Here is a 72089-nt window from a genome sequence, read left to right on the forward strand (position 1 = left end):
AGGTCCTCATAGTGTTGACAGATATATACTAGATGGTTCCAGTCTTCTATTTCACCACATGCACAGTAGGGGTTGTCAATGATTCCCATGGATGTTAATTTATGGTTTATTGATCCGTGTCCAGTAATGAGGTAGGTGGTATAAAGACCAGGAGAAAACCAAGTTGGAGATTTAGGAAATAAAGCATTCACATACGGTATAAATTTCTTGGTGATTGGGCCCTTGTCGGTAGCAGTCCATCTGTCCTGCCAGGTCTGAAGTAGTAGGATGGCAATTTTTTTTCTTTTTCTGCCTGATTTCATTCAAGTTATTGATGGAGTGTCCAAGGATAGTTGCTGGATACCCCTGGATAGACAGTAGTGGAGGCCCCTTCGAATAACCTCCAGATCAAGCGGGAGGACGCCCGCAAGAACCTGAAGGGCTGGGTTGCTAACTGTGCAGCATGCCCTTGTAATAGTAAGAAGGATGGTGCGCTGAATGGTTCCCAGTTTACGTTTGTCGTTGTAAAGAGTTGCCCTGCGAAACCAGACCCCTGATCCATACGTTATGAAGGGAAGGAAGATTGATTTGTACAGAATCTTAAGGGTGCGTCGGTTCAATCCCCAATCGCGACGACTCACCCGTGCGATGAGAGCAGTGTAGTTTCTCACTTTCGCGTGGAGGTGTGCAAGATGCGGAGAGAGAACACTGAACCCACTGAACAGCCCGGACGAACTGCAGAAAGGTACTACGGAACTGATGACAACTATCAGTAACCAACCAATAAGAAAGAAACACTCCCAAGTGGGGGCAGTACCCTGGTGGATTTGAGAAATTGCCAGGCTCCGGCGGCAAACGAATAAAGCAAGGAACACCAATTAACTAAAATGACAATGGTCCCATGAGTGACCACAAAACTAATCCTCACTGAACTTTGTCGTTCACTGAGCTATATCAGAGTTCTGACCTCCACCCACTCTCAAGTGAGGCGCTTCTATAGCCAGATGAGCAGGAGCAGTGCGTAAATTACCTGATAGGATCACATTCTTGATTAGATTTGGTGATTAGATCTAATCTTGATTTTCTTGATTAGGACTAATCAAGAAGCGCACACTTCTTGATTAGATGTGATAGTCACGGGGTACGAGCCCGTGACCACTAAACACGGAGGATGCGGAAAGGTCAGGGAATTACCACCACATATCCTCGAAGCAATATGGCCTTAGTTGTAATGCTTCTAAAAAAACCAAATAACAACAACAACAACAACTCTCAAGTGAAAACCAGATTGGGGGCACCAGCATGAGGACAAAGAACCTCCCAGGCCTCACCTACCATAATAGGTCCACACAGATGAAGATGACTCCCCTTACAAATGGATGAGACCGCACCTCAAGTGCAACCAAAGCCTAAACAGCCCTGACCACATGGGACAGGAATCTAGTACCATGAGTCACTCCCAAATTCTGGTGACCCGGATAGGAATAACATGGCGGCAAAAGAGAGAAGCAGCGTTGCTGTATATGGGCAAATTGGCCTTCCTGACTGCACTCCTTTGTGTGAGCCAACTTTCCCCATCCCCTGGCGGGGGTTGAGAGGAGACAGTTTCTGCAGTTTCTTACCTCCGCGCCGCTTCCCCATTCTTTTCCTGGTGTGGCATGGGCCTGCATCACTGACAATCTGGGAACTCCTCTATCGTCACCATACGTCTGCCTTTCACCCCCAGGCTTCAGTTCTCCCCCACTCTACCTATACGCCAGAACATGTCCCACACTGTAAAACTCTAACAATGTCTAAATTAAACCAACTTTTACTCCTTACAGAACCTAGTGTTTACCCATACGATGCTTAGTTTGACGACTCTAGCCACTGAAATCCCAAGAAACTAGGTGGTAAGGCCTGTCAGAATAAAAATTTCAAACTGCTGTATACCTGGTATGCCAAGTGTAGCCACCGTTGGGCCCCAGCAGTGGTCTAGCGGCTAAATGACCAGAAGAACAACGATACATAACACTACACTTACAAAATCCATACACCTTTAAATCTCTGGCCTTTGCAGTAAACTGTTACACCCACAGTGAAAGCAACGCAGAGATGGGGGAAACCCCTGGTGCCATCAGACACGAATACACTTTACATTGTGCCGCAGGAGGGCGCCACTAGTGGGTAGCCGTGTTGATTGATATTATGTGTGCTCTTGTTAAATTAGTTTATAAATATAGTTTTAAGTTGTTTATTTTAATTTATTTTGTGAAATACGGGTATAGTGTCATAAAGTTCATCAGGTGTGACTATCTATCATCAATGAAAGGTAACATTTCCGCTAAATTTGCAATAAGTCTGTTTTGGCAGTTAGAACATTCTTTATTCTAACTGTTAATTCCAGCTGCCTATTATTATTATTATTATTATTATTATCATCATCAGTTTATTCAACAAACACTCCTGTACAGAAATTTTTTTTTTTTTTTTTTTTTTGATTTGGTGGTTGTTGGCGCATCGGCTTCTGTGGCCATATTGCACCTCCCAAGGTTTTTGCAGTACTTTGATCCAAGCCCGAGGCGAGAATCGAACCCGCGACCTTTGGGTTGCCGGGTAGGTACTTTACCCACTCGGCTAGCCCGGTCGGCTGTACAGAAATTATCTAGGTGGGTGGCGAATACATTAATCCAAATAAACTTATTAGATATAAATTATTAGTATAAATAGTATAAAATATCAGCAAATACATAAGATATATAAACATAGAGGAAAAGTTACATACACACAGAAATCATGCATTAATAGAAAAATTACAAAACAATATACATACATAGGAAAACTACAAAATAACAAACAATATACTGTACATACATAGAAAAATTACAAAACAATATACATACATAGGAAAATTACAAAACAATATATATTGATAATTGATAATTGATAATTTATTTATCCCTATTTTGTGTTACAATTGTTGGGAGATAACAGCAAGAAGGGAGGGAGAACACATAAGCCAAACTCTTTTTAGGGGGTGTTCCCTTTGAAAAAGATAACAATAAAAACAGATACATCATGAATCGTACATGTTTCTACATTCCATTACAGAGACTTCGTAAACCAACCACACATGTCGCGTGGTTAACAACAGTACTTATAATTACATTGTGAGTGCTTTTACAATAACAAGTATGAAAGAAAAAATTATGAAATAATTGCGTAGAGTGTTACAAGCTTTTTGACAGCTATTCCTTCAACTTGTTTACATAATTTCCAAACTGCTATGCACTGTGGAAAGTTCAGGAGTTGAGTGAAAGGTGATTTAGATCAGACATCCCTGGTGATGTGTTCAGTCAGGAGCTTCTTGAACTTGTTTAGTGAAATGGCATTTTTGATGTTTTCAGGAAGATTATTCCAGGTTTTTGCGCCTCTGTATTTTATATTTTTCTTACCTATGGCTTTTCTAAAAAGCGGAACCTTCAGGTACGCTTCATTTCTTAAATTATATCTTATTCCTTCTTCTTCTATTGTTATAAAACAGGATCTGAAGAGAGGAGGAAAGTTGGGTGTTTTCAAAGCATTGCAGACAAAGACCGCCTCAGCTTTTTGTATCAGTTGGTAGATGCTTAAGAGTCTCGCTTCCTTATATCTCGAAGTCACCGATGCATTCCAGGGAAGGCCCAAAATTGAACGAACACATCGATTACTAAACAATATACATACATAGAAAAATGACATCGCTATTTACACTGTGAATTGGTCCTCATTGTCATTCTCTGAACAAAAGGAATTCCATCAGTCCTATATGAGTCTTTTGGAAATATAATGTATCGTTCATTTAAGATTTTTATGAGTTCGAGGGCACTGGAAGTCTTTCTTGAATTACGTTCTTCATCATATTTGTAGTTTCGTATACAGATCCGCTGCAATGAGCTTCCTGTAAGTTTTCTCATGGCAGTACCTGTCCGTGTCAGTACGAGTGGGGGCACTTTGAACCAAACTGACCAGGGGGACGGTCTACCACCTCGCTAGAGGGTAAACCAAACTGAACGGGGTATACCCCCAGCCAGCTAGAGGGCGCACCAAACTGACCGGGGGGGTCTACCTCTTCCCCTGCTAGAGGGCGCATTAAAAACTGACCAAGCGGGGGGGGGCGTTGTTCATCCCCGCCAGGTGGCGCTGCCATCGAAAAACTTTGAACCGATTTTGTCAGCGGGTGGTCTTCTTCCCTCTTTATGTATAGCGCCAGGTGGCGCTGCCACGAAACACTCTCAACAAAACTGACCGGGGGTTGTTTTCCACCCTCCCTCTTCTCACCCACGCCGCTAGGGGCGCCACCATCGCACACTTAAATCATGTATGGTATTTTTTAAAGTATTCATGTACAAATCAATGGTATTATATGAACATAAAGTATAATAGTATTTTTTAAAGTATTCATGAACAAATCAATGGTATTTTGTCGGTTGAAATATAACTTTTAAGGAAGACACAGAATTATAATGAACGAAGTCTTTTATTCAACACTGTTAACAAAATTATTTACAAAGGAATCATTATTCTGATAAAATTTTGACACAGCTCTCTCTTCAATATGCACGAGGGAAACTAATAATAAAAATGAGCACGTGCTTGGTCTAACAACATGGATCTCAGTTCAGATAACATTGAATTTACAGCATTGAATATTTGATAAGAATCGAATTGTGAGAAGAGTCCTTTACCTTTCTTTTCCCCGTCAAATTCACGAACAACATCATAAGGATATAGTCTTTAAATATAATTCATAAATATCGATGAAATTTTCATCCTCAGCGCCGTTTAAGAAAGTATTGGTTTGGAAGAGTTTCCTTTTTTAGGAACACGTCACGAGCTTGATATAAACGTGAAACAATAATATCACCCATAAGTTTGAAGATAGCCACTTCCTCCTGTAAAAGCTGCAGTCGTTTTTGAATGTATATGGTTTTAATTGATAAAGTTTCCACCTCGAAATCATCGAATTTAACATCGTGAATATCGTTGTTCTCTATACAACGAATAGTCAAAAATCCATTGCCACACACTGTTACCAAATTTTCACTTATTCTGCATTCGGCGTCTTCTTTTTGGTTCAAATAGTTTGTAAATTCCGGAAGTTTCTTTTGAAGCAGCATCCATTCTTCACACTTAATAACAATTACATTAGAATCGGACTCCATCGGACTCCACAGGGTTTAAAATTTTGAAGCCATTTTGAAGACACAGAGCAATGGAAACTGTAATAGCAAAACTTAGACGCCAGGGCTAGAAAGAGAAGTGAAATGAGCATAGATCATAAACCCTTTTTAAACCAAATATATCACCCTAGTTTTTAGCCAATCAAAAACAGATGCGTACAAACATGTTCAATCGTGATTAAAATCTTTTGCATGGCCTAACAAGTCTTACGACGTCATAACCCTTTGGGGTAATTCCTGGAATTCAAAAAGAAGATTTTCTTCCCCATGCAGGGTATAACTAATTTTATGACTCATGGACCTTTGGTGTAATTCTTGGAACACAATGAATAAACTATGTGATTAGAAAATCACATAGTTTATTTTTTACATTATTTTAAATTGTTTTGTAACCGATAAAAAAATAATTGCACGTTTATATGAGCACAATAATAACTATTGTGATCGTATAAACAAGGGACCGTTTCTCGCTGAATTTCCTTTCTTTGTGGACAACCGATTTTTTCTAAATTAATTAGAGATGCATTGGTATATTTTGACAAAATGTGTTTCTTCACCTTTCACATAAATTATACTACACTTTGAAGTGACCATATCCAACCACATCTTTGAATCTTTTCGTTGAATGAAACCCGAATTCCATGGTAATTGGTGAGTTTTTAAAAATCCAAATATTTTGTCTCTTAATTGAGTTTGGTAATTCATTCCACCCACATGGTGGGTACATTACATTTCTAAATAAATTTTCACCGTCAAAAAATGCAACTTTCTTTATACAATAATTTCCATGAGAATTTAGAAACATCTGGAAATCGATGACTGTTTATTTTTGACCCATTTCCTGGAACTGTCTGTGGTCAGTTGACGTTGAGGTGGTCCCACATTTCAACATAAAATCATCGTCCATGTCGATAATCAAAGAGATTTTTGAAACATCACCGACAACACGTTCAATTACCTTAAAAGAAAGATAGTGGTTATTAAAACAATTGTAGATTTTTTCAGTAATTTATTACAAATATAACCTAAAAGATAACGACACTGAATTGTTAAATTTCACATGTACAACTAAGAATATGAAAAAAAAAACACTGTCGAAAGAATAAGATTACCATATTGCTGTTTAACTTTTTGAAAAGAAAAATAAAATATATATCACAAATGTGCATTGTCCTTGTCAAATCTTTACACATCCCAATTTTTATGAATTTGGTGTGAATTATATACAATATTCTGCAAAAGGTTACATTAACGATTCGACAGCTAAAGCTTATCGATAAATAATAACATCGTTGTGCTATCAAAACCGTATCGTTACCATGAAAAAAAGCATATTATTTCTACTCCATTATTAGTTGAAAAAAAAAATGCATGTGGTTCAATTACGATAAATCTAAAATTCAACCTAAAACGATGAATCATAAATATCTTGTATTTATAAAAATATCAGCAAAACTTTCAAAACCAACTAATTTAATTTCTTATTAGAAGGTTCTCGAAGGTATCAAAAATGCCCTAGTCACACCTTTACACGTCCCATTTTTCGTATGAATTTTGTGGACATTATACACAATATCCTAGAGATTAACAATTTGACCGTTAAAGAATGCGGAATTTGTAATAAAAACTTATCGATAAAAATAACATGGTTGTGATTTCAAAACCCCCTTGTTACCATGGAAAAGTAGCAATAGAAAACATTCACCTTATTTCTATTGTTAACAACAACAAAAAAAACGAATGTTCTGAAAAATGAATTTTTATTAAACAGGTAAACTAAAGTTAAAAATGCAAATATTATAAATAATACTTACAGTATTGGATTCCATATCACCAATTACAACTGATAGCAACAAATAACAGCAAAAATCATGAAACGCAACAAGAAAGTGCTCAAGAACCATCGGATTTATTGAGCTTGTAATCACGTGATAGAAAACTGATATATTCCTGAGAGAGCCATTTCCAAGAAAGCCACATCTACAAAAATATTTCAGATAAAGGCAATTGCAATAGAATATTATTTTATAAAAGAAACTATTTGATGGAAAAATTTTGTTCAACAGCGTAACACACATCCCCAAATAGCGTAAAACTCCAACAAATACAGCCAAACCTCGGTAAATCTAAGAAATATTATGTAAAAAATCTCAATAAAATGTTTATTGTAACACACTGCTGATTTTTCTTATTGTAACATGCACTTTAAATATGGTAGTTTAGAATTGTTTGAACACATGTATGGTGTTTTTCCCTCATCTAGTATGTTGTTTTTGTCTAGCTTTGTTAAATCAAGGTTTTTGTTTCAAATTACCGTTGCTCATCTTTTGTATGAGTGTGTGCATATGAAAATTCATCAGTTATTATACAGATAGATTCATAAAATATAGTTTCTGTTGTCATTGTTAATTTTATAGTGTGATGTGTGTATTTTCATGTTTCTGCTGCAACAACAGATCCAAAAATTGTGAACATTTCAACTGTTCAGAGTACTTTGAAAAGTTCCTTTATTATTAAAAATATCATCTTTTTACTGTTTTGCTATGTAAAAACCAACAAAGTTATTTGTTTATATGTCGCACACATGCAAATTTTCAACTTTTGATTGCAAATAAGAAAAAAACGCTTTTTTATTTGAAAAGGCCCTATTATTTTTCACTAATTCTAATATGTTCCCTTGACTCCAAATGTGTAATTTCTGAAATTTTGAGGGATGATAGAATTCCTGGAAACACAAAAGATCTAAAATGTGATTATTTCAATGATAACGGTTAATATTTTTTTAACCGTGTCTTAACACAATAATCGTTTTGAGCGGGGTTGTTAAGAACCTGTGAAGTTTCGGCTGGGGTCTGAGGGTTGAATAAATGTTGAAGCTGTATTATTTAAGATATTTTTACTTAATTTTCTTATATTTCTGTCTCTTGACAGTGTTTTGTGTTTCCACCCTGATTTTTACTGTGATCAATGAATTTCATGTTTTGACAGCACAAAAATGTTGTGATGTGTAAGCAAATTTTAATTAAAAATCTCACAAACACTTCCCTTGGGTACATGGGAAAAAGCCGATTATTTTCTCTCTTTCTGACCATTTTCTCTAATTTTAAAGGGTCCATTAACTACTTGTACACAGTTTCCGTTGTTTTTTCATATTAATGTGTAAGCTTATTGGAATTCTGAGAAAAACACCCAAGAATGTTATAATCATTATTAATTCCCTTGAGTTGGTAATGACGCTCTATATATTTTTGAATCATGAGGCTTTAATCTGCTGTGACGCCGTAATCCTCTTGTGTGGGTGGGGTCTCAATCTTAAATAAATGTTGAAAAACATTTCATTAAGATTTTTTACATAATTGTTCTTAGATTTACCGAGGTTTGGCTGTATTTGTTGGAGTTTTACGCTATTTGGGGATGTGTGTTACGCTGTTGAACAAAATTTTTCCATCAAATAGTTTCTTTTATAAAATAATATTCTATTGCAATTGCCTTTATCTGAAATATTTTTGTAGATGTGGCTTTCTTGGAAATGGCTCTCTCAGGAATATATCAGTTTTCTATCACGTGATTACAAGCTCAATAAATCCGATGGTTCTTGAGCACTTTCTTGTTGTGTTTCATGATTTTTGCTGTTATTTGGTTGCTATCAGTTGTAATTGGTGATATGGAATCCAATACTATAAGTATTATTTATAATATTTGAATTTTTAACTTTACTTTACCAGTTTAATAAAAATTCATTTGTCAGAACATTCGTTTTTTTGTTGTTGTTAACAATAGAAATAAGATGAATGTTTTCTATTGCTACTTTTCCATGGTAACAAGGCGGTTTTAAAATCACAACGATGTTATTGTTTATCGATAAGTTTTTATTACAAATTCCGCATTCTTTAACGGTCAAATTGTTAATCTGTAGGATATTGTGTATAATGTCCACAAAATTCATACGAAAAATGGGACGTGTAAAGGTGTGACTAGGGCATTTTTGATACCTTCGAGAACCTTCTAATAAGAAATTAAATTTGTTGGTTTTGAAATTTTGCTGATATTTTTATGAATACAAGATCTTTATGATTCATCGTTTTAGGTTGAATTTTAGATTTATGGTAATTGAACCGCACGCATTTTTTTTTCAACTAATAATGGAGTAGAAATAATATGCTTTTTTTCATGGTAACGATACGGTTTTGATAGCACAACGATGCTATTGTTTATCGATAAGCTTTAGCTGTCGAATTGTTAATGTAACCTTTTGCAGAAGTGTATATAATTCACACCCAATTCATAAAAATTGGGATGTGTAAAGATTTGACAGGGACAATGAACATTTGTGATATATATTTTATTTTTCTTTCCAAAAAGTTAAAGAGTCTGTCAATATGGTAATCTTATTCTTTCGACAGTGTTTTTTTTTTTTTTTCATATTCTTAGTTGTACATGTGAAATTTAACAATTCGGTGTCGTTATCTTTTAGGTTATATTTGTAATAAATTACTGAAAAAATCTACAATTGTTTTAATAACCACTCTCTTTCCTTTAAGGTAATTAAACGTGTTGTCGGTGATGTTTCAAAAATCTGTATGATTATCGACATGGACGATGATTTTATGTTGAAATGTGGGACCACCTCAACGTCAACTGACCACAGACAGTTCCAAGAAATGGGTCAAAAATCAGCAGTCATCGATTTCCAGATGTTTCTAAATTCTCATGGAAACTATTTTATAAAGAAAGTTGCATTTTTTTGACGCTGAAAGTTTATTTAGAAATGTAATGTACCCACCATGTGGGTGGAATGAATTACCAAACTCAATTAAGAGACAAAATATTTGGATTTTTAAAAACTGTCACCAATTACCATGGAATTCGGGTTTCATTCAACAAAAAGATTGAAGGATGTGGTTGGATATGGTCACTTCAAAGTGTAGTATAATTTATGTGAAAGGTGAAGAAACACATTTTGTCAAAATATACCAATGCATCTCTAATTAATTTAGAAAAAATCGGTTGTCCACAAAGAAAGGAAATTCAGCTTGAAACGGTCCCTTGTTTATACAATCACAATAGTTATTATTGCGCTCATATAAACGTGCAATTATTTTTTAATTGGTTACAAAACAAATTAAAATAATGTAAAAAATAAACTGTGTAATTAGAAATTGTGTTCCAAGAATTACACCAAAGGTCCATGAGTCATAAGATTAGTTATACCCTGCATGGGGAAGAAAATCTTCTTTTTGAATTCCAGGAATTACCCCAAAGGGTTATGACGCCGTAAGACTTGTTAGGCCATGCAAAGGATTTTAATCACGATTGAACATGTTTGTACGCATCTGTTTTTGATTCGCTGAAAACTAGGGTGATATTTGGTTTGAAAAGGGTTTATGATCTATGCTCATTTCACTTCTCTCTCTAGCCATGGCGTCTAAGTTTTGCTATTACAGTTTCTATTGCTTTGTGTCTTCAAAATGGCTTCAAAATTTTAAACCCTGTGGAGCCCGATGGAGTCCGATTCTAATGTAATTGTTATTAAGTGTGAAGAATGGATGCTGCTTCAAAAGAAACTTCAGGAATTTACAAACTATTTGAACCAAAAAGAAGACGCCGAATGCAGAATAAGTGAAAATTTGGCAACAGTGTGTGGCAATGGTTTTTTGACTATTCGTTGTATAGAGAACAACGATATTCACGATGTTAAACTCGATGATTTCGAGGTGGAAACTTTATCAATTAAAACCATATACATTCAAAAACGACTGCAGCTTTTACAGTAGGAAGTGGCTATCTTCAAACTTATGGGTGATATTATTGTTTCACGTTTATATCAAGCTCGTGTCGTGTTCCTAAAAAAGGAAACTCTTCCAAACCAATACTTTCTTAAAAGGCGCCGAGGATGAAAATTTCATCGATATTTATGAATTATATTTAAAGACTATATCCTTATGATGTTGTTCGTGAATTTGACGGGGAAAAGAAAGGTAAAGGACTCTTCTCACAATTCGATTCTTATCAAATATTCAATGCTGTAAATTCAATGTTATCTGAACTGAGATCCATGTTGTTAGACCAAGCACGTGCTCATTTTTATTATTAGTTTCCCTCGTGCATATTGAAGAGAGAGCTGTGTCAAAATTTTATCAGAATAATGATTCCTTTGTAAATAATTTTGTTAACAGTGTTGAATAAAAGACTTCGTTCATTATAATTCTGTGTCTTCCTTAAAAGTTATATTTCAACTGACAAAATACCATTGATTTTTTCATGAATACTTTAAAAAATACTATTATACTTTATGTTCAAATAATACCATTGATTTTTTTAATATATTTTTTATTTTATTAAAAAATATTAAAGTATTTTTTAATACTTTAAAAAATACCATCGGTTAAAAATATCGGTCATGAATACTTTAATTATGTTCAAATAATACCATTGATTTGTTCATGAATAGCACTAATTAATTTATTGCGCAAAAATAACATGTTGTTTAAAATAGCCTTGTCATTTAAAATTCTTTTAAAAATATACATGTGCTACCAACCAGCAGAAAAATTTAAAAAACACCTTCAAATGCATGGGGGAACAAAACCCTCTCTTTGAATTCCAAGAATTACTACAAAGGATTATGACGTCATAAGACATGTTACACCATACATGTTTTAAGTGTGCGACGGTGCCGCCCCTAGCGGCGTGGGTGAGAAGAGGGAGGAACACAACCCCCGGTAAGTTTTGTTGAAAGTGTTTCGTGGCAGCGCCACCTGGCGGTATAAATAGGGAGGGTGGAAGACCACCCACTGACAAAATCGGTTCAAAATTTTTCGATGGCAGTGCCACCTGGCGGGGGATGAAGACCTCCCCCTGGTCAGTTTGATGCGCCCTCTAGCAGGAGAAGGGGTTGACTGCCCCTCTACGGTCAGTTTGGTGCGCCCTCTAACGGGGGGGTAGACCTTCCCTTGGTCAGTTTTGTTCAAAGTGCCCCCACTCCTACTCGTGTCTATTTTGGGGTTTTTAAACAGCTCCAGAGTATTGACAGGAAACATCTACCTTAATCCCTCAGTGTAGTGGAGAGCGCTTCGGAGACTATGAGGATTGTGTTGACAGGCTCCAGGGCGGGGCCTTACTACCAGATTTTCAATTTGAGGAGCATCTAAACTCCCAGTCAGAAGTTGTGCCAAAGTGCTGATGTTTCGTATTGTGATCGTCTGAATCCAAGGAGCTGTGTTCAAGTTTGCGTAACGTATGGATTTCTCAAATTGTGAAGGCCTCCCGGCAATCCTATTTAACCACCGAAGCAACCAGTATTCTAAACTGACAAATTTCCTGATATAAGTATTTGGAGCAGAGGACCAAATTGTCGAAGCATATAAGAATACAGGAACGATATATCTTTGGATATATTGGGTCACTACCTGCTGGTGTCGAATCCCAATTATTTTCTTTCTTACAGCCCATATGGCAGCAAGTGTTTTTGTTCTCGTGTTTTGAAAGTGCCTTTGAAAGGTAAGGCCCTCGTCCCACGTCACTCCTAGGTCTGTGTATGAGTTGACTTTTTTAATCTGTGCTCCATTAATAGATAATTTGATTTGATTTTTATCTTCTCATTAGTTATTGTCATTTGTGCTGATTTGTCTGATCGCAAATCTACGCAAAATCGGTTTGTTTAGCCACAAACCGATTTTGAGTAGGTATGTCTCCAGTTTATACAGCTTAGCGTTGGCATGGAAATTGACGTCGGACACCTGAGATCCTTCGTTAGAGACAACAAAATGCTTAATATCATCAGCGTAGGAAATAAAATTCTGATTCCGCTCCAGAAAAGGCTCCAGGGCTGCAGCAAACAGCAAAGCTGATAAAACTCCTCTCCGAGGGATGCCCCAAGTGAGGATGTATTCTGCACGGAAGTCTTGGTGTTGTACAATGAGGTGCCTCGGCTTCAAAATGGTCTTGATGATCTGCAATAGTTTGCCTTCAATGCAGAAATAAACTTTCAATATGTTTTTAAGTGCAGGAACGACACATTATCGAAAGCTGTCTTTATATCAAGGAATATGATGCCAATTTGGGCTTTTTCATTTAATGCGTGCTGCATTCTGAAGAGAGTCTCCAACAGATTAGTAGTAGTGGATCGTCTCGGTACTACGGTATGGAGGTGGGGTGTCGTGAGCGCAAAGCACTGTTGGTTTAAAGCAGGAAGGATGGCTTTTTCAAAAAGCTTTAAAAGAGAAAAACTGATGGATATATGTCGAAAGTCTGAAGCGGCCTTAGGGTTCTTTTTTTTTGGCTATGCCTTAACATAGCGCTGTATTTGAAAGTTTTAAGACCTACTATTTAAATTCTGAATTGAGTCAACGTGAGAATTCTGAATTGAGGAATGAGAGATTTTCCACACTGATTAGTTGTATTGGGTTTTTCCACACTGATTAGTTGCATTCAATTTTGGGACAAAATATCATCTTATCGAAAAATATTGATTTTTAAAGACTTGGATGCTTAATTAGTTAAGGCATATACAACCATATATATATATATATATAAATGAAGTCAGATTCACACAGGGGTGGTCTCACAGGTCTCACATTTATGGTGTGGAACCAGAGGATGTTGCAGATTTTATGGATTTAAAAAAAAGGGATTCCAATGTTAGTAGAGAGAGAGAGAGAGAGACCACTAAGTCGGAAAATTTCACACGTAAATTGAGTAAAAATATGAATTCTGTGCGTAAGATGGAGCTTCAGGTTACAAGAAAAATTGGCGAAGGGATTAAGGGATTAAGCAGAGAAAGTACTGACGCTTCGGTCACCGGAGATGCGGGTGAAAAAATGAGGGAATGGGAGGAGGTTCTCTCGGGTAACGCTAACAAGTTGGCAGAGTTGGACAGTAGAGAATCAAAACACGCCATCAAAGGCGGAAATGGTGGGGAACAAAGCTCAGTTGGCTCACTATGTTCATTTTGCAGTAGATCTCCTATTTTAAGAAGAAGCAAAAGGAGAAAAGTTAAGACCAATACTCCTGAGAATGATTCGGATAAGGAATTAAGTAAAGTTAATAGAAATGTTCAGAGTGATGTGGATTTGGCAGAGGAAAATACAATTTCTTTATTTAAAATTGAGACAGGAAATGACACTGAAGCAAGCATTTTGTCGTCGTCTTCAAAGGGAATTAGGAACAAAAACATGAAAATTAATCCTAATGTTCATAAATATGACAGACAGTCCATGTAAACGAAGTGTCACCGCAGTCTAGCAATCCAACATCCCAAATCAATGAAACGATGTCCCTAGCTGCACAGCCTCCTGAAGCAGTACGTATATCTGGATCAAACAATGCTGCCTGCGGGCTCTGTAATGGCACAAGTTCAGCCCCTGCGGTCGGAGCTGGAGCAGGTGGTGGCAAAATCAAGTAACGGTATTATAACCACCCTTACATTCTCTTTAAAACTAATGGGATATAGTGTTTAGCGTGTTCGTGTCTAACGGCACCTGGAGTTTCCTCCATCTCCGCATTGCTTTCATTGTGGGTGTGACAGTTCACTGTAAAGGCCAGAGATTTAAAAGTGTATGGATTTTGTAAGTGTAGTGTTGTATATCGTTGTTCTTCTGGCCATTTAGCCGCTAGACCCCCGCTGGGCCCCAAAGTTGTCCACACTATGCCTCGTGGAGGCACACCAGTACACTAGTATTTAGGTATTTATTCTGGCAGGTCCTGCCACTTAATTTCCTGAGATTTCAGTAGCTAGGACCTACAAAAAAATAATAATAAAATAAAAAAAAAATAATAAATAAAATAAAATAAAAAATTCTCGCTTGGTGGGGGTTAAGAAAATTCCCAAATGGAAAAGTTTGGCATTGATAGCGCGATGTCCGGTGAGAAGGTATGCCACATACAGTCCAGGTGAGAACCAGGTTGGGAACTTAGGATAGACCCTGCTGACGTCAGGTATAAACTTTCGGGTTATCTCCCCTGTGTTGCCACACCTGCAGCAGGTGAGCGTAGGATCTCCTTTTCAGTGGTGTGGTTATTTGCTGGATCAGTTGTATATCCGAGACAAGTCCTTGCGGTGCCCTTTGCGAGGTGATAAAGTAATCCTTTGCCCACAATCAGAACTCCGGTCATCATATGATTTATGATGTGTTTTCAGTTTGATTTCCTTAATTAACATTGAGGTTGAAAGTGTTCCTGCGATTAAAAGCAGCAATGCAGAAGGTTTAAAGGGCCTGGAAATTATTGATAGATATGAGTATCTCCTCACATCCAGGAGACAAGTTTGGAACTGTTGCCTTAAGAGCCAATCTCGTAAACGGAGCATTCAAAAAGGACGTGAAAAGAATCGTCCGGTAGACCACATCGACAGGAGACTGTATTAGAAAGTCTGAATTGGTAAAGTTTTGCTTTGGGTTAAGAGAACTACGTCCAGTTAGTATGTAGGAGTTAAACAGTGAGGATGAAAACCATTTTCTGGCGGTCGATAACAGTAGTGTAGTTACGTCAGGAACGAATATTTTTGTAATGGCTCCTTTTTCGGTAGCATTCCATCTATTCTGCCAGGTGTTGACTAACAAATTTCAGCATCGGGTTCGTTCAGTTTTGGGATCAGCCTGAGGGTTAACAGTGAATCCCTGACATTCCGTAGAAATGACTCTGCGGATGTAAAAACAAACACCTCTAAACACAACACGTAGGTAGAATGCCCGCACGATAACTTAGTTTGTACAGATTTGAGTGCAGTATGTCTAAACCAAAGACTGGCAGGCATTGGCATTCGCATGGGGGGGGATGTCCCTCCCCTGAAATCTTGAAGAGGGCACTCGTAGGTTCACGTTTCAAGTATTTTTGTTAAATCATAAAAAATATATTGTTGAATTTTAAAACTAAAGAATTAAAATAAATAAATATTTAAATAATAAAATAGATATTTTTTATTTTATTCATGTATTTTATGTGTAAAATATATTCCGATTTGAGACAGCCGTCCGTTATGCTGCGCGACGGTAGCCTCCAGAACATTGCAATATATCGGTACTGTTCACAGCGCCTCCCCTCGCTAAACAAGTAGTTTAGTGTTTAGTGTTTTTAGGGTCTAACGGCACCAGGGGTTTCCCCCATCTCCGCGTAATATACATTGTGGTGTGATACAGAACACTGTAGAGGCCAGAGGTTTAAAAGTGTATGGATATTGTGGTGTGTAATGTTTTGTACCGTTGTTCATCTGGTCTTATAGCCGTTGGGTCTCAAATGAGACCCACCGTTGCCGACACTATACCTCGTGGAGGCAGACCAGGTACACCAGTATTTTAGAAATTTACTATTTACTCTGGCAGGTCCTGCCACCTAATTTCCTGAGATTTCAGTGGCTAGGACCTAAAAAAAAAAAAAAAAAGTGGAGGGGGGGGGAGAAACGCTAGAAATTGGGTCAGACCGAAAGAAATATAAGTTATACGGGTTATAGTTCATTTTTTATTTATTTTTTTTATTTTTTAAATTTTTGTGTGGGGCTTGTGTAGTTTTGGTAAGGGTCAAACGCTAGTCGCAAGATAGCTAGAGAGGGAAGGGAGACTGAAGACTGGGGGGTGAAAGACAGAAATATGGAGTCAATAGTGAAGATAACCCCAAAAGTCGGCGGGGCAGGCCCATGCCTCACCAGGTGAAGATAGGGGATGGCAGGGGGGAGGGAATGGTACAGAGTAACCATTCCCTGCCAAGGGAAGGGAAAGAAAGCGAACCGAGTGAGGGTACCCGGTTCAGATCGCCTAATGATGTTTCGGCAGCAAACTGCATAATGTCTTTGTCAGGTCTTCGTACGCCATTCCTTGGACATGTTGTCCCGTCCGTGTGTGTGGTGAAGTCCAGATAATGACTCCAGTTTAAGCCAGTGGTCAGATCCAGGTTAAGTTAATGATTAGTTTTTCAGATTGTAGCTGTTAGGTTTTTGTTTGGTTGACACATCTAAGGATCTTTATTATGGATGATGAGTGGTTAGTTTGTGGGAAAATTCCTGCTAAGGTTGTGGGTATGTTCTTCTTCTAGTAAAAAAATCCTGCGCAAACTGCGTTAAGGCTTTATAGTTGTCCTCGCTCTCCAGGAGATATTGTTCTTGGTTTATTGGCGAGAAACGTATTCTAGTTATTAAGAGGCAGCGGAGGTCTTCGTATATTTGGCAGTGGTGCATGAGGTGCTCCCACGTCTCTGGCTGTCCACAGTGGCAGAGAGGGGTGTCACTCAATCCGAAACTGGAGAGTTTTGATCTTATTGCCCCATGTCCCTTGAGCAGGTAAGATGTCAGCAGACAAGGTGAAAACCAGTTTGGGCTTTTGGGAAACACTAGTTGATTATCCGGTATGAATCTTCGGGTGACTTCCCCTTTTGTCGAAGTCGTCCAGCGGGTTTGCCAGGCCTGCTGTAGGTGGGTGAGAAGGCGTTTTTTCTCTAGTTTACGATCGTTCGCCGGATCAGTTGTGTAGTTTAGGCAGGTGATTGATTTGCCTTTGGATAGTTGATAAAGCAACCCACAGCGGACGATCTCCAGGTCCAGGGGGAGAGCACCCAAGAGGACCTGGAGGGCGTGGGTGCTTACAGTACAGCAGGCTCTCGAGATTGTTAGTAGGACTGAACGTTGAATGGTCTCTAGCTTCCTTTTGTTAACTGCTGTTACCGCCTTGTGGAACCAGACTCTGATGCGTATGTTATTGCTGGTAAGAAGACTGCCTTATAGAAGAGGGCTAGGGTCCTCTTCTTAAGTCCCCAGTCGCGACGAGTGACTAGCTATTAGTGCGGAGTATTTTTTGATTTTGCTTCGAAGGTAAGTAAGATGGGGTGTGAATGACAGATTTTTATCCAGCAGAATACCAAGATATTTAAGTTCGGTGGAAAGCTTAATTGTTGTTTCCTGAATCTTTATCTGGGGAGGCCTTCTGATATTGAGAGAACCTTTAAGTAGGATGGAGCAGGTTTTTGTTGGGGATATAAATTTCACTTTTCACATATATCCCTACTTTACGCTCAATCTCCTATTTTTTCTGGTGATTCTCGGAAGGTCTTCTTGGTGATCGCGAAACGCAGGGGTTCACAAATGAGTTTATAATAATGAATAAGCCAAAAAGCGGAGTTCAGAATATTATTATAAAAAATCAATAAATAGACCTAAAAACACTGTAAAGCTAAAAAATATACATTACAATACATTATAATAGTTCGTAACTAATATTTATTAGTTACGAACTATTATAATGTATATATTTTTAAATAAATTATTATATAAATTTATTTTTTAAATAGATAAAAGTTTTAATATATATAAAAAATTATATTTATAAAAAATTATATTTATAAAAATATATTTAATTAAAAATAAAATATGTTATTTTTTTTGGGGGCCCAAAATGTGGTCGTCCTCCTTTATGTTTTAGGCTGCGCACGCCTATACTGGCAGCATAGGTTGTAATTGGGATTATGTCAGCATTAAAAAATAGTTATAAGGTTTTGGTATTCAGTCTTGCCTAGTGATTCGGAGCAGCATTGGAAAGATCCTTAACTTTGACGGACAGGTGTTGAATTATTATTATTTTATGAAAACCGCAAACACGAGAGGTATTAGAAAATATAGTACTTAGTACCGTGCTTGGGTTGGAGGTTGAGAAGATGAAAGAGGATATTTGTTGACATTACACTTGAACTTCTATTGACTGCAATTTTCAGTTAATATGTGTGAAGGAAGGTTGTTCCAGAAAACGGCAGATGAGTGAATAAACGAGGAAGATGAAAAGTTGGTTCTGTGAGTTTGAAGTTGGACAGTAAATAGATGTTGGTTGGGGGCAGCAACATGTTCGGATTGTTTTGAAAGAAAGAGTAGGAATTATAGAAGCCAATTCAGAATAACAGTGTCCATGGAAATATCTGTAGTCCATATCTGTAGAAAAGGCATGCAGCAAAAACAGTACGTCCATGATACAGCGAGTGGAGAGACTCTGTTACAGATGACTCAATAAGTTAACCTAACTGCCCTCTTCTGAATAGAATCTAGAAGCCTGAGAGAGGTTTTGGGATCACGCCCCAGATGTGGGAACAATATTCCATGTTGGGGCGGATTTGTAATTTGTGCAGAGTGAACAGCTCTTAGGAAGAAACATAATGCCGAGAAAAAAAGAGAAAACCAAGTTTTTTTGATGCAGCAGAAGCAATATTTGCAATGTACTTGTACCAAGAGAGATTAGAAGTCAGGGTAATCCGCAAAGATATTTATCATTTTGCCTAGAAATCGCAGAGTCACCAAAGATAAACATTGGAATAGAAGAATCCTTTTCGTGAGATATAAGACAAGACTGAGTTTTAGAAGGATTAAAATCGACTATGTCGTCTTTGTTCCACTGGAAATCGTCATTTAAGGAATTGGTAGCGGATATTCGATAAGTTGAAGCTGATTGAGCAGGACAAGATTTCTCAAAATGGAAAGTGGAATGCATTGTTTGTTTGTTATTTGGTTTTTAGGAGCATTAGCAACTAAGGCCATATTGCTCCAGAATATGCGGTGTTCATTCCCTGACCTTTCCGCATTCTCCGTATTTGGTAGTGACGGACTCAAACCCCGGTCTAATCAAGAAGCGTGTGCTACGCACTGCTGCTCCTTCCAACCTGGCTACGGAATGCATTGTGCTATCATCGGCAAAACTATGGATAGGATTTCCAGTCAATGGAAGAAGGTCATTAATGAAGGTCATCACCCTCAGTGAGCGATCAGAGAGAAAACAGGATAAGCAATTACAAAAAACAGTTGGAAAACCATAAGTGAGAAAAGGCGGCAAAGTTAAAAGACAGAGGACCATCACCCTCAGTGAGCGATCAGAGAGAAAACAGGATAAGCAATTACAAAAAACAGTTGGAAAACCATAAGATGGAAGCTTGTTTAGAAGATCTTTACACCAAACACGATCAAAAGCCTTTGAGATGTCAACAGCAACTGCTTGTGTTTCCCAAAACGCTTCCACTGAATTTTTCCATAAATGAGTAACATAAACCAGAATATCACCAGTGGATCGACACTGCCGGAATCCATACTGGCGATCGTTGATCAGATGGAAGGTTTCTAGGCAGTTTAAGAGTTTTTTGGTTGATTGATTTTTCCATTACTTTAGAAAGAGTAGAAGTAATTGCAATGGGACGATAATTGGATGGGAGGGATTTGTCACCCTTTTTAGGAACTGTCTGGATATGAGCAAATTTCCAAGCAGAAGGAAAACACCTTTAGAATAAAAAGTGAGAAAAGGCGGCAAAGAACAGGAGTAAGTTTAGGAGCACAGGTTTTGAGAACAAGTGGAGAAATACCATCAGGGCCTGGAGCTTTCTTTGCATCAAGATTCGTCAAAATCCTTCTGACATCCTTTTGACAGAAGACCACAGGAGGCATTGAATGAAGCGTGATGGGAATGGTGGGAGGTGTTTTACCAAGATCATTAATACATGAGTTGGAAGAAAAATGGAATGTTATCAGATCAACTTTATCCTTGGCTGAAGTGACAACAGAGCCATCTGGTTTTGACAGAAGTGGAAGCAGAGATGGGGAAAAGTTGGGGCCATAACTTTGGCAAGAGACCAGAATCCTCGGGTACCATTAGGGCAAGAAGCAAATTTTCTACTCTTAGCCTGTTCAAACTCTAATTTGGACTGATTAATAACTGCTTTACAATTGTTGCAAGGTTTGCTGTAGGCAGAAAATGAAACTGAAGAATTGGAAACAAGCCAATTAAGACATGCAACGTTCTTCTCTTGAACAGCCTTAGCAGATTTATTTGAAAACCAAGATTTATATAAAGGACGAGATTTTAAAGTGGAGTGTGGAATAAAGGATTCCATTCCTACAAGAATAAGCTCACTGACACGATCTGAGCAAACTTGGAAATCAGAAGTTTTGAAACAATAATACGACCAAGGAAGAGAAGAAAACAAAATTCTCAGGTCATCCTTTTTGCATTCTTGTAATGCCAAACAACACGAGGTTGGGAATAGCCATGAGATAAAGGCTCCATTGGAGAAGAGACAATCACCAAATTGTGATCCGAAGTGCCTAAATGGCCTCTCACTTCGACCGTGTACTTAGAAGGGTTGTTTGTGAGAAAAAGATCAAGCGTGTTGGCTGTATGGTTAGGATTGTCCAGTATCCTTGTAGGTAAATGAACATTAGTAATTGCAAAAGCCTCAGAATCTCGACCTGCTGGGTCGGTGTGACTAGAAAACGGAAGCCAGCTGGAGTTGCGAAAATTAAAAGTACCAAGCAAAATTACCTCACTGTTAGGAAAGTTGCACTGGAGAAAGTCAAGTTGCAAACAGAGGATCTAGCAGTTGTAATACAGTAATAATTCCATTCACAGTCAATATACAATGTCAAATCTCAATCGCCATCATCATCAATCCACTGCAGGATGAAGGCCTCTTCAGCAATTTTCCAGTTTCTTCTGTTTTGTGCAATGGTCACCCATTGCACAAAAACCACCCACAAACTCATGAATTTCATCTCTCCATATCCGTCGTTGTCCTCCAAGTTTTCTTCTATCTTCTCTTGGGTATCATTCTGTTATTCTCTTGGGTACACATTCTGTTATTCTCTTGGGTACCATTCTGTTATTCTCTTAGTCCATCTATCATCATGTCTTCGAGCTATGTGTCCTGCAAAAGACCATTTTTGTTCTTTAGTTTTGATAAGAATATCCTTTTCTTGAGTTTGCTGCCTAATTCGTGTAGTAGTAGTAGTAGTAGTAGTAGTAGTAGTAGTAGTAGTAGTAGTAGTAGTGGCATGTGATGCAAGAAAGCAAGTGTATGAGCTTATGCAGCATCAGCCAAAAGAAAAAAAAAATCACACCATTGCCTCAAAATGCCTGTCCAGTTCCTCCTTAAATTTATTCATCCTATCAACTTCCACAACGACAGATGGAAGTTTGTTCCAGCAATTAACCACCCGCTGGCTAATGGCAAATTTCCACACATCTATTTTACATCTGTCTTTTCTTAATTTGAATTTATGCCCCCTTAGGTTCGTAATCTGAACAATTGGAAGGATCCCATCAGAATTCGGCGTGCTCAACCAATTGAGGTATATAAGGCCCATTCAAGGCCTTATATACCCCAATAGGATCACCGGGCAGGTGTCTAGTCTCCAGCCACTGCAATTTGCAGAACTTAAGCCTCTCTTGGTAAGACGATCCCATTACCCTCACCAATCTTGTTGCCCTTCTCTGTACACGCTCAAGTAAATCTACATCCTTCCTAAAATGAGGCCTCCAGACCTGTACGCAGTACTCAAGGCGTGGCCTGACCATTGCCTTATACAGAGGGATAATCACCTCCTTTTCCCTGCTAGCAAAATTCCTATATATCATTGATAAAACCCCATGACCTGCCCTGGCAGCCTGTCTGCATTTCTCAGAAAACTTCATATCTGACTGCACAATTACTCCCAGATCTTTTTCATTTTCTACCACCTTAAGTGTAGTACCACACAGTTGGTACGTTTCTCTGGGGTTACTTCTACCCATATGCAGTACTTTGCATTTGTCAAGGTTAAACTTCAGTTGCCACTTCTCAGCCCATCTGCCCAAATTATCTAGATCCTGTTGCAGTAGCACACTGCCATTATTGTCATTAACAACCCTGCCAACCTTTGTATCATCTGCAAACTTCGACATTAAGCCTGATATACCTTCATCAATATCATTGATAAATATACAAAACCACAGTGGACCTAACACCGAACCCTGTGGGACTCCACTAATAACATTAGTCCACGAAGAGCAGCACCCATTGATTACCACCCTCTGTCTTCTCCCACTTAACCATCCTTTTATCCATTGTAGCAACTTACCCTTTTAATACCATTCTGCTCCGATTTGTACAATAGTCTTCCATGCGCAACAGTGTCAAAAGCTTTCCTGAAATACAAATATATAATATCAAAATTATTTTTTGCATCCAGTTCCTTTGTAACCACATCATAATATCCTATCAAATTTGTCAGACAAGACTTTCCCTTAACAAACCCATGCTGTGTCTGAATTATTGCTTCAGTCTTGTCTAGATGATCCTGCAATGCATCTTTAACCAGTGACTCCATTATTTTACCCGGAACAGAAGTTAAACTAACTGGTCTGTAATTATTCATGTCACCCTTCGATCCCCCTTTGTGAATTGGGGATACATTTGCACATCTCCAGTCCGTGGGAACCTCCCCTGAGTCCAAGGACGCTCTCATAATTATGGCTAAGGGTTTGCTTAGTTGCTTTGCCGCCTCCTTTAATATAACTGGATAGATCCCATCCACCCCAGGTGCTTTTCTAATGTTTATCTTCAACAATTTCTCCTCCACTTTGCTTTCAGTTATTCCAAAATCATTAAGTATACTGCTACAATTTGATAACCTTCTGCCATTTTCAAACCTTAATAATTCCTCATGTGTGAATGTAGATGCAAAATACTCATTCAGTTTGTTTGCTATCTGAGCAGGATCATCAACAGTCGAACCATCGATGTCAAGTGGACCAATCAGATTCATCCCCTTCCTTTTAGAGTTTATATAAGTAAAGAAATCCTTGCTGTTTTTCTTAATATCTTTTGCCAAGGATTTCTCGTAATCTGCCTTCGCCTGCCTAACCTCCTTTGTCACCTGATTACAGACTAGCTTATATCTGCCATAGGCTTCTGAGTCTCTTGATAATTTATATGCATCCCATGCATTTTTCTTCTCTAATTAGAGTCTCATTAGTTCATTCGATAACCATTAATAGGTATGAAACTTTTAGTAGTTTCCACAATTAATCCCTTGATTGCTTCTCACTTAGAATTTACTGTTGGTAACATCGTCAGTTGATCCCACTGTACAGAATTTAAAAACTGTCGGAGAGCACTGTACTCACCTTTACGGAAGCAAAAACCCTTTCCTTTACCCCTGATGGTAATTAAATCTTTAAGTAAATCCCACATCAGTACACTGTGATCACTGCCACCTAGTGGTTCCTTTATCTGCAAATTCTTAATACACGAATGATCACTGCTGATAACCAGATCAAGAGTATTACTTTCTCTGGTTGCCTCTCGAACATGCTGCTGCAGAAAACAATCATCCAATAAATCCACAAAAGTCTGACTAGTGTGTGAGTGACCAACCCACAAGTTCCAGTCAGTATCTGGGAAGTTAAAATCCCCCATTATAAGACATTCCGATTTACTAGCCCACTCTATTTCTCTGTACAATTGTTCATTGTACTCATTCGAGTCATTAGGCCTATAACACACTCCTACTCTTATTTTTGCTTTCGCAGTGCTTATGTCACACCAAACTGACTCAACAGTGCACTGTTCATCTATATCAACTGGATGCACTTCTTTTGATTTTATGTTTTTCTTAATTAACAGCATAACACCTCCTCCCTTTCTAAGAATACACCTCCTCCCTTTCTAAGAATACATTGTAATCCCCAAATTCCAGTTCAGCATTCCTTATATCTGTGTGACTCCACGTCTCTGCTATTCCAACAATATCCCCCTTTGATGTCTTGACCAACACTTCAAATTCATCAAATTTATTTACTATACTTCTAGCATTGGTATACATGCAAGCATACAAGCTCCTACTCCTATTCTTAGTTACCCTAACACATCCCATATTTCAGGATGACTGCCATCCGTCCCTGAAACCCTCAACACCCCACGCTCCAGGTCGCTACTTATTCTAATAGAAGTTGTGCAAGAATCACCTTCACCTATGCTTACGGCTACTGTTAAACTATTAGTCCTTGTATCCCCCCAAGCTATCAGTTTTCCGACCTACCTAACACTGCCTCGATAGCATCAGCAAATATTCTTGCACCCTTTCTATTTAAGTGTATCCCATCCCTATAGAAGCAGTCTCTCCTGTTAACAAGTACAGTCCAGGCTGAAAAAAATTCTACCCCTTGAGCCTTGCACATTCTTTCCAGGGCCGAATTGATCAAAAGGCTCTCATCATATATTCTCTTCTATCGTGTCTGGGCAGAATTGCAGAAACTTTCAAATTCAACCGTAATTCTCGGCTTTTGTTCAACAGTGACCTGTACTTGTTAAGTAATTCTGCCGGTCTGCTACTCCTAATATCATTAGTGCCAACGTGTACAACTATGTCACCTTTTGTGCCCTTAAAAGATGATATCCGCTCTACAACGTCATCAACCTTTGCCCCTGGCAGACATACCCTGGTCCTGTTCCATCTATCATTTTTACAAAGCATGTTTCCCGTTTCCCTGACAATAGAGTCACCAACTACTAATTCCTGTGGGAACAGCGCATTCTGCCTTGGGGGTTGCCGCTGTGTTGCGTGATGACCAGGTGCAAGCTCTGGCGTTGATGTGGGCAGCTGAGAGCCTGATGGGTCCCTCAGTTTAGACCTTTCGAGGGCATTCACCCTGTCCTTCAAACTCTCACACAGGCCCATAACAACGCTGAGTTGTCGCCTTATTTCCTTACACTCCTTACATCGCGCACACACAAAGACATCCCCCATGGCAATGTCATGTTCCGTTCCAGATAGTTCGGCAAACATTTCATAAGTTGCACATTTTTTTAGGCTGTGATGCGTTGGAGAATCGCCCCCTCAGTTCTCCCCCGAGTCACAGCACTCCTGCCACTTTGTGCCCGTTGCTTTGCTGCTCTAGTTTGGGGCATGATACTTTAAATTAATAAAATCAATTAAATTAATTAAATGTCAATACTACGATATCTAATAGAAACAGTGAAGCGTATTACTCTAAATTATGCGTTAGAGCTACCTAACTACCTCAATTAAAAATTTGAATGCCCTACCACTATATACAAAAACAATGGCTGCAAGATTCGAACGAAATAACGGTTTTACGTATGTAAGTATATTACGTATATCTACAAAAACTGTTTATCTAAATTAAAATAAAAATAACCAGCGTAACTATAACTATAAGACTACGTATTAAGTACAATATAAAATAACAACTATGTAAATAAAAAGGCAAACACATCGTTTTTTTTCGTGTGTTTCTCTTCAAATCTAACAGTCTGATTCCCAATATAATTTGTTCCATTCTTCGCTGTGTCGTTCTCAGCTTCTCTTCCATTCTTTTGATAAGTGCCCAAGTTTCACTTCTATAAGTCATGGTGGGTAGTATACATTGATTCATTATTTTACGTTTTAGACAAATTGGGATATTGCTCCTCAGTATGTGACTATATTTCCTGAATGCTATCCATCCAAAATTTATTCTTCTCTTGACTTCCAGCCATTTATCATTATTACAGCTGATGACTTGTCCCAGATAAGTACAGTATATGACTCCACCTTTTCAATTACTGCTCCTTCAATCATTATATCCTTTTCTATGGCATACGTGTTTATCATTACCTTTGATTTAGCCATATGAATTTAGTTCAAAATCCTTACTAACTCTGCATAACTGATTAAGATTTTACTCTAAATTTTTGGGATCGTGGCTTATGACCACAATGTCATCTGCAAATCGTAAATGGTTTAGGTACTCTCCATTCACATTGACTCCTTTCTGCGACCAGTGTAATCTTCTGAAAGCTTCCTCAAAGGCAGCAGTAAACAACTTTGGAGATATTGTGTCTCCTTGTCGAACTCCTTTCTCAATTTTAAATTTGCTACTATATTTTTTTTCTAGTCTAATAAAAGAGATTGCGTTCTTATATATTTTCTTCAAAATCATAATATATGGAGTATTTATGCCTTGTCTTTCCAGTTCCTGAAACATTGCGTTATTTTGCTTGCATTCAAATGCCTTTTCATAATCGACAAATGCCATGCATAATGGTGTTTTATATTCATTTGCTTTCTCCATTAGCTGTGACATTACGTGAAGGTGATCCATAGTTGAGAATCCCATCCTAAAGCTAGCTTGCTCTTTCGGTTGATTCTCATCAAGTTTTCTCTCTAATCTATTATTAATGACTCTTGTGAACAACTTGTAAATGTGGGATAACAAGTTAATTAGTCTATAATTTTCAATTAATTTTTGCTTTACCTCCTCTCTTATGCAACACAAATCTGAATATACTATGTCAAATATAGAATAGAATCTTTAATTGCAGCATGATAGACATACAATTAGTTCCGTCACGGCATGGGTTTACAGGTTCCAGGGGTTTACAAAACGAGGCCGCCGTAGCCTAGTGGTCAGGCGCGCGGGTGCATAAGTACACGTGCCTTGAATGACCGGGGTTCAAGCCCGTGACTGCTGAATACGGTGCTGTTTCTTGTATTATGTGTATCTTGTAAACTCCCCTGACCGTTTGGTCGTCCCGGAGTATAAACAGAATATTTATTTATAATTACAAAAGAGATATACATGAGTAAAACATAAGTTACTTCAGATTATTAACAAAGCACAGTTTTACATTTTCAGTTCGAAGAGGATTCCCTTGCTGTATTTTTTATTATTGACCACTTCTTCGAGGTCCCTGTCGATGGCTTGCATTGAGGGCAGCATTTGTTTTGAGGGAAGGTGGAGTTTGCTGTTGGCCCATTTTAGAAGCCAGAATTCATCAGAGAATGTTCTTTTAATGTTGGATTCGGCAGCCGAGGATACGATGCATCTTTTGATACGATGCATCTTTTTACCAGTTGTGGGTCGGTGGTGTGGAGCAGCTGTTGTTTGGCGACCCAGCGTAGTGAATTCAGCCTCGACTGTGTGAGGTTTACGTGATCGTTGAAAGATAGTTTGGAGTCGAAAACGATCCCCAGATCTTTGTGCGTTTGTACACTTGGAACTGAGGAGCCGTTAAGCACAGGCTCCAACGTTGTTGGGCTGCCCTTTAGTGAATAAATTATTTGTGCCGATTTTAGAGGGTTGATTTGGAGGTTGAAGGTATTGAGGTAGTCAGCCATGTCCTGCAGTTTGCTAGTGATTTGCTGAGTGGTTTCGGCTGCCGAGTTGGATGGCGATATCCTAGTAAGGAGCTTGACATCGTCAGCATATGTGATCCAATTGCACTTGTTGGTCACAAACGGCACCATGATTGCTGAGAAGAGAATGCCAGACAGGACCCCCCCCCCTTGAGGCACACCGGCAGTTATGTGACGTGTGAAGGTCTTTGTCCCGATCTTTAGAACAAGGGTCCTCTTCGATAGGAGAGATTCTAGGAACCAGAGAACATCGCCGCGAAAATTGAAGTAGTTTTCTAAGAGACGTAGGAGATTAGGTATATAGATGGCATCAAATGCGGAATGGATGTCAAGATATATAACTGACAATTCCTGTCTTTGTTCAAACGCTTCTAAGATGTGCAGAGTGGTTGTTGTAAGGTTAGTTATACAAAGGGTACTAGGAAAGTTTTGCAATATGACGCAACAATGAATCACAGGAAGCTGCTTGTTGCTGCATGTTGAGACATGTTCATACGTGCATAGTAGCCGCCGCGCCAAGTCGATGGGCTCAGTTATTCATTAGTAGTGAGAGTGTAAAATGCTTGCGATGGCATCGTGGTCACGAAATGAGATAAGGACAGTTTTGCGGTATAATTTCGTGCGTGGTTTAACCATAGACCAGTGCTTAGAAGAAATGACTCTTGCACTAGATGATGATTGTCCACATCGTACAACGATATTCAGGTGGTATAGAGAATTCCAAAGGGGAAATTTCACTCTGGAGGATTCTGAGAGGCCGGGAAGGCCACGAACGTCAGTTACGGAGGAAAACGTTACTGCTGTGAGGAAAATGCTTGATGAAAACAGGCGAGTGACCTACCAACAGATAGAGGATACTTTAGGCCTAAATGCACCAGCAATTCGTTCAATTCTGCAAGATCATTAGCACGTGAAGAAACTTTGTTCTCTCTAGGTGCCGCATCAACTGACTGAAGAGCAGATGACACGACGTGTGACTTGGTGGCGGGAGATGCTAAAAAAATTTGATAAGGGACAATCTCGGTATGTGAACAACATCATGACAGGTGACGAGACTTGGCTGTACTATTACGATCTGCCGACCAATGCTCAAAACAAAGTTTGGGTCTTTGATGATGACGACACACCCGTAATTGTCAGAAAATCCCGATCTGTAAAGAAGAAAATGATAGCTGTATTTTTCAAATCGAGTGGAATTGTGGAACGTGTCGTTTTGGACACGCAGAAGACAGTCACAGCTAAGTGGTATACTGAACAATGCCTGCCTAAAGTCATTGGATCTATGAAGAACCTGCGGCCAAAGTCAAGAATGGACACCTGGTACCTCCATCACGAAAAGCTCCAGCTCACCACGCCAAAGCCTGCACCGAATATTTGACCACGACAGGACTAAAACTTCTCGAGCACCCTCCCTACAGTCCAGACCTTGCTCCCTGCGACTTTGCACTGTTCCCGCATGTGAAAATGAAGATAAAAGGGAGGCGGTTTTCCAGTAATGAGGACCTTCTACGGGCTTGGGACAGCGAGTGTGCTTTACTCCTTAGTGAAACTTGGCAGAACTGGTTTAAAGATTGGTTTCGGAGGATGGAGAGGTGTATTGAATGTAGAGGAAATTACTTTGAAAAAATTAAATAAACAAAGCTGTATTGCAAAACTTTCCTTTGTATTTAACCTGATATCCCATAGTGTATTTGCTGAGGACTGTCACAGAGAATTTGATGGGTGACAGACAGCAGCAGTGCTTTCTCCAGAATTTTTAGCAATACAGAGGCGCAAGCGATGGGCCTATGTTGGCTTGGGAGCGTCGATTGTTGGTGCCAGACAGAGTACCTGTTATACTGGGGTGGAAATAAATGAACTTCGAGGCATCTGTTGTATAGGTTGAGGAGTGAATCGATGATGAAGACGCTTAAACATTTGATTATGAACTGGGGGATGCCATCGTCACAGGTGGTTGCTGTGAGAGGGAGAGTATTAATGGCCTGCATCAGTTGTTGCTTGGAAATTCGGATCGTAGCGAGACTATCAGTGAGATGAGAGCGGTTGAGGAGTGGCAGATTAGGTAGAGCTGGAGGTTGATTAGAAAATCTGGCAACGTAGTTGAGCCAGTCAATTGGGTCGATGTTGCTGGAAGAACTAGCCTTTATTCTGTAGAATGGTTTTCCCCTTTTTAGGGTTCTTTCGAGGTGCTTTTTAATTGCAGCTGATTTGTTTCTTTTGAATTCAGCCCTGGCTTTGGAGAATGAAATGCGGTCTTGGACATTGCCGGAAGCTTTCCACTTGGCGTGTAGTAATTGTTTGTAGTGGAAACTTTCGTTGAGCTGTGGAGTCCACCATGCTCTGGAGCGCGGTGACTGTCTTGGTAGCGGTGTGAAGGGCTATGGTATTGATCCATTTGGTCATTAAATCGATTGCGAGGCTCAGTTCACATCTATCTAAGATGTTTCATGGGACTATGGATGCAGCTTCAATGCAGAGTGCTGGATTCAGAAATTTTGGAGCGGTGACCTCTTTCACAGATTTGGTTTTGGGGGTGTTGAAATATTTTTTGGGTAGAAGAGCTGTAAATATGATTGGTTGGTGGTCTGATTGAAACATGTCGGCTGTGGTTTCTTCGAGTTGGCATATTGCCCAGGAATAGACTATGTCCAGTAGGTTTTGGTCTCTCGTTGAGTGCTGGTATTTAACTTGGAATATTTGGATTGATTGGAGAGATTCTGTGAGACGACTTTTGAGGTGTTGGGTAGATGGCGGAAAATTGAAGTCCCCACATACGATATGAGTGGCTGCTGGGTGGATATTATTTATTAACCAGTTAGTGGCTTCATCGATGGCCATCGTAGTTGGCGTTGGAGGAAGGTACAGGGATGCGACGTCTATATTGGTACCTTGATGTTCCAGAGTTATCATTAAGGCTTCCACGTCTTGAGAGATTCTTGAGACAGAGTGTACGATGGAGAACTTTATAGTATTGAAAATTATAGCAACTCCACCCCCTCTGCGGTTATCGCGAGAGGCAGCCAGTACATGAAAGCCTGCAGGAATGGAGCAGCAGCTATCTGTCTGGTTCGCCTCTAACCACGTTTCAGCGTAGCACAATATGTCTAGTGAGTTTGAGAGTAGAATCTCTTCCAGTGTATTAAGTTTATTTCTTAAGGACCTGATATTCTGGAATATTACGCGGATGGTAGGAGAGGTTGTAATGTTTATCCTCACCGGAGGGAGCCTTGCTACCACCCGTGAGGATGCGACGTCTATATTGGTACCTTGATGTTTCAGAGTTATCATTAAGGCTTCCACGTCTTGAGAGATTCCTGAGACAGAGTGTACGATGGAGAACTTTATCGTATTGAAAATTATAGCAACTCCACCCTCTGCGGTTATCGCGAACAAATAGAGGCTCTCGATAATGAGAGATCAGGACAGGGATGAGGCGACCTTGGGTTCTCTCGCGTTGGAGGACGGTATTACCAACCTTGGGCGGAGTTTGTTCCAGTATATTAGTGTGGGAAGATTCTGGTGCTGGCATCCTTTCTGGCAGGCAATTATAATCGCCAAGTCAGCTGTGACTGCGGTGGGAGTACTTTTGTCGGATCTGAGTAGTCGCTTTAGGTTTCGAGGTTGATTGATAGTGAACAAATGGCCTGATCCTCGTTCCAACAGGCCAAATGGCGACGCTTCCTATCAGGTCTACTTGCTGTCGGCTACAGTCAATTTTGAATGCAGAATATTGTTGACTCCTAGTTTGTAGTTTGTGTACAGTTGGCCGTAGATTCAGCTCTTCGTATATAACCTGTTTGACTAGTTCAGGGGTTGTGCATGGATCCAGTCGAGATACGAAAAGGCTGGTTGTACTGTTTCTGGCAGTGTCTTGAGTCCTGAAAGCTCGTAGCTTTGAGTTTATTGCTGTGCCGTACTTTACAGAGTTTTTCTGAGTGCGGATTTCTTGTCTGGTATCGCTGTTTAGTGAAGCTGCTACAGATTGGGCAGTGCAGTTATCGTGCTTGTCATTCGTCTGATTTTGAATTGTGTCGATTGAGCTCGCTTGGGCGTCGACGTGGCTTGATGAGGTTGTCAGTATATTTTCTTGACTGCGTTGGGAAGTCAGCGATGGGTTTAGGTCACTGTCAGGGATTAAAGTTTGGAGGGAACTGTGCGATTTTATCGCGGTACATATTAGAGCTTGACCTTTGATAGTTTTTCCACTATTGCTCACCTCGGTGGAATTTCCGCGTATGACTTATCCCGGGGTGACTCTGAAGATTGCGCATCATGGGTGTTTCTTAGGGCTGTGTAGCCATGTTGGGGTGATGCTGTTGTATCAGCAAATTTGCACGTCATGCTTTCCAGTTTGTGAGAGTTGGTTGCAGACTGGCATTGATTTCGTGACTTGTTAGGCAACTAGTTATTTTACCTATGAGGACTTCCACTATTTCGTTGATTTTGCTGTCAATGATTTATTGATGACTTTATGTATTGAATGTTAATTTCTGGTTCGGTTTGGCACCCTTCGGACCTCCGCGCAGGTGCGCTTTGGCTATTTTCAGATATTGGCATAATATAAGCTGTCTGAGGGGTTGCTGAAGATGCATCGATGCTTGCATGCGATGCGGACAGGTTCAGCTGACCTGGTGTTGGTCTGTAGGAGGCGTCAATATGAGGCGTCAGTATGAGGCGTTATATCTGTAACGATGGTGGTAGTCTCGTAGGTATTATCGTTCATATTTTCTTGCAGCTTGGCATAGTGCTGAGTATTATCAAAGTCAATATACAGCATATACAATGGAATGTCATGTTACAGGCGATTTGCATTTAAGCAAAGCTGGGATGATAGAGATTTTTGTATTTCTAACACCTTTGTTGTTATATTTTCTTGTTTGCTCACAATGAATACATTGATTTGAATTATTATTATAGTTATCCATTTTTTTGTATTATTTCTTATTATTATATTTGTTTTTTTATTTTCTTTGTTTAATGAAATATTTATAAATATTGATGTCTTCATTGTTTAATATTGTTTAATGAAATATTTTTTGATATTGATGTCGTCAGCTAGAATATCAACGTTGGATTGGTTTAGGAATCCTGCAGTTCTATTAAAATAGTGGAATTTAAGATGATCCGTTCTGAATGGCTCTAGTGCCAGCAGATTGTATCTTCTCAAGGCTCTTGGAGGGTAGCTAAAATTGATGAGGAAGAGCAGCTCAGGTGCATCCAGCTTTCCAGCAACGATATGCAAGCAGGAATTTTCAGTCCGCCACAGCCCTTCTTTGAGTACACCAAAGAGTGCACTATTCATAATAAGGTTTTGTATCAATTTCCAACCTAGAGTTGTACACTAGGAATCTGACTATGGATTTCTGAATATGTTCCAGTTGTTTTATAAGAATTTTGGTGTAAGGATTCCAGATCTGTGAGCCATATTCTAGTATAGGGTTAACAATCATTATGCATGCTGTTTTTATGAGCTGCATGTTGGTAAAGTCAAAGCAGATTCTTTTAAGCAGTCCAAGAGATTTGGAGACCTTTGCTGTAGTCGTATATATATGTATGTTGACAGAAAACCATATCCCCAAATCTGAAACTTCTTGTACTCTCATTATCTCATGATTATTGGTTTTATAGGGATAATTACTCTTATGTTTTTTATGATAGTCTGCAATAGAGATGGTGCAGCATTTGTCTAAGTTGAGTGTTAGGCCATTGTTCCACCGGGAGTGATAGTGTCTAATCCATTTTCCAGTATTTTACAGTCTCGTATTGATTTGATGGTTTTGTATATTTTCAAGTCATCTGCATATGAGAGCACTTTGATGTCTACATGTTGCATACAATCTTGTATGCAACATGTAGCAATAACATTAATAGCAATATATATTGTTATTAATGTTATTAATATATATATTGCAAAAAATAGCGGTCCGAGAGGAGAACCCTGTGGGACTCCCGTTTATATAGGAAAAGTGGAGGAGTAACTTCCATAAAAAAGAACTCTGCTTTTCCTGTAGTAGAAGAAGAGTTCCTGAACATAGACCTGCAGAATGTCCAATCTCAAGCATATACAGACGACTTAGTCCTTACCCTATACTGATACTAGATCTCAACTGGAAGCTGCAGCAAATACAGCACTCGGAACTTTAGAGGACTGGGCCTGGCACAACCACCTGGAAATCTCACGAGTAAAGACAAACGCCATCCTGCTTAAAGGCTCTCTTAAAGAACGTAGCGAGGCCACCGCAAACCAAAATCCAAGGGAGAACTATCCGGTTAACAAATGAGATGAGATATCTTGGATAGGAACCTACCTTTCACACCACACCTCTTCAGCAAACTTCTCGAACGGATGATCTCCCATAGAATAGAAGCCCACTACAATGATGCTGGTCTCTCTTCACCTAACCAGTACAGTTTCCGGAAAGGACGCTCCACGGTAGATGCACTGGAAACAATCATTGAAGCTGCTACGAACTGCAACTCCAAATACTTTCTTCTAATCTCCTTCGACTTTGCTGGTGCCTTCGATTCCCTCTGGTGGCCCAGCGTCCTTGGCAGGCTCCGGAGGGCGCAAGTCCCAGAAAACTTATATAGATGCATCAAGACCTATCTCCAGGACCGGCGAGTTGTCGTGTCCACTCCCCACTGCAGTGTCTCCAGACCAGTCTTCAGGGGATGCCCTCAGGGATCTGTCTTGGGGCCTCTTCTCTGGAATCTGGTGCTGGATGATTTCTTGAACACCAAACTCAACAATGTACAAACCCAGGCCTATGCAGATGACCTGGTCATGCTCTTTTCTGCCAATAACAGAGCGCAACTAGAAGCAACTGCCAACCAGGCCATCTCCACCCTTCAAGCTTGGGCAGAGAATAACAACCTAAAGATCTCCCCAGAGAAAACCCATTCGATCCTACTAAAAGGTACCCTTGATTTGAGAAGACCGCCCCAAATCAAGGTTAATGGTGTTACAGTAAAACTAAAAACAGAGCTTAAATATCTAGGTTTGATCTTAGACAAAAACCTTTCCTTCACTCCTCATCTAGATCAACTCAGGATTAAGATCAGGAAGTATGCTGCTCAAGTCTCAAGAGTTGCCCGGAAGGACTGGGGCTTAAAGAAGAGAACGCTATCCCTCTTCTATAAGGCAGTTTTCATCCCGGTTATCACCTATGCCTCTGGAGTCTGGTACAAGAAGGCCAATACAGTAGTAAACAGATCGCGCCTAGGAACTATCCAGCGCTCTCTTCTCCTTCTGTCCTCGCGTGCCTGTCGCACTGTCCGTACCCATGCACTCCAGGTTCTCACTGGATCTCTTCCACTGGACCTGGAGATTGTTCGTCATGGGTTGCTCTATCAAACAGCCAAAGGAAGAGCAGTTACCTGTGCAGGTTTCACCACTGACCCAGCAAATAATAGAAATGCTGAAAAGAAGAGACTTAATGAACATCTAACAGACACCTGGCAAGAAAGATGGCAGACCTCAACTAAAGGCGCTGTCACCAAAAGATTCCTCCCGGATGTCAGGGCCTCCTACCCCCTCACACCTGTCTGGTTTTCACCGGGACTCTATGCTACCTACCTCCTCACTGGACATGGCTCCTTCCAGAAAAAACTACACGACTTCAGAATTTCAGACTCACCCCGCTGTCACTGTGGAGAGGATCAGACGTGGGAGCACCTTGCCCACAGCTGTGAAATCTACGAGGACATCAGGAGGATCCTAACAACGAGACTATGCTTCAACTACCAAAATCAAGAACACCTCACCCTACAGAATGAAGAAACTTACAGAGCCCTGACTCAATTTGCAATGGACCTATTTACCAGGCAAAAAGCGCTACCACCACCTTAGCATCTGAATCAATAAGACTTGACCAACAAACCATCCAGAGTACAGAACCCAACTTGATCATTCACATCTCAAGTAGTCAACTGGTCTCCCCACTTGGTTGGGACAATAACAACAGCGCAATCAAAGACAGGGTCCACACATACCTTGACAAATTCCTCATCATTGATTCCTGGACCAACTTCTCCCGACCAGACGTGACACATCTTATCAAGAAGAGACCTACCATCGATCCCTGGACTGACCATCATATCTTGGACTCCCAGTTTTGACCACCCCACTGTTCGTTATCATGGACTACTGGACCAGCCTTCAGTCTGGATGCGACACAGACTCACCAAATGGAGTCCCAATGACCTTCCTGAACATGACCCATCCACCATAGCAGCACTGACACTGCTGGATTTCCACCAAGTGTTGGCTCCAACTGACTGGCCGTGCTAGCTGTACCTACCCTGCACTTGCGGGGTATCTCTCTCTCTCTCTCTCTCTCTTTTTTTTTTTCTTTTTTTGGCTTCTTTCTTCTGTTTCCTTCTATCTTTCCTTTCCCTCCCCCTATTTTTCTCTTACAAAATAATTTTTTTTTTTTGTGGTGAGGTGGGTTTTTTTTTTTTTTTTTTTTTTTTTTTGTCCACCCCACTCCTCTCTGGTGAGGCACTGGGCATGCCACACTGTCATCAGGGGCCATCTTCCCTGTCGGCCCTCTTCTTCTGTTTCCTACCCTCCAGTCTTCTGCCTACCTCCCTTACTTTTCTCTTGCACAACTTTTTTTTTTTTTTTTTTTTTTGTGTGTGTATATATATATATATATATATATATATATATATATGCGCCCCACAGGTCTAAATCTAAATACATCAAAATTATTGCCCGACCTATTTGGCCTTAGAACAAGTTATCAGCGAACAACCCTACGCTCTGTTAAAATTACAACCGTTGCTCAAGAAACAGCGTTTATCTCATTCTCAAATCTGGTCCTAGCCACTGAAATCCCAGGAAAGTAGGTGGCAGGATCCGCCAGAGTACTCTATCATCAGTGGTGCACCCGGTCAGCCTCCCCGTGGCACGGTGTGGTAACGTCGGGTCCCACTAGGGGCTCGCGGCTAATAGACCGGAGGAACAAAGGGCACAACACAATATACAGCACATGACCCCCACATACTTCAAATCTCTGGCCCGATACAATGTATACCCGCGGAGATGGGAGAAATCCCAGGAGCCGTTAGACACTAACATACCTTACACCTTACACCTTACACCACACCTGAAATGTCTACATACCAAGATTCGAAATATCCTGCGCTAGTGGCAAGAATCGCACGTCGGGACTGGGGATTGAAGCGACGCGGGCTCACCCTCTTCTATAAGGCTATAGAAGTTCCCCATAATCACTTATGCATCTAGTATCTGGCTTTCAAAGGCCACCACAGCAGTTAACAAGAGGAAGCTTGACTGGATTCAGCGTGTCATCCTGCTCACCATCACCCGGGCCTGCTGCACCGTCAGCACACATACCTTGCAAGTGTTGGCCGGCGTGCTACCTCTAGATCTAGAAATAATCAAATGTGGTTTGCTTAACATGCATTCCAAGGGTAAAGCCATCTCCTGTCTGGATTTTACCACCGACTCCTCAAATAACATCAAGGCCGAGAAGAAGCGCCTCAGCAGGTCTGGCAGTCTAGGTGGACACAGTCTACAAAAGGAGAAGTCACCAGAAAATTCATTCCTACAATAGCAACAGTATACCCAAAATCTCCCACATGGTTCTCCCCTGGCCTATATGTCACTTTTTGTTAACAGGCCATGGACCGAACAGAGGAACGCTCACTGCACTCGGGATCACCGAAAACCCAAATGCCTCTGTGGTTCCTTGTTGGGACCACCTGATGTACCAGTGAGAAATATATGAAGATTTGAGATACTTCCTCCTGACTAGGATACATTACCTTCCTAAAAACCAAGAACAGCACATCCTCGAAAGAGAAGAAGATTATGTCGCCTTTACGCGCTGCGCACTAGACTTATTCGCACGACGCTACCATGGATATAGTCACTATCCCGATCATCATCAAAACCAATAGAAGACAACCAACTATATTTCGGTAATCAATGCAGAGGCCTACCAGCAAATGAGACCACACAACCACCAAATCTAAGATCCAGTATAGGACAAACATGCTACATTCCTATTTATATCGCTACTGACTTGACATCACCTCTGAAATTGACATCACGACCGGACCTGAATGAGAAGAGCAAGAAGATTCTGCCAAATGGCGATCACGTTTATGCTTTCTTGCACGGCAACTTTTGTCCCACTTACATCCCTTACTTTCGCCTGATGGATGTATTCCAATGTACCTGGGGGATGCCTTCTTCTTCATCCCCCCCTCTAACTCTCCTTTTTTTTACATTGGTCTCTGTCAGGAAGCTTAGGCTACCCTGCAGAGACTAGCCAGAGAATAATGGGCAGCCTGGCGGAGTGTGCGGGCACTGTGGGGTTCCACCAGGGGCCCTGCGGCCAAATACCAGGACACCCAACAGAACCCAACACAAAACTACGTATTCAACACAGAACACCTTTCTGGCATTTACAGTAGTTCTGCATATCTTTACAGTGTACACATGGTGCAGATGTGGGAACCAAAGGGGGCGCCTGACCCTAATACTATGCGCACTATGCACACTAAGTAGTAGAAGAAGTTTAACATAAGTGATAAGGCAATACTTTTGTGTTTTAATTTGCGGGAAAGCAAATTGTGTGGTACCGAATCAAAGGCTTTTGTAGGTACAGATATAAAATGTCTATCTGATTGTTATTATCAAGTCTATGTTTGGTGTCATGTTCTATGGAGAGTGAGTTGGTCACTGTTGAACTGCCCCTATGGAAGCCATGATGAATGTGGCTGAATTTGTTTTTCATAAAACAACAAAACTGAGAGTATAAGATATTCTCAATGATCTTACTTAAGGGGTTAGCTTTGCTCAAAAAGGGTGCAAAAGGAGGCAGGGCTGTCTTTTGCACCCTTTTTTAAAAGTGGTGTGGTTTCCTTTAATCTTGCGGGGAGTGATCCCTTTTTGAAAATGGCATTTATCAGATGCAGAAGTTGTTGGGGAGACTATCAGTATTATATCATAGCTTAATTTGAATTTATTAAGGATATTCAACAGAATATTTGGATTGACTTCAAATTGTGTCAGGATATCACTGAAATATGAGGAGGAAGAGGAGGTGTTATCCAGCTTACTATTGTGATCAGAATTTTCAGTATATAGATATACTAAATTTGTTTTTCATAAAGTAACAAAACTGAGAGTATAAGATATTCTCAATGATCTTACTTAGGGTGTTAGCTTTGTGCAAAAGGAGGCAGGGCTGTCTTTTGCACCCTTACACTGTAGTATTTTGCAAATTCTTCTAATTGAATTGTCTCCATTTTGCCTCCAGAATGGACTCATATCATATCTGTTTAGCATTGCATTTTGTAGATTGGATAAGTAATTTTCGTAGACCAAATTGATATTGTTTTTTATCTGACTTCGAGAACTGGATATAGACAGGTTTGAGAACTGGATATAGTTGTCATGTCTCTGTGTGTTTTTGATGAACATTTTTTTTTCTTAAGTAATTGAATTATTTCTTTTGTGAACCACACAGGAAATTTTTTTGTGTTTGACTTTGTATGGCTCATGGGTGTATAATTTTTGATGATTGAGTCTAAGTTGTCATACAACACATCCGAAATTGTATTGTGGTCTTGACTACTAAATTGGATTGCCAGTTAGCATATGAAATTTCATTTCTGATTTTGTCCCAGGGGGGGCTCTCCTAAAATTATAGGAGCATTGCCTGATTTCATTGATGATATGTTTGGTTTTGAGATCAAAGTCAAACAGTAAGGCTAGATGATTCCAGTAGAAATAACTGTAAGTATAATTAATATTTATTTCAAAATTTGTAAATACTAGGTCAAGGAGTTTCTCTTTTCTGGTAGGGAGTTTGCATTTTTGTTGAAGCCACCTAGCACTATCGTTCTAACATCACTCCTCGAGGAAATAAGTATGAGTTCTAGTTCCTGCTCAAATTTTGACTGGAGCCACCCCCAGTCAAAAAGACCACCTGAAAAAAACCTTAACAGTGCAGCTGGTAGGTAGATTCCTACCAGTTGCACTGTTATGTTGCCAAGTTTAGCTTTGATGTAAATGCCCTCAATATCTTCTAAGGAGATGATATCAGAGATGACTAAATTCTTGTCGAGTTTTACAACTGGTGATCGGCCATTGTCTAATTTGTGTTTAAAAACCATAATCTACGATTTGGTTGGGGATAATTTCAATTTGTTCTTAGAAGACCAGGAGGATAGTTCAAGGAGTACTTTATTGGCATAGAGTTCTAAATCAGATCTTGAGTTTCCATTCACCAAAATGACAAGGTCATCTGCATATGCAGGTGGTTGCAAATTTTGAAATTCATTCGTCCTAAGCAGCCAATCATCAAGAACTTGGTTCCAAATCAAGGGACTCCACGGGAGACAGATCTGCGAATCTTCGTACTTTTAGTGATGACGGTGACAGTGCGATCAGCAAAGTAATTTCTAACAAGCTTATAAAGCTGAAAAGAACAATGATTGGAATGAAATCTACTGAGAAAGTTCGCCCTTCATAAGGTATAAAAAGCGTCCTCAAAGCCGATAAAGTTCGATTTTGAGGACGCTTTTGTAAGCTATAATTAGGTATAATAATCTATAATAAGGCTTAGGCTGTTTTGGAGCAATATAAAAATAATAAATGAAAGGCGTGTTCGGATCCAAGCCTTTGCCTAAAACCGTGTTGAAGAGAGAGGATTTGGAGCCTGCTATTTTATTAGCGATTAGTCTCTCTAACACTTTTCCATGGTGAGAGAGCAAGGCTAGGGGAAGGGGGTGTAGGATCTGGCATTGAAATCTTAAGAATTGCATGTTTCCATGGTTTGGGAAACGTTCCGGTATTTAAGCAGTTGTTGAATAATTTAGTAGAATTTTGGGCCTGAGGTCATAAAAAAATGTTTGATAAATATATTATTAATCAGGTCATTGCCAGGATATTTGTTTGAGGCTAACCCCAGGGTCAGCCAGCCAGAGTTCTCTTCCCACTTACCTGGTCCGGCTCCCAGTGCCAGTGACGGTAACTAGCAGCCTGTGGTGTTCCACAGACCCTAGGCTAAGCGGCCAGATGAACAACATAACCCGCACTAATCAAACATGAACATACACTAACATATGCTATCTGGCCTTGACAGTACTGTCTTACTTCACAAGAGATTCAAATACGGAGTTGTGTGAAAGCACCGGTGCCGCCTGTCAAAAAACACTATGCCACTATGTCACTATGACTGCAGGGGCAATCTGCCCTATCGGCCCCTTACTTCTCTTTCTTCCCCCCAGCCTTCAGTCTCCCTACCCTTCTCTTGACTATACACCGCAAAAGCCCCACACATCCAAATCTAAATTAACACCAAAATTATTGCCCGCCCCATTAGGCCTCTAGAACTTCTCATTTGAGCGTACAACCCCATGGTCATGTCTGCGCAGTTAGCACAGTGGTATCGTCAAAGTCTTCCCCACACCGGGTGGAAAAGGCCTGGATTCGAATCCCGTCGATGACGCGAGGAACTTTAATGGGCTTTTTTCACTCCGTGGCTGCGTTAGTTGGTCTCAGGCGTAGATAGCAAGGTTTTTCTCCCCAGTAACTGGGGTTTTTTCGTCCAGCAAAACAGGCAAATCCACCATAGAACATACTCAATTTACAGACACAAATACGGGTTAATGTATTTAATTACGGGTAACCCTAAAATAATAATAATAATAATAACTCCATGGTCATTTCGGCGAACAAACCCCACATACTATCTCTTAATAGCGACCTTGCAATAATATCACCGCGATTATCTTTTTTTTTTTTTTTTTTTTTTTATAGGACCCAGCCGCTGAAATCCCAGGAAATTAGGCGGCGGGAACTGCCAGAGTATAATAAATTTCAAGGTACACCAGGCCAGCCTCCTCATTGCCATAGTACGGACAACGTCGGGGCTCATCAGGGGCTCGACGGCCAATATGTCCGAAGAACAATGGGCACAACATACGGCACAACACATGATCCACACACTTTTAAATCTCTAGTCTTCACAGAGTACTGTCCCTCGATACAGCGAACACTCGCGGAGATCCGAGAAATTCCTGGTGCCGTTTGACCCTCAACATACTTTGTACTATGTACTTTGTATGAGATTATGAAGAGGAAGAGTTGATCCCAGCAGGAAGACGATAGATCGAAGGTCACTTGTTGTTAGGTCAGTTTCTACGTGCCAGTCAGTAGCACAAGGAGCAATACGGGCTGAGGCCAGAGAAATGTCTATTTTTGATTCATCCAGGGAATTAGAAAAGGTACATGACTGGTCTGGTTGATTCAAGACAGTAAGCTGATGGGAGAAGATGGTATCCGCAAGCAGTAATCCCCGAGCATCTGTGATAGAACTGTACCACAATGCAGACTCGAGGGTTTGAGTCGAATAAAATTAACAGTGGAATAGGTCCTAATAAACTGAATAAGCAATCGATGTAGGGTAAGAGAGAAATTATGTCAGATTACACCTTCGTTTTTAATGAGACAGAAAGCTTTAACTTTGACTTCTTTCAAAGATTTCAAAGATTGAGATAACATAAGTCGAGTGATTAGGACTAACGACTTGAAACAAATGGCATGCTATGTTAAACAGGACAAAAGTAAAACGTTTTTATTAAACATTGCGATGGCTACCTTAGGATCTGGATGAGTTGCTTGTAAAATCTGAGAAGAGCAAGGATATCTGACAATTCGTCCTTCAAGATGATCCACAGTTTCTGGTCTTTATGGTGACGTGATGATGACGGTTGGTGTAGAATAAGTATGATATGGTTCTTGAAGAATAAGAATGTCAATGAGTTCCTCCTCAGACACACGACGTAGCTTATCTGCAATTTCTGCAAACCAAGCACCATTCACGGTGCGTGAATGGTGAATTGGCTTGCAGAAATTTTAATTTTTTTTATTTAAACGTGAACAGTAGATACATTTTCAACAATTTTTACATATTTACATATTAAATATTTTAAAAACATTAAATATTTACATTCTATGTACAAAAGCAAAAAAAGATAAAATAAAGAAACTTTTTAAAAAGATATACAGATGTTTCAACGTTTTAATTTCAGGAATTAAGAAAACAGTTTCTTGGCATTGGATCAGTCTCATATTTCACACGTTGAAGGTGTTCAGTGAGCGATCCACAGTTTCTGGTCTTTTGCAGTAGAATTCGAGTTGAAGACTTCTCTGCAACTTCCTCCGTAGGCTCCACGGTGGATTACGGGAAAATCGTGGCTGTATGGCGAGACATAATTAGTTGATAAACTTTTTTGGAGGGTGCAGGAGACAGAGGCACCGTGTCTTCTGGTGATGCGATGATGAAGGTTGGTGTAGGTGAGGATCTGGTGACATTTCCAATCCCTTTAGTTGTAGTGATGTTTGTGATCGCTGATTTTAGATGACTTGCTGCTTTACATTTATGGTTTTAATGGGCATATCTTCAGATCCTTTCCATTCAAGGCTTGTCAGGAGGTCGCCTATGGTTCTTATTCCTGCCATAGGAAAGAAGAGAATATCATCATTTACAGGGTCTATTATTCTTTTATTGTAGAAGAGCGATTCTGAAAGTGTTCCAGGAAGTGATGTTCTCTCAAGAGTATGGTGAAAGTTTAGCTTTTTCCACGGTTATTTATAAAACGGGGGTAGTTTGCGTGGTGCTGGTGCCATATCCATTCTCAATATTGTTGAAAGAGATAGTCCTCTAGTGGCTGTTGCTAGTAGTTTATCCGTAGTGTAGGAATGTGGGTATTTTGTTTGCAGCGTCTTAAGAAGAATGGTGATCCAGAATGCTATGATTTTGTCGTCAAGAGAGACCAACCCTTGATCTCTGTGAGTAAGCGGCTGGATAAGTTTGGAACAGGACATCCAGTTAGTTTTTTTCCAAAGGGAGCCTCGGACAGATGCCTGGATTTGGTGGAGGAAGTCAACAGGCGGAGTAAGAATTTTGAAAGTGTGCCAGAGAACGCTTGCCGCCATATGATTGACCACAAGCACTCTCCCTCTCAGCGAAGATGTGGCGCACACCGTTCTCTATTTCCGGAGTACTTTGTTCAAACGACTCAGCAATTCGGTCCAGTTCTTTTGGGAGAAAAGGAAGGTATTGCCGAGGTACGCACCTAGGTATTTCTGTCCCTCGCTGGACCATGTTCATTGGATGGGGAAGTCGGTTCTGGTTTTCCAGTTGCCAGCCCAGAGGCCGCTGGTCTTACAGTGGTTCAATTTTGCGCCTGATGAGCGTAGAGATCATGAACCTTTTCAATGTCTTCAAATTCGCTCTCGTGGCGTATTGCAATTGTGACGCCATCTGCGTGTGCTGAGTAGGTTATCTTTAGGTGGAGTTCTGGTAGCAGCGTTCGTCGGGATTGTATACTGGTGGAAATTTTATTAAGGAATGGTTCTATGGCAATTGTGTAGAGATGTCCAGAGAGTGAGCAGCTTTGTTTTATCCCTCTGGAACACGGAAAGGGGTATGTGAGCTGGTTGTTCAGTTTCAGGCAGAATTTGGCTTCCTTGTATAGCATATGAATTGTTCCGATGATGGCTTTTTGTCCAAGGGCTTTTTGAAATTTTCTTTGGCTGTTTGCAGTGGAGAGATCAGATGTAGGTCACAGATCAGATGTAAATTGTCGTGAATCATCTTCCACATACTGAGTTTGTTTGTTAGTGATCGATGTTATCAGGGAGAGTGGATTTTAATCTATTGGCAATGGCGTTGGAAATGATTTTTACAGTCCGTATTCATTAAGGATATCGGGCACCAGTTTGGTAGATTGGTGTGATCCCCTTTCTTGGGAATCAGTCGAACAACAGAGGTGGCGACTGAACCTGGTAATCCATGGGATAGGGCTTCTTCAAGCATTCGAAAGAGTAGCACTCCGAGTTGATCCCAAAACGTTTGGAAGAATTCAGAAGTCAGTCCGTCCAGACCGGGTGATTAATTTTTGGAAAGGGCTTTGCATGCTGCTGTTAGTTCTTGTAGGGTGATTTTTTTTCCATACTGCATTGGGCCAAATGGGAGATTTTTTTAAGTCCTGAAAGGATTTACTTGGTTGCCTTTGTAGAGGTTTCTTGAGAACTGTAAATTTCTCTATAAAATCTTGTTACTTCAGAGAAGATTTCCTCTCGGTCTTCAGTGATGTTTCCGTCTTGCAGCTAAATGGCAGTGATGTCTGCGTTCTAATGAGAAAAAGTATTTGATCGGGGCATCAGATAGATTTCTGTGGGTGTATCTCGATCTGAGTATGGCGCCTTTTGTAGAGTGCTCTAAGTGGGTTTGTATGGCTTGGAGTGTTGACTAATGGACCTGACTATCAGATGGGAGATTTTTCAGCCTTTGCTGCTCAAGTTGATAAAGGTTATTACGCTTTTGTGGACTTTTCTGATGGCTGTAGGTTTGCGAGAATGATTTCAGTTGACTTTTAAATCTAGACCACCATGTGTTCATGGGCTCCAATCTATCTTTGGATTGGCAAGATTGGATATCAGGTCTTGTAGCTTAGAGATGTATTCCCTGTCTTGAAGAAGGCTATTGTTGAACATCCAATAAGCACCTCCACTTTTGAAGTGATTGAGTGAGAAGGAGAGCTGTAATTTGATAAAGGAGTGATCTGAGATATAAGATGGCAAATGTGTGATGCTTCTGCTTCTGATGGTGTGTTTTGGGATGTAGTATCTGTCCAGTCGAGCTTGGTAAGGTAGTCTTTCAGATGCTATATTTGCTGATCTCCAGGTGTAGGACTTTTCTTCTGGGTGCTGGTGTCTAAATATGTCAACCAGTTCATTGTTGTTTATCAAGGCCTACAGGTTGTTGATTAACGTTGTGCGGTGCTCAGTGCATCGCGCTCTGTTCATTTCTGGGTCAAGAGCGCAGTTGAAGTCACCAGCAAGAATGATGTGTTCCTGATCTTGAGTTTGATCTTGAGTTGTGAGTTGAGAGATGGCTTTGTATGAAGTTGGTTATTTGAATAGCAAGTCTGTCCTGCTGTGGCATGTAGATGTTAAAAAAGGTGCAGGGTTTCGTTCTGGGGTGTATCCAGGCGGGCATAAATTGCGTAGCCAGCGATCTCTGCTGTCACATTGAGTTTACAGGCTGACTTGTGATGAAGGCCGACACTCACTCCTGCTCCATGATGTTGTTGTGTTGAAGAATGATGGAATACATATGGCCAATCTGCCCATTTCAAGGATGGCCTTGTGTCTGCTTTAATATTTGTTTCTTGTAGGAAGAGTAGGTCGGCATGATGTCGTTGGACCTGTGAAGGGCAGTTTATTGCACAATGTAGAAGCGCATCCTCTTGCATTAAGTGATAGCATGCTAAGTGTCAGCATTATCTGCAGGAATAAGGTAAGGGTTTTGCAAGTTTTTGGGCGGTTAACGTCTTGATTGTTGGTATTGCTGTTCCAGCCCGTTAATCGAGTAGTACAGGCGCTTAGATCTATGCACATCTGCCCTACCCTTTTTTCCTTTCAGTTTAAAACGCAGGTCCTTAAGTTGTGAGTTGACAACCAACATTTCTGACTGGGGAGCGCTTGAACTCGATAAGACTGTGTATTCAGGACAGGTGATATCTCTGACCAAATGATTAACATCACGTTTGCACCTCTTGCAATTAATGCAGACAGGCGGTTGATCCTTGGTGGGGCACTCAGCAAAGATATGGCCTTGATTGCCACAATGTCTACAAGAAGGTCTTTCTCGTTTATATGTACTTGAAGTATGTCTGAAACAATAGCACTTCGTCACAACAATGAAGGGCTTAAATCGGTGAGCAGTCCACCCAATAAATAACCTGTCTAAAGTATAAATAGCTGAAAAAACACCAAATTAGAAGGTTTTTTTTTCATTTATAGCTAATTTTAAATCGGAAAGAAATCTCTTGCGTAAGATTTTTTCGCATGTGACGAAATATCTTGCGAGATTTCTTCACGTGTGAAATTAAATTCTTTCAAGTTTTTGAAGGAGAAATTATCAAGTATTTCCTCCTTGGTTAAATCATTATCAATATCGAATACCAACAGGTTTGGATTCAATTTCTTAGGTATCTCAGAGGACGTTTGAGGACGCCATGTATCCAAACCTTTACTGGAATAGGTTTTTAAATTACACTTTTGTTTTTAATGAGACGGAAAGCTTTAACTTTGACTTCTTTCATTCTGGTTTTGAAACCATGTTCTTTAACATGTAATCAAAACCAGAATGAAAGAAGTCTGGTTTCATACTAAGAGCACTACTCTCAGATGAAAGAAGTCAGTATTCATAGTAAGAGCACTACTCTCAGATGCTTTTGGAGTAATAAATGTGGTTTTCTCCTTGAAATAGTTTTAGCATTAGCGGATTGCAGACTGTCTGTTTGGTTAATAAAAATATTTGTCAGGGATTGTGCTGTAGCCTGAGATAAGTTTTCAGGAGAAACTGCGTTTAAAGAAGTATCAACTAATTCTGTAGAAGTTTACGATTTTGCCACCGAAGCATAAGAGAGAGCAGGTGTGGGAATAGTTTTTGCTAACGCTTACAGCTTCAATCACTCGCTATCCACTACCAATTCTTTAAATGTTGATTTCCAGGTAATTTGTCAGTAGGGCAAAGATAACTTAGTTGACTTTAATCCTTCTAAACTCAGTCCTGTCTTATAATTCTCAAAAAAAGGATTCTGAGCTTGTCTTCGATGGTACTCTGATTTCTCGAAAAGATCATATTGAGGATTAACTTGACTTCTATTCTCTATTGCTTAAGGACATTACAAATATTGCTGCCTTTGCATCTAATAACTGGAATTTCTCTTTCGTTCTCGGTGTTACTTTTCTTCCAACAAAAAACTCGCAAACCGCTCTTCGATGAAATATTTTTCGCAATTCTGTGTCGATGCCCCCAAAACCTCTTCTATATTCCATTCAAAAGAGGGTAGTTAGGTTTATTTATCACACTCTCTCTCTCTCTCTCTCTCTCTCTCTCTCTCTCTCTCTCTCTCTCTCTCTCTCATAGACGTTCTGGTTCTACTGCTTGCCTTCGTTATAGGTTGTGCTGTTCTATGTGTGCTATTCTTCTGAACTGGCTTCTATAATTCCCGCTCTCTCTCTCTTTTTCAAACTAGTCCGAACAGGTGCCGTAACTAAGCAACATCTTTTTATTGTCCAACTTCAAACTCACAGAACAGACTTTTCTTTTCTCTCATTTATCAATTCAACTTCTGTTTTCTGGAGCAACCTTACTTCATAATTAGTTCCAGAAAATTGCAATCTAAAGAAATTCAGCAGCTCCAATGTAAAAAAGTATCTTGTTTCATCTTCTAATCCTTTAATCCATGCACAGTACTAAGAACTATAGGTTCTTAATACCACTTGTGCTTGGGGTACTTAAAAAAAAAGAAAAAGAAAGAGAAAACTAGCGGTCCAGAACTTGGATTTCTTTACACTTTCTTGTCGCCGGTAGTAATAGTACCAGAAATTTCTTACCAATTATATCCAATCAGTTCCTAAAAAGGGTGAAAAATTCTTCTTTCTCACTGCAGTTATTCAATTTGACAGAATTGTTCGGTGAAACTCAAGAATTTGTTAATCACATTTAGTAGACTTTTGGCGTGAAAGTCGCCTAAACAAGTGGCTCTCAACCGTTTTTTCCCTTGCGTTCCCACCTACTGCTTACTCAAGTATCGTTGGTCCCACTATTTTACTCTTCCAAATATCCATGGACGGGACATGGTTCCCACGAGCGACTACTCAACAAATTGCTGCATTAACTGCACCGTATTGACTTTGACTTATTGATCCTACATTTCCAGCATTAAATGGACCTGGACTTGCTTCTAGAATACTCAATCCTGACCTTCAGACGGAGTATGCACCAAAAACGGCAAGCAGCCCTCTATACATTATATGGACGCTAAAATATAATTTAACTGGACGGGTACCATTTCCAATGAGCGACCTCCAAATTGGCGGCAAAACGTGGCGCACACAGACATCAGAGAAGAGGAGTTAAATCCTAGAAGAGACTCAATCCTACTGGTCTATACCAAATGCCACATGGACAAATCGCAGTCTCTGCACGTAGCGCCGTATTGGCGACCTGAGCCAGCTCTCTTGTCTGGCTAACCTTTTCTACCCTCCCCGGCGGGTGGGGGAGTGTGACGGTTCCACCGTCCCCCCACGCGCCACCCCCATTCTTACTCTCTGGTGGGGCATGGGCATGCCCCATTGTAAATTGGAGCTGTCTTCTCTATCGGCTCCATGTCTCTTTCAGAAATGGAGCTCCAATTCAGCTCCAATGTAAAAAAGTATCTCTGCCTTTCCCCCAGTCTTCAATCTACTCCCCCACTCCATCTGCATGCAAATGAATGCCCCACACAATCTAAATTAAACTAACTAAAATCACCTTCGTCCACTACTTTCGGCCGCTCATTCCTAGCACCTCCCTTCCACGCGAGCGCATAAAGGGTATGTATATATATATATTTATATATCCAATATTTTAAATTAAATAAAATAAAATAAAACAAAACATAGGCCAGTAGTATGGCAAAAACTGTAGAGCGAAAATTAACATAAAAATAACCCAAATAAACAAACGAACGAAAAAAAGAATAGACATAAATAGTAGCCCGGAAACCCTTATATAATTTCGAGTTTTAAATCCAATTAACAAAAACTGTACAAATTTTAGGATAATGCCAATTACATATAAATTTAGCGGTATCCCCCCGAGAGGTACCAGTTCCGAAAGACGTGAAATATAACCAAAAGAGGATTAATGAAACTACCAAATGATAACAAAATCAAAATAAATTAAAATAAAATAGACTGATCATTATGCCCCATATCGACAGAGGACCACGAGGCCAATAATGGTCATGGAATCGCTGCATTTCAATCGCTATACAAATCGTCGCCATGGTGAAAAGATCGAAGTACCAATCCACCCTCCCTCCTCCGATCGATCCACCAATGCAGAGGATTTGCACGGCGGTGGTCCTTATGCAGCGAAAAATAAACTATAGAACAGACAGCACTCTAAAGCAGAGCCACACCACTGACATACTGTAAGCTGAATCAGCTTATATAGAAGAAAAAAGGAAAATAGATGGCGACACAAGCGTTGTTAAATTAGCATATCGACCATTACTATTGAATTATATTAAATGTTGACGAAAGTTAAATTATAATAAAATGAATAAATAATTAATTAAGCATTCATTAGAGGCAGCAACTTGCAATTCCTCCATATGAAGCCGAAATATATACTATCATTGAATTATATTAAATATTAACATAAGTTAAATTATAATAAATAATTAAATAAATAAATAAATAATTAAGCATTCATTAGAGGCAGCGACATGCAATTCCTCCATATGAAGCTGAAATACATCCAATATTTTAAATAAAATAAAATAAAACAAAACATGTTATGTTTTGTTTTATTTTATACTACTGGCCTATGTTTTGGCCAGTAGTATAAAATAAAATACTACTGGCCTATTTTTTTTTTTTTTAAAGGTCCTAGCCACTGAAATCTCAGGAAATTAGGTGGCAGGACCTGCCAGAGTAAATCTTAGTCGACTGGAGTTTCCTGGTCTGTCTCCACGGGGCGAAAGTGGGGCAACGTTGGGCCTCAGTAGGGGTCCAGCGGCTAAATGACCAGATGAACAACGGTACACGACACTACACATGTACAATATCCATACACTTTTGAATCTCTGGCATTTCCAGTAAACTGGCACACCCATCACAATGCAAGCAACGCGGAGATGGGGGAAGCCCCTGGTGCCACTTGACACTAAACACACTTTACACTTTACTTTATTTATACCAGAAAGAAAAACTCACCTTTTCTAATCGATGCATTTCTACATTTACAAGTACATAAGTAGTACTATAACGATGGGTAGATATTTTTAAGGATTTATTAATTGTAATGTCGAACTCAAAATAAATTTGTTGCAAAAATTATTAATAAAAAATAAATGACAAATTAGAATTTTTTACTAATGAGAAACCTGGGATTGTGCCTCATTGATAATAATATCAATTCTTGGCGTAATGGAAGAAATGACAATTCGAATTGTCAGCTAAATCGTTGGAGACGGCTTCTTTTATTAATTTTTGTCTCTCACAAAGGCATTTTTAAGGAAACGCTACAAATTTCTTGACAAATTTCCATATTCTTGTTTAATTTTAAGCCAAAATGTTTCCAAGAGCAAAAAACTGAAAGTGACACCTGATTAGTTTCGCATTCAAAATGAATGAATGAATCTAGTACCCACAAAAAAAAAAAAAAAAAAAAAGACAATTATGGAATAGTCTTCATATGGCAAATACTTATCGAAATGGGTTTACAATTTATCTAAATGCTTGGAAATAAGCTTGACATTATTATTAATGCTATACCCTCTTTTGTCGACAACTTCCGAAAAACAATGAAACATGTCAAATACTCCTTCATCTACACAGGTAATTTTTTTAATGCTTCTATCGCAGTTGCAAGGTGGAAGGAAGGAATCCAATCTCAAATTTAGTTCATTAAGAAATAAAACAATGTCTGCCAAATATGCCAATTTTGAAACCCAATTTGTGTTACTGAATAACTCTGCTAGCTTTGACTTTTTAGAACCAAGAAACTCCAAATTTCAAGAAACTCCTAAATAGTATGTCCGAAGGGCAGCGGAAGCAACATTTGAAAAAGCAAGCATATTTTTTTGTTAAGTTTTCATTGCTGAACGAAGTCATTGGACATACTCTTTAGATTTATATTTTATAATCGGATGTCTATCGGATATAATAGACTTGTCTTTTAGAATCGGATGTCTTCCCTTAAATACCTCTTCAACTTTTGAGGCTTCATTCCTTCAGTGGTTAATGTTTATCTACAAACGACACATAATCGAATAAGTGCAAAATGAAATTATTATATTATATTATATTATATTCATCCATAATAAACCCGTATTTGTGTCTATAAATTGCGTGTGTTCTCAGGGTAATTTGCCTGTTTTGCTGGACGAAAAAAAACCCAGTTTCTGGGGAAAGAAACCTTTGCTATCTTTGCTGACTGACTAACTCAGTCACGGAGTGAAAAAAGCCCATTAATGTTCCTCATGTCAACTACGGGATTCGAATTCGAGCCTTTTCCACCCTTCTGGGGAGAAAAATTCTCCACTCGGTCTGGGGAGAAAAAAACGAATAAAAATCAGGTTCTGGGTAAAGAAAAACCTTGCTATCTACGCCTGAGACCCACTAACTCAGCCACGGAGTGAAATAAAGCCCATTAAAGTTTCTAGCGCCATCGCATCATCGGAGCCCGGGCTATTTCCATCTGCTATAGGGAAGGACGGTGAGGATACCACTGTGCTCTAAGTACGCAGACAAAATGGAATAGGTGCACAATCAATTTCTCTCTTTAAAAATCCATACTGAGCGAATCTTTCGCTGCATTTTCTTCTGACGGTCTTTTTCTTTCTCTAATTCGCCGAAATCCCGCATTTAGAACTCGTTGTTTCCAAAGAGACGAATCCAAATATCCAAACAAGTCCTCGGCTACTCATTCTGATTCCGAGGGAAAAAAAAAATTGAAGTATAAAGCAATAATAAAAAATTAAATTGGGTTTACAGAGTTAATTGTAATTATTACTGCCGTTACATTTAAAGTTAAGACGTATTCAACCAAAAAAACATATATATTCTGAGATATTTTCAATCATGTACTTTGTCTTTATCGTTTGGTTTCCTTTTTACGGAACACTAAGGTACGGTTGGTCAATACATATAATATTACTTCATATTTTTAGTACAGCTTTAAAAATATCTTTAAATATCTTTAATAAGTGAATAAATGTAAATAAATAAATAAATCTGATTCACATATCTTTTCAAATCATTACAGTAGGAGAGTAATATATTCTTTTGCATTTATGGCAAATTGGAACGAAAAAACACAGTTTCTTCCATACCAGGAAAAACGAAAATGGTAACTAAGATATTTCGCATTATCGAGAGAGCCGGGCGGGATGAGCACAATAGGTAATATACTCTATATTTCCAATAATGATTATTAAGCATTTTGAACCTTTCTCAGAAAAGAAACTGGAAGGTAGATGAGAGACAAGGCAACAAAAGAGTGGTGCATTTGTTCGCTGTTTTCCTTAGGTAGGAGGGCAGTGTGTGGGGAAATTGGGAAGGGTTTTGTCAAAAACTGGGAAGGGTATTGTCAAAAATTCGGTTCACCCCCCCCCCCCCCTTCAGCTGTACAACCCTGTTTGTCTGGAGGTTTCTTGATCTAGCGGGAGGCAATCGCGGAAAGACTGAAAATGAAATTTCTGGAACGGGTTTTATGATCAGATTAACATCGATTTACACGATCCCTGGCACTGCTTTCAAAGTATTTTATATTTTCTTTGTTCCATTCTAGTGATGACAATAAAATACCTGGAAACTCATAGCCTATTGGGATACCAAAATATTTTCAGTTTGCTCGGGTCCCACCAGTGGGACACCTCCCATCAGTTGCGAAACACAGTTCTTAACAAACTTCCATGGTTTGCCCTCTGCTTTTGTTTGCCAGTTTCCTCTCCGACCGTGTACTCCGGTAAAGGGGCTGTCAGTCTTCTAATTTTTTTTCAAATAATGTTGCTGTTCCCCATGATTCAGTTCTTTCGCTCTTCTTCCCCTGTTATGTATTAATGACTTTCTTCCATTGACTGGAATTGCTCTCTATAGTTTTGATGATTATACTCACTGAGGTGCAGTTTACTCTGTATAAACTGCTCCAACTTTCCTTAGTTGGAACTTTCCTTAGTAGAGATGAAAGCACTGATTCCTTATAAGCACCAATTCCTTAAGGAATTGGTGCTTATAAGGAATCAGTGCTTTCATCTCTACGTAATTCTTCCACGTGGCAAAGAAACTTTTGTTAACTTCAGTACTCGTATAAATCATATGTTATTCTGCGCAAAAAAAAAAAAAAAAAAATTCTGTAACCCTGAGATTTCTCGGAAAAATGACATATCCATTATTGTCAGAGTTATCTTTATAAGCACATCCCAAAGATCACATTCTCTTCGTCGAAAAACTCATTTTCTTTTCACAGTCATCTTTCTTCTAAACGGTTACTGACACAAACAAATCTCAAATAATCTATCTAAGAATGCTGTTCGAATTTTTGGTGCCACCACCCCAACGGTATGTTGGGGTGGTGGCACCAAAACCTTATAGATTTCATTATTCGCGTCTACTTCTGCTTTTTTTCACATGTATTCTTTCCTAAGAGAAACCTAAAGAAATCTACTAAAGAAAATTCTGAAAATTCATCTATGTCAGGGGAGTTTTCAACATGATTAATCACTTTTCATAGTCCCTCGAAATCGGGTTTAAATCACAGATTCACAGATTTAAATCACAGAATCACAGAATCAAGTGTCTACAAGTACTGGACAGCGCACTGATAACTCCGGCGCCTCTGTAGCCAGGTGGGCAGGAACAGCAGTGCGGAGCACACACTTCTTGATTAGACCGGGGTTCGAGCCCGTGAACACCACATACGGAAGATGCGGAAAGGTCATGGAATGAACACCGCATATCCCCCGAGCAATATGGCCTTAGTTGCTAATGCTCCTAAAAACCAAAAAACAAACAAACAAACTAACAACTCCACTATGTTTAATACCCTTGGTGTGTTTGGAATTACTAAAAAAATGCATACCGGCCTCACAGTAAACATTGTGTGTTGTGGTGTCTCATATAAAGATACAAAATGTATGTAGAACAACGTTTAGAAATGCTTTCAAGTTAGTATCTGTGTATTAACGAACTTCAAATTCCTCTCTCTCTCTGTTTCTACTTCACGCAGCTGTGCCTCACTTCCCATCACTGTCATTCCGTCACTTGGCAGAATGAGTAAATAAACATCAGTCGCCACTGCATGCGTACAAACATCCGTTGCGGCCAGCGAGACCACCCGCATTTTACCTCAATGTAGTTGTAGCTAAGAAAGCATTGAGGTGCTCAGTATGAAAATATTATCCATCCTCCCTTCACATTTATACGAACTTTGGCCTCTAAATATGGTAGTTCGTTGTTGTCATTTGTTATCCGAAGGCTCAAATTTGCAGCGCTCTCCACGCCGTGACTTTTTTACCTCATTTATGGCGCGCGGGAGAGAGAGAGAGAGAGAGAGATCAAATATTTTGAAAAAGAAGACAGCAGTTCTTGGAAATAATGTTGTACTTCAAGTCACGTGTGGCATATCCGACATATCTAGCTCGGGGGTTGCTTACGAAACCAAATGATGAATAGCCTAAAAAGTCTGCGCTAATAGCACAGTGGATAAAGATAATGTCCACGGGAAGGTGGGCTAGTTTCCTCTTGGGGGCCCATTGAACAGATTCATCCTGAGGCAAAAAAAACAGTCGGTGTTCACTTAGTGTCCAATTTGGGATGCTCTTCCAGTCAGTCAACATGGAACTGAGATCATTGGTAGTCAAGGCGATGTCAAAATTTGATTCTCTTGAGGAGCTGCTGTAGCTTGTGTATTGGAACAGGCTGATTAACTTGGTTGGTTGCGAATTAGAGTACGGATTTTTGTGAAATCCTCAAGGAATAGTCCTCGAACGACGGATATGCAGCAACAGCAATACCAGAATTCTCATTTGGCATTTACATCAAAAGCAACAAGAGTCGACCTTGGTCCCAGGAAGCTAAAGGCTTGTTTCAGGTAATTGAGTGAGTAATTAAATTCAACTGGGGGGGGGGGCAATAAAGTTACAGTAGATAAAATTAGTGTGTGGAATACACATCTGCACGCAGAAAGCATTGCTGTTACAAAGACATTGAACAACCAGGACGTCCAGGTCACGGTTTAGTACTACAATGCAAGTCTTCGGGTCTGCACGCAGAAAGCATTGCTGTTACAAAGACCTTGAACAACCAGGACGTCCAGGTCACGGTTTAGTACTACAATGCAAGTCTTCGGGTCAACTGGAACAGGTTTTCGACCACCAAAGCAGGTCCTGACCTCGGTTCCGGAGGGAAAAACCTTAGTTCTACGCCTGAGACCAACTAACTCAGCCACGGAGTGAAAATTGCCCATAAAAGTTCCTAGCGTCATCGATGGGATTCGAACCCAGGCCTTCTCCGCCCAGTATAGAGAGGACCGTGACGTGCTACTCTCGCAGACAATAGAGGGGTTACATATGCGGATATGTGTATATGTAAAGGGCAGCTCCTGGAACGGCTGTTCAGCTCTGCCTCGTGTCGCTGTGAACAGATTCAACTATAAAAGGGCCAGAAATGTGATGGTTGCAGGTTTGTGTTAGTAGTGTGCATGTTCTGTTGTTGTGCTGAGGCCGCTTGGTTACCCAGAATCATCAGACACCCGGACAGTTGATTCTGGAAGGTGAGCCAGTCCCAGAAAAGCACGTACCGTCTCAAAGGAGACTTTAATCCACCTCGTGTTACCAGCAAGTGGGCCTGGATCTTCTGGGGGCCTATTCCAGAGGGAAGAGAGAGGCGAAAAAAAAAAAAAAAAAACACGAGTGATGCAGGTAAAGAAAATAATAAAATAAAATAAACAATAATAATAAATAAAATAAAATGGATAAACAATAATAAAAAAATATAAAAACATTTCAAAAAGGTCATACCTCTTCCTGGGGGTATAAAAGAAGTATGGGAAATTTAGCAAAAAAAAAAAATAAATAATAAATAAATAATAATGATAAATAAGAAATTTATCCCTTCAATACACCAGTGAAATCTACTGTAGAATCGCATGTCTGGTTTTAGTTGGCATTGGCATACAAGTTCTTCTGCAGGGCAAAAATGCCAGAGGGTATTTTGGTTACAATGCATCCCACCAGGTTTCCCAGATGTTGACCAGTTCGTTGTAGCATCGCCTTTTCTTCTCGCTTAATATCTGCACGAGATTAAGCTCGATATCCACACTGCAGGTTGGTATTTTGCTTTTTGATTCTGAAGCAGAGCCCCTCGGAAAACTGTAAACGGATCAAGCGGGAGAGCTCCCGCAATTACCTGAACATCAGCAGTAAAGACAGTCCTGCAGGTTCGGTGGGTGGCCTTTTAAATGATGTTTAGTTTGTTTCTTCTTTTAATAACTGCACGGTGGAACTACACACCGGCTGCATAAATTACAATGGGTAGGCAAACTGATTTGTGATAAAGTTCTCTTGGACAAATCCCAATCACTTTGAGAGATTCTGAGATGGAGGCAGAAAAACCTTTGCTGAGCGGTTGGAGTTGTAGGAAGAAGCAGAGTTTGTGGTGTGGTCTGTAATGATCGCTAAGGCCCTTGCTGCGTAACTAAGAGTAGCTGCACACCCAAGATCTTGACTTGCGGGGATCTCCAGTCAAGTTTGTTCTTGAAGATCATCATTTTGGATTTGGCTGGATATATGTGGAGTTTGTTTAACCTGGTACTGATGTAGAGATTGGGCAAAACATGCTGAGCATTAGCTTCCAGAGCAGAGCGGGAGTTTCCAGACACAAGAATGGTGAGATCGTCTGCAAATGATACAAATTTTGTGTTGTCAAAGGAGTTACAAAGCCAATTTTGGAGAACCATGTTCCAGACCAGGGGTCCCAGGATTGAGCCCTGGGGACAACCCCTGTAGACAGGCCTGGTGATCTCAATAAATTTTGATTTTACTACTATGGAGCGCTCTGAAAAATAGTATTGGAACAGCTTGAAAAAATTGGAAGTGCATCTGGCGGCAAGGAGACGTTCAAGAGCGCTTTCCCACTAAACAGTGTCAAAGGCTCCTTCGAAGTCGATAATAGTAATAAAATTCTTTATTCATAGAAATCTAGGACACGAATCCGCTACAGGCAACCAGACGAATCTTACAATTAACTGTACACATTACATTCAGTACATAAAAACTATGTGGGTACACAACAAATACATAGAATACATAGATAGAATACATAGACAATATACACAGCTAATATTGCAATCAATGGATTTTATAGTTATTATAATAGATTGATTATACAGAGCTTATATTGCATTATAGTACATAGATTTTATAGTTATTATATACAAGCTGCAACACATTGAAACAGTCCGGAAACTTTCACTGGGAGTTGATTAGTTGCGCTGACAGTTGCAAGAATGCTGACTGCACTTCACTATGGATTTTAGCTTTTCTTCTCTGTAGGCAGAATCTCTGAACCACACATCTAAATCAATGTTTGCGGAGTTCAGCTCGCCGATGATGCTGTTCAGGAAGTGTCGCTTGAAGGTCGAGAGCTTCTGCAGGTGAGGACAGAGCGCTGGACAGTTTCTGAGGGCTCTACCAGGGATTTTCCAGCCTAGGATTTCCCAGATATTAACGAAGTCGAGAGCAGCGGAGCACAGATTAAACGCCATTGTTAGCTTCCTCGCATATGCCAGGTGCCGGGTTGGGGTGTATCTCAGATTTACGCAGAGCTGTGATTTTGATGTTGTATAGGGTAGGTGAGCCTAATTGTTGGCCCACGTTAGGACCCGGAATTCATTCCAGACCCCAGAGTATCTTCAGATTGGACATACGAGCAGCCGACCAAACTTCTATATCATAACTGATGATAGAGCTAAAGTAATAGAAGAGAAATTTTCTGACTGTTTCCTTTGTTCTGTGCTCTACAGAGATCAAGTTTCACACCCCAGAAAGCCTGTAATGCTCTTGAACGCAGTTGCTGGATTTGTTCCTTATACATTAGGTTTTCGTCCATTACCACTCCTAGGAATTTTACTGAATGAGTGGCGACGAGAACATACCCCGCAATGAACGGCTGCAGAGAGGCTGCTGGATTGAGGTCTGCTTGTGCTCTAGGTGAAAATATGATCTATTTGGACTTTTCAGGGTTTATTTTAAGCCCAAAATAAGTAGCGTATTCATTGAAAGAGGACAGATATTTGTTCAGGTTGATAGAATTCGATAATTCCTCTGCCTAGTCTGGTGAGGTGTTAGCCGGGCTTGAGAGGTAACTTACAATGTCGTCATCGTCCGTAAACGCAGATATTTCATTCATCAATGGAATAAATATTGCTGAAAAAAGCAGTGCCGACAACGATCCACCTTGGGGCTTCCACCTGTTTTGTGTGCAGTTATTCCCTTGCTGGAAGGTAAGGCACCTCTTGGTCAGCAAATTTCTGAGTGGCTTCGAGACATTACCCGTGAAACCATAGTAGTTCTCCAGGAGGCTCATTCATAAGTGGCTTAACTTGCACTGAGTCGAAGGCCGCTTTCAGATCCAGAAAAACAGCATGCATAACATAGCCTTTCTCCCAGGCTTGAAGGGTTTTCAAATTCAGAGCCTGTATGCATGTTATCGGCGATCTTTGTGAGAACGCGTAATGTGTATGCTCTGGGAAAGGATCTGATTGGCAACCACTTTAAACAAGCACTTCTCCAGGCACTTGAGAAAAGGGGAGGAGATTGAAATAGGCCTATAGTCAGCAGTAGAGATCGGATTCTGCACTTTTGGAATTGGGATGACTCTATAATTTAGCCAAGCGTTTGGGAGGATTCCCTGTTGTAAAATTCTATTAAACAACTTTGTCAACTCGTCGCTGATGAAGTAGGAGGCAACTTTCAGGCAAACGAGGGAATAGAGTCACTTCCTATCAATCTTTTATTTGGCAGGGAGTTAATGGCTTTCATTAACTCCTCTTGGCCAATCGTCACGTTAGTGAGATTAGTGATGTCGTAATGTGCACTGTTCCATGTAGAGTCCGGAGCTGCACTGTGTGTCTTGACGAATCGGGTTACACGATCGCACCATTCGGCCAGGTGTAACGATTCTGCTGCCCAGATGTGATTGGCCCACCAGGATCGATGTACACCCGCTATCCTCTTCTCCATGAACGAGTTTATAGTCTGCTTCTTGGATTTCTGGAAACTATATCTGGCTATTGAGTATTAGCATTAGTAGAGGCATATGATGCAAGAAAGCAAGCTTATGCAGCATCAGCCAAAAAAAAAAAAAAAAAAAAAACCCTTCCACTTCACGCCTCCGTTCGTTCGAAATACCTGTCCAGCTGAGCCTTAAATTTATTTAGGCTATCAACTTCCACAACAAGGGATGGAAGTCTATTCCACCAATCAACTACCCGCTGGCTAAAGGCAAATTTCCGCCCATCTAGCCTACATCTGTCTTTCCTCAATTTGAATTTATGCCCTCTCAGGTGATTACTCTGAGCAAGAGGCAGTATCCCATCAGCATTCAGCATGCTGAAACCATTCTAGGCTTTGTACACGGCGAGGTGCCTAGTCTCCAGACACTGTAATTTGCAAAACTTAAGCCTTTATTGGTAAGAGAAACCCTTCGTTCGGTTTACTAACCTTGTTGCCCTTCTCTGCACTCGTTCCAGCAGCTCTACATCCTTCTTGAAATGAGGCCTCCAGACCTGTATACAGTACTCAAGGTGCGGCCATTGCCTTATACAAGGGAATAATCACCTCCCTATCCCTGCTAGAAAAATTCCTGTATATCATTGATAAGACACAATGAGCTACTCTTGAAGCCCGTCTGCAGTGCTCAGAGAACTTCATATTTGCCTGCACAATATGATGTCCTGCTCATTCTCTACCACTGTCAGTGTAGTACCACAGAGTTGATACGTTGCTCTGGGGTTGCTGTTTCCCATATGTAGTACTTTACATTTCTCAATGTTAAACTTCATTTGCCACCTCTCAGCCCATCTGCTCAACCTTTCCAGATCCTGTTGCAGCAGCATAGTGTCAGTAGTGTCCTTGACAACCCTGCCTACCTTTGTATCGTCTGCAAACTTCGACATTAAGCTTGATATACCATCATCAATATTATTTATAAATACAGAAAACAACAATGGACCCAACACTGAACTCTGAGGGACTCCACTAATAACATTAGTCCACGATGAGCAGTGTCCATTAATTAGCACTCTCTGTCTTCGCCACTCAACCATCCCTTTATCCCTAGCAACAATTTGCCATCAATGCCACACTGCTCCAATTTGTGCAGCAGTCTTCCATGTGCAACAGTATCAAAGCCTTTCTAAGATCCAAATATATAATATCAAAGTTATTCCCTGCATCCAATTCTTTTGTGACTACGTCATAGTATCCAATCAAATTGGTCAGGCAAGGCCTTCCCTTACAAAACTATGCTGTGTCTGAGCTATAACTGAATTGTTGTCAAGATGATCCTGCAGTGCTTCTTTAACCAGTGCTTCCATTAATTTTCCTGGAACAGAAGTTAAACTCACAGGTCTATAATTACTTTTGTCAGCCTTTGATCCTCCTTTGTGAATTGGGGTTACATTTTCACATCTCCAGTCTGTGGGTACCTTCCTTGGACCCCTGAGTACAAGGAAGCTCTCATAATTATGGCTAACCGATTGCTTACTTCCTTTGCTGCCTCCTTTAATATAACTGGATAGATCCCATCCACCCCAGGTGCTTTTCTTGTATTTATCTTCAACAATTTCTCCTCCACTTTACTCTCAATTATTACAAGATCATTTAGCTGACTGCCAGTGTTTACTTCAGCTATGGCATTCCCCTTCCTGAATAACTCCTCATGTGTGAATGTAGATGCAAAATATTGATTTAGTTTGTTAGCTACCTGATCAGGATCATGAACAGTTGAACTATCGATATCAAGTGGACCAATCTGATTCATACCCTTCCTTCTAGAGTTTACCTAAGAAAAGAACTCCTTGCTGTTTTTCTTTGCATCCCTTTCCAAAGATTTCTCGTAATCTGCCTTCGCCTGCCTAACCTCCTTTGTAACTTGGTTACAGATCAACTTAAATATGTCATAGGCTTCTGTGTCACATGTGTTAATTTATCCCATGCATTTTTCTTCTCTGCCATATGTCTCATTAGTTCATCTGACATCCATTTAGGCCTGAACCTTGAACAATTGCTTCGTTGGTATGTAAAGTAAAAAATAACTTATCTTGGAAGCCTAGTAGCTTCCAAGATAAGTTATTTGAATGCTTCCCATTTTGAGTTTGCTGTTGGTAACATCATTAGTTGGTCCCACTGTATAGAATTTAAATACTGTCTCAGACCATCGTAGTGTGGCCTTTACGAAAGCAATCACCCTTCCCTTTACCCCTGATGGTAGTTACTTCCTTCAGTAAATCCCACTTCAGCACACTGTGATCACTGCCACCTAGTGGTTCCTGTATCTGCAGATTCTTAATGCATGAACAATCACTACTGATAATCAAATCAAGAGTATTGCTCCCTCTGGTTGCCTCCCGAACATGCTGATTTTAAAAACAATCATCCAATAAATCCACAAAATCCTTGAGTGACCAACCCACAAATTTCAGTCAATATCTGGGAAATTAAAATCCCCCATTATAAGACTCTCTGATTTACTGGCCCACTCTATTTCCCTGTACAGTTTCTTATTATACTCATCAGAGTCATTAGGCCTATAGCACACTCCTACTCTCAGTTTTGATCTCCCAATGCTTATGTCACACCAAACTGAGTCGATACTGCACTTTCCAGCGATGTCAACCGGCTTCACTTCCTTGGATTTTATGTGTTTCTTAACTAATAGCATAAACCCTCCTCCCTTCCTATCCTGTCTATCCTTTCTGTATACGTTGTACTCCCCAAATTCCAGTTCTGCATTCCTTATATCGTGTGACACCACGTCTCTGATGTCCCAACAATATTCGCCTTTGATGCTTTGAGCAATACCTCAAATTCATCAAATTTATTTACCAAACTTCTAGCATTGGTGTACACGCAAGTATACATGCACCTGTTCTTTTTCTTAGCTACCCGAACGCAACCCATGTGTTTACTTGTACCCCAATGACTCCCAGCAGTCTCTGAAATATCCTGCATCTTTGATCAGAGGGAACTGTTGCCTTTGGCAGATTAAGACTCTGCCTCATTTCCTATCTTTCCTGTTCGCCAGAACAGACTGATAACCGCTGTTGGTGGTTATAGGCGATATCTGCATGTCATCACGAAGCCAGTTTTCAAAAAGGATAAAAAATCTTAATCCGCACTTAGAAGTATGTCAATCAGGGCATTGAGCTTGTTCTTCAGGCTCCTGATGTTCTGCATGAAGCATTTCACATGTTTATCGTTGACAGGCTTGATCTGGAATAAGTTTATATGGTTCCTTCCCCTAAGGATGATGGCTGATTGCAGGTGGATTCCTTTTAAGGAGGGTGTGGCACTAAGACCCACGCTACTAGTATTGTGCACTTGTATCTGATTATCAGACTTCACAAGATTATTGCAGGATTTAGTCAGCACAGTGGCTGCTCTTCTTTCATTAAGTTGCAAGGTATGCAGAGAGATGCACCCTGCTCACCCCCTGGTCTCGAAATAGCATGTACTTCTGGTTGCACATTATGGTCGCCAAAAGATGGCATCACCAGGAGACCTGCAGGCCAGATATCTGTGTTTAGATATCTTTCTATATTAGGATTTTTGATCTTGATCCGGAAAGCGGCATAGCTTCGATGCTGGGTGGGAACCCTGATGGGGGTAGCAGGTATGTCTAGCTGCTTCAGAAGGGTTACAATTTGTTCCACCGTTGTTTCTGGGGATAGTCAACTTATGAATATGCTGGATGGTTTATACCTCCTTCCTCTACGTTGCACGATTTTAATACCTTGTGGGTTAGGGTTAGAGCCAATAACAGCTTCACAATTCTGATCTGCTCGGCTTACAAGGGTTTCTCTACTAAGACTGGCCTTGCCTTGCTTGGGAGGCACAATTACTTCTGCTTATTGCTGATTTCCTCCCCCATGCTTTCGAAAATTCCAGGGCAGGGGATAAAGGTGAAAGGTTTGCAAGCTGGGGGCCTTTTTCTTAGCTACCCGAACACAACCCATGTGTTTACTTGTACCCCAATGACTCCCAGCAGTCTCTGAAATATAGAATATTTTCAAATAAGATAAACTTCTCGCCCATTTTACTACAATTCTGACACATGAGGTCATGTGTCAGAATTGTAGCTCTAGGATCTGATTAGTTTGCGCCTGAGCGTCTCGGCGTAGGAGAACTGTGGGAGAGTCGAACATGCTTGCAGTCAACTTCGCCGGAGTAGCCCGCTGGCGACGGAGGTGAGGAAGGGAAGACGCTGTCCCTTGCCTTTGAATCTGTGGCGTTCACTTTGCACCCATGGCATGTAGCGCATTGCCATCGTGATCGCTTCTGGGCTGAGGCGCGAGCTAAGTTTATAAAATACAACAGGTCTCACAAAAAACAAGCCTACAGGGGCCACTGCCCCTGATCCAGCAATTTGTGGATAGTGAGTATTTTCTGCACGTTTCAGATTGTTTCTGCGTCATGTCGCCACGGGTCATGTCGCTACGTCATATCGCCATGTCGTATAGCAAGGCCACTTCGTGGGAAGAATAAAAGTTTAGAAAACAGTACTTACTTTGGGACGTATGCTAAAAGACACTTCACCCTACGGTGAGATTATCACCCCTTTCTGACCTTGACAGTGGTCGCAGACGGTAAATAAGGCAATGAGTAAGCAAATTTTTGCAAGCTGTAGAAATAGCGAGCTTCCGCAGCAGAAAGGTGCCTGCTTCGATTTATCTAACAGGATTGTTGGAAGCGTTAGAAGGTACAGAACATGAAGATATTGATCTCGGGAGACATAAAAACACTTGGCCGTTGCCCTAGTACATATGTAAAACTCTACTCATTATCTTATATTTAAAAACACAACCGATTATTAGGAGCACTTGAAACAACGACTATGTCGAGTTCAACGACGCGCACACTCAATGAAAACGGGTAGTTTGTATTTGGAGATAGAATTCTCGAGTTGCAGGACCAGATCAAAGAGGGCCTCCTTGAAGAAGCTGCCCCGTGTATTGTGGCTTGGTATAGTGGTAGGGGGGCACCCTCTGGTGGTTCCCACAGCTGCGCCGTATACTCTGTGCTGTAAAACAGTACACTGTGAGAAAGACATGTGAGTAGTGTGTTGTTATATGTAGTGTATGTAGTTTATTTTTTATTTTTATTTATTAAGACACAACTGTATATACATTCTCAAGATACATATTAATCAATTTATATACAAGATTTATATATATAAATCTTGTATATAAATTGATTTATATACAAGATAAACAAGATATATATATAAAGATAAACAGAAAGTCTTTCTGTACATTTGATTGTGTGTGTCCTGATATGAAGGGTGGCTCCTAGACATAAGCCCATCTCCACCTATTACTCCTGTAAGAGCTCTGAATCTCTGAAAAACAGGCCTGAAAAAAAGAGTGTTATGTTAGGCCATTTCGCCACCAGGGCTAACCAACACCTGGATCAACCATTTCCTGTTTGTGCTGTAATGCACAAATCCCCCACCTACCGGAAGTAGTGCTATACTGGTAGGTTCCAGCAATCCTGCCCCCAAGGCTGCCCAAACATGGAGGCCAGCGCAAAAAAATAATAAATATATAAATAATAATAATAAAAAAAATCCAACTTGAAACAATGTATACTTGTTGAAACAAAAGCAACATTATACAATTATTTTTATTTATTTTTTTTTTATGTGAACCCCAAACACGAGAGGTATTAGAACCTATAGTACTTAGTACAGTGCTTGGGTTTGAGGTTAAGAAGACGAAAGAAGATATTTGTTGACATTGGACTTGAACTTCTGTAGATTGTAATTTTCAGGAAATACGTATGAAGGAAGGTTGTTCCAGAAAAAGGCAGTTGAATGAATAAATGAAGAAGATGAAAAGTTGGTTCTGTGGGTTTGAAGTAGGACAGTAAATGGATGTTGGCTAGTGGCGGCACGTGTTCGGACTGTTTTGAAAGAGAGAGCAGGAATTATAGAAGCCAATTCAGAAGAACAGTGCCCATGGAAGTATCTGTAGAAGAGGCATGCAGCAGAAACAGTGCGTCTATGAGAAAGCGAGTGGAGAGACTCTGTTAGAGATGAATCATTAATTAACCTAACTGCCCTCTTCTGAATGGAATCAAGAAGCCTGAGAGAGGTTTTGGGTGCACCACCCCAGATGTGGGAACAATATTCCATGGCAGGGCGGATTTGCGATTTATACAGAGTGAGCAGCTGTTTGGAAGAAAACGGAAGCCAGCTGGAGTTGTGAACATTAAAATCAAGGAAAATTACTTCACTGTTAGGAAAGTTGGACTGGAGAAAGTCAAGTTGCAAAGAGAGGAAGTCAAAGAGCTCCAAGTGATTAGTGGAGTTGGGAGAACGGTAGAGACAACAGATGAATTTGACACAATGAGGTAGAGAGATTTAAGCCAGAGAAGATCAAAGAGAGGAGATTCCAAATTGCCAAGTCTCTGACAAGGAATATCAGAACGGACATATGCAAAAGTACCACATTTGAGGAGAAAGGAATCATACAGCGAATAATTTGGGCATCTGAGATGAGCAGTAGATGAATCAACCGATAACTGAGATTCTGTCAGAAAAAGTACATGGGGTTTGACAGACTGCAAGTGGAAATGGACATCGTTGAGATTAGAATTGAGACCACGTATATTTGTGAAATGAATTAGGAAGTCCTTGGGAAGTTTAGATCTTTTCGCAGATAAGCTTGCTCTATTAGTTTTTTCTTTTTATTACTCCAAAACAGCGGAAGCCTTGCAGAGGAGGAATTTTTCAGTAGCAATACAGTAATCATTCTATTTACAATCTGTACACAATGTCAGGTATCAATATAGAATTTCAAATATACAAGGTAATTTACAACATATACAATGCATATCATATGTTACAAGCGATTTGCATTTGAGCAAAGCTGTGGTAACAGAGAAATTTGTTTTACTAAGCATTTGTTGTTTTCTTTTCTTGATAGTTAACAAAAAGTAGTTGCACTGATTGATTTGTGTTATTATAATCTTATGGTTATCCCTATTTTTTTTTTTTTTTCAATCACTTTTTCAACTTAAAGCTAAGTAAACCTATCTTTATAGTATTATTATTGTTGTTATTATTAAAATAGTCATTCATTTTCATTCTCTATTAGTTTGATTGCAATACCTTTGTAGGTCTTTTTTGATATTAATGATTTCATTTAGGATATCAATGTTGGATTCATTCAGCAATTTTGTAGTTCTGTTGAAGTAATGGAATCTGAGTTGATCAGTTCTGAATGGCTCTTATGCCAGCATATTTTGTCTTCTCAAGACTCTTGGAGGACAGCTGAAGTTTATGAGGTAGAGCAGCTCGGGGGCATCCAACTTTCCAGCCACAAGATGCATTAAGAATTTGCAGTCTGCCGCAGCTCTTCTTTGGTATAGTGGTACAATCCCGAAGTGAGTGCACCATTCATCGTAGGATTTTGTGTTCAATTCCAACCTAGATTTGTACACCAGGAATCTGACTATGGATTTCTGAATACGTTCCAGTTGTTTTATAAGACTTTTGGTGTGAGGATTCCAGATTTGTGAGGCATATTCTAGAATTGGGTTGATTATCATCATGCAAGCTGTTTTTATGAGCTGTACGTTGGTGAAATCGAAGCAGATTCTTTTAACCAGTCCAAGGGATTTGGAGGCCTTAGCTGTAGTTTTATTTACATGTTTGTTGAAGTTTCCCTTCTCAGAAAACCATACTCCCAAATCTGAAACCTCATGTATTCTCAATAGCTCATGATTATTAGCTTTATAGGGATAATTAATCTTGTGTTTTTTGTGATAGTCTGCGACAGACATGGTGCAGCATTTGTTTAAGTTTAGTGTTAGACCATTGTTTGTGATCCATCGGGTGATGGTGTCTAGTCCATTTTCCAGTGATTCACAGTATTGTGTTGTTTTGATGGTTTTGTAAATTTTCAAGTCATCTGCATATGAGAGCACTTTGATGTCAACGTGTTGCATACCATCTTGTATGTCATTAATATATATACAGCAAAGAGTAGTGGCCCAGAGGAGAACCCTGTGGGACTCCCCTTTGTATATGGAAAGTGGAGGAGAATTTTTCTTCAAAATATACTCTGCTTTTCCTATTTTCAAGGAAGTTAGACATAAGTGATAAGGCATTACTTGATAAACCAATGTGCTTTAATTTGAGGCAAAGCAACTTGTGTGGTACTGAATCAAAGGCTTTCTGTAGGTCCAGGTATATAATGTCTATCTGATTGTTATTGTCAAGGCTAAGTTTTATGTCATGTTCTGTGGAGAGTAGGTTAGTCACTGTTGATCTGCCCATTAGGAAGCCATGATGAATGTGGCTGAATTTATTTTTCATGAAGGAGCAGAGTTGAGAGTAAAGGAGGGTGTTTCTTTAGCCCCCTTCTGAGGAAGGTGTGTCTTTAGCCCCCTTTTTAAAAAGAGGGTTGATAGTGGTTTCCTTTAATATTCCGGGGCGTGATCCCTTATTGAAAATGGCTTTGATCAGATGTATAAGATGTTGTTGCAAGACAACAAAGCAGTGTTTCCAGAGTGCCATGGGGAAACTGCCGGTGTTTGTGTTATAACTTAATTTAAATTTGTTGAGGGTATTCAATAAAATCTCTGCATTGACTTCAAATTGTGTCAGGGTATCACTGAAATATGTGGAGGGAGAGGTGTTATCAAGCTTACTGCTGTGATCAGCTTTTTCAGTATATAGTTCACTGTAGAAATTTGCAAATTCATCTGATTGAATGGTCTCCATTTTGTTCATGTTTTTGTGTTTTTTATAACCCATTTTCCAATGCTTCCAGAATGGACCCATATCATGCCTGTTTAGCATTGCATTCTGTAGGTTAGCTAAGTGATTTTGGTAGGCCAAATTGATATCGTTTTTTATTTGCCTTCTTAGATCGGAGAACTGAATGTAAATGTCATGTCTCTGTGTGTTTTTGAAATTGAAGAACATTTGTTGTTTTTTCTTGAGTAATTGATTGATTTCTTTTGTGAACCACATAGGAAATTTATTAGCGTTTGCCTTTGCATGGCTCTTGGGTGTATAGTTTTTGATAATTAGGCCTAAGTTGTTGTACAGCATATCCAGAATTATATCTGGGTCTTGACTCCTAAATAGCGGTTGCCAGTTGACATTTAAGATTTCATTTCTTATTTTGTCCCAGGGGGCTCTCCTAAAATTGAAGGAGCATTCCCTGACTACATTGCTGATATATTTGGTCTTGATATCAAAGTCAAGCAATAAGGCTAGATGATCCGAGTGGAAGTAATTGGGAGTATAGTTAATATTTATGATAAAATTTGTGAAGACCAGGTCAAGAAGTTTCTCTTTTCTGGTGGGGAGTTTGCATATTTGCTTCAGGTTGAGTCTGAGAAACATATCCTTCAGAAACTGTAATAGGTAGCTATTTTTATTGTAATGGCTTCCTTGCCCAGTCCATGCTCAAAGTGAGTGTTGAAGTCACCTAATACTATTGTTCTGACATCACTCCTGGAGGAGATAAGAATGGGCTCAAGTACCTTCTCAAGTTTTTTAAGGTGTTCATTTTAACAGGTGGTGGTAGGTAGATTCCTACCAATTGCACCGTTATGTTACCAACTTTGGCTTTGATGTAAATGCCCTAGTTTGACAATTCATGGTGTATTCAATAGTAAGAAAAAGTGGATGGGACATGCTGTATGAAGTAATGAAATTTTTGGATATGGCGTACATGTGGTAAGAATATACCCAGATCCTTGACATAACGTGGCCTCGACAATGCTCCCCGCATATACACTACTCGGACTCCCTACAGTCACTATCTGGCAGAGTAGAGGTAGCAAGATTATACACTAGCTGATCCGGAAGCTTCCTACAGAGTTACCAATAGGTTGTCAAGGATGGATTTCCAGAAGAGGAAACAATTTTCTATTGACAATTTCATGAACCGCCGTCTATCCAGGAGAAAACGTGTGTGGTCCACAAGTCATACTTGCACCCTTTAGATGTCCAGGAATGGTGTGAGCATGTGCTGCGTTTTAAGCGAGATCATCGTGTGTCCGAAGCATATCCTTGGAACGAAGCGTTTAACATTTCTTCACCTTCTAGTAATACAGAAATTTCCGAAGAACAACTAATAAAAATAATAAATTTACTACCTGACAAGTCCACCATAGGAATTGACGCAATACCTCTGTTTAGTCTAAAAATTGCTTCTCATTTCATCAGCAAAGAGCTCACTCAACTCTACAACAAAGTACTCAAATTTGCACAGGTGTCTTCAAGCTGGTTATCATACAGAGTCGTGGCAGTTCCGAAAAAAGCCTCATGCGAAAAGACCGGCTGACATCAGACCAATATCAATTGCCTCTCCCTTCCTGAAATGCCTCGAGAAGTGCATCTATAATGATGTAGCACTCGCAATCTTTGCGCATAGGCCAGAACACACCCATTATGCCATGCCTAATAGATCTACGGTAACCTGCCTACAGTCATTATCACAGAAAATACTTCAGGCCTGGAATGACAACGAAGATCTTCACACCATTTTTCTCGACATGAAATCTGCTTTCGACTCAGTCCAAATAACACCCCTTCTCGCCTTACTTGAGAGATTCTACGGGATATCCGGAAATATGCTCGAGATCCTCAATAATTTGCTATCTAGGAGAATGCTTCACTTCAAAGGCGATGGCATTGAAGTCACTAAAAGCGTCGAAGTAGGGATCCCACAAGGTAGTTGTCTCTCAGCCTTGTTATTTGCAGCAATATTCGTTCCACTAATGGATCAAATTCCAGCGTTCCTATCTTATGCTGATGATATTGTTTGCTATTTGCCATGCAAACGCCATGTTGGTCCTTCACAAGAAAGACAAACCGCCTCTGAATCTGTAAACAGCTACCTAAATACATTCTATAAGTATGCTAAATTTTTTGGCCTGTCAGTCAATCCAGAGAAGTCAAACTATCTCATCTTTACGCCAAGTCGGATGACTTCTACTGATACTGCATCTTCTCTACTTCCGGTATTGGCAGGAAATGTCCTGACTCCCACAGATAGTGTCAATTTCCTAGGAGTAATCCTTGATGCCAACCTCACCTATAAAAAACAAATCCAAGCTCAGTATACCAAAGCCCTGAGAGCGTTCTGGGGAATGAAAATTGATCTGTGCAAAACGCACAATAAGAAAATAATCAAGAAGTACCTCGCAACTTACTTCTGTAGTGTACTCTCCTATGCCGTGGAAGTTTGGTCGGCGGCACCACCCACCAGCCTCAGGAAACTATGGGGCCTCGAATTCTGGGTGCTGAAGTGGGCCAACTTGTGGTCGCACCAGATCTGCACAACATCTAAATCTACTCTCTGCTGCAACCTGCAATATACGCCCATAGTCCACAGAGCCCATGTGCTAAAAATAAAGTCATTCCTTCATCTGTGCTCAGCTAAGCATGATCACATCAACATCTGGAACACGGTTGGTTGGCGTTTGCCAGGCAGACATCTCCGTAGTACCCCCTCCTTATGCTCAAGGCTCCAGCGGTTACAGAATTTCAAAAGACACTTACCAAATGTGACTCTGGACACTCTCAACTCGCTCAACATCGACATCGACCTGTGGTCTGTAGACAAGGCATATCACGATGGCATCTTGTCCTATCTTGCTGATTGTAAAGGACATTTATGTAAGTGCCGATCTTAGTTAGCCGATGTAATTTCAGGTTCTGCTCAACTTGTAGTCCTTTTTCGCTGTAATTACTACTTCATTCATTTTTACATTTTGACTATTATCTTTGCTTTGATCTGTTAATTATTATTTAGTTATTATTATTATTATTATTTATTTTTTTCTTTATTTATTTTTTTTTTTTAAATCAAAATCACTTGTATAAACAACTAATTGTGAGATTCCTCTGGCTTTCTGTGTAAGGAATCACTAGTGTATAAAATTTATGTTAATAAAGAATCTTATTATTATTATTATCTCCACTAATTAACATTATAGTCCATCCACAAATGCAAGTCTGCATTTGGGTATCCAGGAGCGGAAGTTCATCTCGCACTGTAAACAAGAAACATCCTATAAATATAACATTACACGAAGCGTTCTGTCGTCAAATGTGCAGCACTTCCGTTAATTGGTATCCTGCA

This window comes from Mastigoproctus giganteus, chromosome 10, assembly GCF_048544385.1.
Source record: "Mastigoproctus giganteus isolate SK-2022 chromosome 10, ASM4854438v1, whole genome shotgun sequence".
NCBI lineage: Eukaryota > Metazoa > Arthropoda > Arachnida > Uropygi > Thelyphonidae > Mastigoproctus > Mastigoproctus giganteus.